The following is a 60999-nucleotide window of genomic DNA, read 5'->3' as shown; positions in this document are numbered from 1 at the left end:
AACATTTTAAAATTCCAATCTTAATTACTAATACTACTTTTTGATCAATCATACTCTATACTTCATATACAAGAAAACATGTGACTATATAGTCTTATCTATATTTATATGTATATGCCAGAATAGTTATGGAGGTGTTAAAGAGGACAGAGAACTTGAAGAAGGCTCCTTGAAGGTATGACGTAGGGCTGACACAGTGCATGGAGAATCACTGTCAGTAGCGAGATACGGTGCTGGTGTCCTAGCATAGGCACAGGGCTGGTTCTAATTGGCTTGTGCTGCAGAGCTGCTGCGGAGGAATTGTGACTGAAATGGGCTGAGCAAAAGGCCCAAGGCAGAGTTGAGAGCCTGTGAGGTGCATTGGATGGTTTGACGGTGGGCTGGAGGGCGCACCTACAGCTCTTTACGTGGTCAGGAAAGAGGGTTGCTTTTCTCCCCTTGGTTTGGTAAGTTTGGTGAGTTCACTAGCCTCGTTTTTTTTGTTTGTTGTGATACTGTTTTGTGTGAGTGTTTTATTTGTACAAACAAGTCATTTATTGATCTGCCTCTTATGGCCTGTTCTGGGTGGACTCTGGTTCTTCACTGACATAAACAAGATGCTGGGTTGTTCTGCTTCAGCATTCAGAATTCAAGAGGGAGGAAACTGATGTTTTGTAAAATGGAGTGACTCAAGGCAAGGCATAGCCAGAAAGACACTGTGTTGGACAATATTCAGTGGCTTCTGGCTGCTGCAGCCTGAACTCCACAGCAGTGAACAGGAAGGAACTTTTTTTTTTTTGTTTTTTTTTTTTTGTTTTTTTGGTGGTTTTTTTGGATTTGGTTTTTTTCGAGACAGGGTTTCTCTGTATAGCCCTGGCTGTCCTGAAACTCACTCTGTAGACCAGGCTGGCCTCGAACTCAGAAATCCACCTGCCTCTGCCTCCCAGAGTGCTGGGATTACAGATGTGTGCCACCACTGCCCGGCTCAGGAAGAAGCTTTAATCAACACAGCTGTATCAGGAAGACAAGGGAAGCAGTGTTTTTAGCCCTGCCGTTCGGATAATTGACAGGAACCCCCAGATGTTATAGCAAAGGACCAGAGCTGGGAGGCAAAGAACACAGCTAGTTAACCAGTCTCCGTTCAAGTGTGGTCTCGTTGATCATTATACGGGGAACGGTCAGCGCCCATGCCAAGGGTCAATAGCGCCTTGTCCTCTGTAGAAAAGTTGCTACTGCCAGGGTGGGGTGATTCTTGTCACAAGATGTTTACCTAGCAAACCTGCTGTTTCTGGAACCCAGGGTGGTTGCTGGAGCTAGAAACGGGTGTAAAGTAGAGGCAGAGACACCACGTTTTCATTTTTTGTGTTTTATCTTTGTTATTGTATGTAAATCATACATACATAATGGGTTTCATTGTGACCCTCTTAAAGGTACATAATGTCTGTTTTCCCTCCCATCCCCACTGCTTCTCTTTCTCATGTCCATCGTCTGCTTTCAGGCCTCTCTGTGTGTGACATGGTGAGTTTTGTTAGAGTTGTTCGCAGGCACACAGGCACTTACCCTCCCGAAGAAAATGCCTTTGCCTCCACCAGACTCTGTGGATAGACTCTCAGACAGGGCGTAGCCTCACGAGCCCCTCCCCGCTCCATGACAGGATGCTAGCCGGTCCAACCACAACAGCTCCTGAGTTCAAGCTGTGCCATGTTTGGAAGTCATTATCCTACACCACGACTCCCTTCTCTCTCTCTCTCTCTCTCTCTCTCTCTCTCTCTCTCTCTCTCAACATTTTACTTACTGTATGTGTGTGGGCATGGGCCAAGGTGCATGTGTGGAGGTCAGAGGACAATTCATGTTTTAGTGATGCGAACAAAAATCCAATACAAACAAGATCAAACATAAAAGAGAAACAGCCCGAGAATGCGATCCTACTATCAGCACAGGAGGAAGTTTCTCCCGGGCCGTGAGTAGCTGCTTATCTTCACCTCTCCTAAAGGAAGGGTAAGGAAGGCAAACACCTTTTCACCTGTCTAACAGGAATTTCACTGATTTTTAAGAAGATCTCCTTTTTGTATTTATTTATTGTGTGTGTGCAGTGAGTGTGTTGCAGTCTCTTGTGGAGGTCAGAGGACCACTTACAGGAGTTGCCTCTCTCCTTACACATTGGGCCCTGGGGACTGAACGCAGGTCCCCAGGCTGGGTCCCCTTACCTACTGAGCCATTTCACGGGCCTGAGTGGACAAGAAGGTGATGAGAAAGATGCTGGAAAACGATACACGGATGTCAAGACAGTGCACAACCTTGGAGGAGGACAATTCGATCATGTCTACAAAACTCACACGTGTACACCCCATGTCCTAGCATGAAGCTGCCATGTGTCCCTGGGCTTTACGCTGCTAGACATTTTGTTGTTGTTGTGCAGGATAATAAAAAATATGTTGCCATTTTTATCATGTTTGAGTTTTTTTAGTTTAAGAGTCAAAATGAATCCTAATGGGCAACTGCCACAGATCCACGTCCAAGGATTTATTCTAACACGTTTCCCCACCCCACAGACATGTTCATTCTTGGAATGGATATCGGGAGACCCTTGATGCCCTCCAAAGCATCAGCAATCACCTAATGTCTATCAGGAAAGGATTAACTAAGTGACGTCAGCTCCATGTACTGCACAGTGTCACAGTTTGTAAGAGTCAGGATGTTCCTTGTGTGCACAGCAGTGTTCAGGGCACTATGTATGTTTGGTTTGGGATGCAGAGATGCAGGATCTACATGTATTTGTAAGTATATGGAAAGTCTGGCTGGACATGTGGGGACTGGTAATTGAGTGGTGGTGTCCAGGGCCAAGAGACTCCCTCTTCGCGGCCTCTGTTTTTGTGCCTCTTGGCATTTATACCACATGTAAACTTACCTATTCATAAAGGTAATAGAATTAAAAAAAAACACAGGAACAGAAAGTGAGAGCATCCTGCAAACGGGGCCCTTCCTTGAACTCATGTCTACCAGAGCTGAAGGCTGCATCCTGCTCCTAGTTGCCCAGCTTGCAGCCGATTAGGGAAGCATGGCTCGCTGCCCAAGAGTTGCGTGATGGGTGGTTCCATTTTTCTGTGCAACATAAGGCTGGTTACTTCCTGTCTCTGAGCTCTTTAGCTGGGCCACCAGATCTGGAAGGGCTTCTCCCACATCACGGGCTGTTCAGTCTGGCCACGTCGAGGTCTGCTAGGAGCCACCAGATGGCGTGCTGACCCTGCCACTGGAGGCTAGACACTCCTGTGCCAGCCAGCCTTTAAAACCGGTTGTGGGTCACCTGAGGCAATTTTGGCATCCGGAAAGCAAACCCCCAGCAGAGACATTATCTTGGACATTATGGGGCGATTAGCTAGTTCAGAGAGGTTCAGAAAAACAAAAAAGAGTCCCGAGGGTTCAGTTTCCTTAAGGGTCAGAGAGGAGAGAACACAGCCAAGCCTACTTAACCAGAATGGCAAGGTGGCCCCGCTGAAGGCTGAGAGCCAGGGTTTGACAGGTTTCTTTCTATGCCTTTCATGGCAGAGGCAGAACCTTGTAGAGCCTCATATATGTAACCAGGATTGAGGCAGACTGTCGGCTTCTCTTGAGACTTAGATTCCTATCTGTAAAATGGGTGTGATATCATAGCTCCCAATGGGGTTACTGTTAAAAAGGTGTGTGCAGTTCCACAGATAGTTTGTTTCCTGGACACCTTAAAGAATTCGTATATGTAGTGATCACCCTTATAACTCACAGGATGGACCCTCTTCAGAGAGGTTGATGTCCACAGACCTCTGGGAGGCAGAGGGGCTTCTGGGAAGAAGGAACGTGGCCAGGGTAGTGCCTTCCCATACTGCTCTCTGGTCGTTGGGTTCTCAAGCAAGTTCCTAGCTGGCAGATACAGACGTTCTTCAGATTTTTCTTTTTATGGAGACACGAGAGGAAAGTAGTGAATGTCTTTGCTTAAAAACAGCTCTGTTTAAGGGCCATCAAGTGTAAACATCATGGCCTAAGGAAAAAGGATGGCCTTTTAAAGGAGTCTTTGGTCAAAGCTTCATTTAAAAACGGCTGGAAGGGCTGGAGAGATGGCTCAGCGGTTAAGAGCACTGACTGCTCTACCGAGGGTCCTGAGTTCAGATCCCAGCAACCATATGTTGGCTCACAACCATCTGTAATGAGATCTGACACCCTCTTCTGGAGTGTGTGAAGACAGCTACAGTGTATTTACATATAATAACAAATAAATCTTTAAAAAAATAAAAAATAAAAATGGCTGGAAATCATGAGGACTGGTAACTTTTGATGTTTAGTGACTCAGGGAAAAATGACCTCTTCCCCACAGCAGAGGGAAGGTGACAAGTGGGTAAGATGCCACAGAGGGATGCTCTCTCCTGAGAGAGGTGCTATAGACCGGGTGGGTGGGGCCTCTGCCCAGACCGGGTGGGTGGGGCCTCTGCTCAGACCGGGTGGGTGGGGCCTCTGCTCAGTTCCTCCCCTTTTGTCTCCTGAGCACAGCTTCCCTCCGGACTGTAGCCTTGAGGAGAGGGCCACTTGTTTCTCCCACACAATCAGCCCTTTGTTCTATGGAGGTAGAACCTCCTAGAAGGGATCCCCTGTCTCAAATCAGTGCTTCCCAAAACTGTTAAAACGGAGCTTCCCAGTGTCCACTGCCCAAGGCTTCTCCAGGGCTGGGGTTGGCTAGCTCACTCTGGAAGGTGGAGGGGACAGTTTTAGCTGGCTGAGGACCAGTCCTGTGTGAGGGGAACAGGGCAGTGCCTGAGAAGATAGCATTGAAGGACTTTGGGCTGATGAAAGTCCGCTGAAGGTCCGCGATGGCGTTGGCTGAGCTGGTGACGCTGGGCCATTCCATGCTGAGGCGGTCAGCCGCGGATAGCCCAGACTAACGGGTGGCAGCGAGAACAGAGAGCCCTGCACTGCGGTCCAGAGGAGTCGTTCAGCTGCCTCAAGCTCTCTCGTCTGTAAGATGGGTACAATCTTAAAGCGTGTGGCCTGCAGCAGGACCAGTCAGAGCAGTCATCCTATCTGTGATAGGACAATTGCACTTAAGCCCATAAGCCCCTGGGGTACAGGCTCCAGGAAGTCTCCAGGGTTGTGAGTGCAGATAAAGGGGGTGCTAAGCCTGAATGCCCTCTGACAGTGACCACATACTCTTCGCCTGTTAAAGACTCTCTTCTAGATGTTCAGAGCACGAAATACAGACTTGTGACCTCATTCTTGGCCCTCTTCAGGCTCTGCTTCCCGATGGGGGATGGGACAGGCGGGTGGGCTGGTCTCCTCACTTTGGCCAAACACTGTCAAAGGCACGAACAGTGACAGCTCTCCACCCTGCTGCCCGCTCACCTGCCTGACTTCTAGACAGCTTGGGCATCCCCACTGTCGTGCGATGCAGTGGTCAGGTTAAAAGGGGAGAACTTGCCTCCTTTTCTCCATAATTGAAATCAGTGTGGTTTTCTGGATGTTTCTCTCTTTGTCTCTGTCTCTGTCTTTGTCTGTCTGTCTCTTTCTTTTTTCTCTCTCTCTTCCTCCCTTCCCCCCTCTCTCCTCTCTCTCTTTCCAAGGCTTTGGGCCACATTGCTTCAGTTTTCTGTACTGAGGATGGACACTCGTGTGCAAGAGAAGGTGGGGACGAGATGGTCCCTATCTTTCCTTTTCAGTAATGGCAGACTCCGGGAGGCATTGAAAAAGCGGCTCTTCTGCGCTCTCTAAATTCTGCAGATTTCCTCATGCTTCTAAGACCCCCTTCCGTATTGACCAGGAATCCAAGCTCCTTCATCCCAAGCCTTTCAGCGGCAGAGCTTTAGACAGCCACGCCCACTTATGTGCAGAACCTTCACTCCTGCAGTGGGTGCAGTTTTGCTTCCCTGCAGGCTTTATGGGTTTAGGGAGGAGTGAAAGGATCAGCTGTAGGGTGCTGAGCCAGGTGTCAGGTGTGGTAAATAACAAGGTGTGTCTTTCCTCAGATCAGGATGGACTGGGAGAATGGTGTGTGTGTGTATGTGTGTGTGAGTGTGTGTGTGTGTGTGTGTGTGTGTGTGTGTGTGTGTGCAAGGCAGGGGTTGTCCTTGGGCGTGATTCCTCAGGAGCTTTCCATCGTGAGATGGGCTTTCTTGCTTACCTCAGCCTTGGTGAGTAGACTGTGCTGACTCCTGTCTCTACCCTTGCAGCTTAGTGGTTACAACTTTGTGACGTGTGCGTGGCTTTTTTTTAACGTGGGTTCTGGAAATGAACTTGGGTTCTCATGCTTGCATGGGAAGCTCTTTACTCACTGAACTATCGCCCTAGCCCCTCAGCTAACACTTTATATTTACATGTCTGTCTGTCTGTCTCTCTGTCTATCACCTATCTAATCATCTATCTATCCATACGTATGTTATCTATCTATCTATCTATCTATCTATCTATGTATCTATCTATCTATCATCTGTCTATCTAGTGCTAGAGATCAAATCTAGGCCTTATACTTGCCAGAGAAGCATTAAACTATACTCCAGCCCCCCAGATACTGCTAATTTTTGGTACGTGAGGTGGAAACAGCCTAACAACAGAGTAGTCCAGGATGGAATCTGGTCCCAGTGTCCTGGGAACACCTTCACATGCCTACCACCACTCCAACTAGGGGCTCACTCCAGGGGAGACAGCATTCTATGGAGAGAGAGACTTGGGTCTTTTGAGCTCTAAGGTGGTGGGGGGAAGGAGCCCAGAAGAGCTGGTACACACTCTTCTCCAGCCTCCGCACACTTTTGCAAGTCTGCTCTTTCTCCCTGTTCAGGAGGCCAAGGACAGTCACTGATCCGTTTTCTGTCCCTTATGTTTTTTCTTTCTAAAACATTATATAAATGAAATCATATAGTATATGCTCCTTTCAAAAAAAATTATAATGTGTATGCATATGTGGGATTGTGGTGCTTGTACTGTGGCTGTGTGTAGAGATCTTCTACCATGTGGGTCCTCAGAATCAAACTCAGGTCATCAGGCTTGGCATCGGACACCCTGAGAAGTTACCTCTCTGTCTCCAGCGCATGGCCTCTTAAAACTTCCATTGGTCTTATTTGGTGCTGGTGGTTGGGTGGGTCTCTTGTATTTGGTGCTGGTGGTTGGGTGGGTCTCTTTTATTTGGTGCTGGCGGTTGGGTGGGTCTCTTGTATTTGGTGCTGGTGGTTGGATGGGTCTCTTGTATTTGGTGCTGGTGGTTGGGTGGGTCTCTTTTATTTGGTGCTGCCAGTTGGGTGGGTCTCTTGTATTTGGTGCTGATGGTTGGGTGGGTCTCTTGTATTTGGTGCTGGTGGTCTGGTGGGTCTTTTGTATTTGGTGCTGATGGTTGGGTGGGTCTCTTGTATTTGGTGCTGGCGGTTGGGTGGGTCTCTTGTATTTGGTGCTGGCGGTTGGGTGGGTCTCTTGTATTTGGTGCTGGTGGTTGGGTGGGTCTCTTGTATTTGGTGCTGGCATTTGAGCAGGTCTCTTGTGCTTTACCACCGAGCTGCACCCCCAGGCCCTTTGGTCTGATGTCTTTCACACAGGATGGCAGCTTTGACATTGGTGCATTCTATCTGGTGTCTGGGTAGCACCGTCCTGTGTATGGCTGAGCAGCACTCCTTGACATGGTTTGCTTAGCCTTCTACCTGCTGACAGAGCTGGGCATTGTTTCAGATGAGGCTCTGTAGAGGCCCCGACTCTGTCACTGCTGCTCCGTGCCTACCCCTCCCTTCTCTGAGCTGCCCTTCCCTTCTAAATCATGAAACCGTAGATTCCAATCTTGTTTCTAAGGATCCCTCTGGCTACCATTATAATTCTCTCATACACCATGCACTCCCACCCCCAACCCAGTGCACCAGGCTCTGTGTCATTTAGCCAATGGCACACACTGACAAGTTCAGGACTTGAGTGTTCTAAGTTCTTTAGGTCCAGCCTCTGAAACCCAAAGGGCGCATCTCCATAGCTTAGGAGTCCCAGAGGCTTGGGGGGGGGGGGGGCTCTGACTCTAGCTTGGAATTAGAAAGGGATTTAGGTGCCATCTGTGACACGCCACACCTGTCTAGGCTCCCAGGAACAGGTGTCTCGGCCTCATGCAGCAGCCTGACCCTGTTGGCAGGAGGGTTTGTGGAGTTGGCTATGCCCATCCATGCTCCCTCCCATGAGCCCTCACTCCTTCCTCCTCCGTCCTCTCAGCAGCCTCAGCATGCCTGACTTAGGCCAGAGAGGGGCTGCCCATCTGTCCACCATGACAGCTAGGGGCATGCGACAGCAGGTTCCCACTCCATCTCTGATGCCAGATAGAAGATCAATCCTAAGTCACACAGGTCTTGGGAACACTGGAGTGTTTCCTCCATGGCTGGATGTCACCCCACTAGCCTGTTACTCCATCTTGGGGTCAGGCAGGGCTGGGTTCAAGCTCACCCCGTTTTTGAGGCCCATGGCAGCCTATGGCCACGCGTGCCTGTGGTGTGGGTGGAGCAAGTCTGAGAAGGCAAGAAAAGCAGCGAGTGTGGAAGGCATATCAGTGTTCTTGGGGCTTAAGCCAGAGATATGGCTCCATTCTGCTGACCTACAGTAGCCTAAGGAGTTTTTAAATCACATTTTACGTATTTATTGTGAGTGTGTAAGCATGCTTGTGCCACAGCCTGTGTGTTGAAGTTAGAAGACAATCTTTATAGTTGGTTCTCTCCTTCTTCTATGCAGGTACAGGGGATGGGACACAGATCTTCAGGCTTAGTGGCCAGAAGTTCCTAACCTAGGAGCCATCCGTCTGGGCCCTGCGGAGTTCATCTCTATTCAGCTGAAATCTGAATTTTATGTATGTATGTATGTATGTATGTATGTATGTATGTATGTATTGACATGGTTTCTCTCTGTAGCCCTGTAGCTTCTGTTGTCCTAGAACTCTCTCTGTAGACCAGGCTGGCTTCAAACTCAGAGATCCCCCTGCCTCTGCCTCCCAAATGCTGGCACTAAAGTTTGTGCCACCACCGTCCAGTGAAGCCAGGATTCTTGACTGTGCCTCAGAAAAGAATTTCAGGATGAGCCAGTATGCAGCAGAGTAAGAGTTTATTAAAAGAAGTTTTTGTTTTTTGACAGGAATGTAAGCACAAGGGTTCCTAGGAGAGTCACCCAGGAGAATGATTGACACTCACAGGCATGGGTGTGGGCCTCTCCATAGATTGGCGCCTAGGGGCTTAGCAATAGCCATATATAAGATTTTGGGAGCTGTCAAGTTATGTCTAGAAGGGTTGTTAAACGCCCCCTCCCTTTTCTGGTGAATGAGATCATGCTGTGGTTCCTCAGGTGACAGAATAGGATAACAGTCTGATACGGTAAAACTATGGGTCACAAGGGTTGCAAGGAATCTTTGTGAAATTTCCAGGAAATTGCAGGTTTGCTGCTGAGAAGGGAGACAGGCCATTCTCAAAGGTTCTATATACTTAGGAGTTAGCCAGGGCTCATGGCTATGTTTTAAAACATTCTCATTTGAAACAGCTCCCTATAAAAAGAACATTGTTTCTGTGTAGGCAACCTTCATAGTAAATGTTAATTGTGATGGGATCCTTTTATTTTAGTGTTGACTAATTTATTCTGTGTGTGTGTATGGAAGTGCAGGGGCACACATGCTACACAGCACACATGTGGAGGTCAGAGGACAACTCCTGGGAGTCGGTTCTCCTTGGTCACCTTGTAGGATGCCAGAATCAAACTCAGGCCATCAGGCCTGGGCCTTTACCCTCTCAGCTTTCTCCCCTGCCTGTGTCAGAACTCTTGACCCTCAGCTGAAGGAGAGTCTTCAGTCAGACTTGGAGGTGAGGGGCTCCTTTCCCTTCCCATGTCCCCTTAGTTCCCTGCCTTTCTATTATGTCTCAAAGCTACACAGCCTTGGGGTTGAGACCAGTTAGGTGACCTTGGGCAAGTGAGGTGACCTTGTTCCGTCATCCCCTTTGGAGGCAGCTGGTCCTGTTGCCTCCTGCAGGGGAGGAAGAAGGCTTCCTCCCGACCTGTGGCCCAGCTTCCCCAAGCATTTCCTGAATACAGCTTCCCACACCTCCTGGACCCACAGACATCAAGTTCCCTGGGGCAGTTTCAACCCTGAGTGCTCGAAAAAGGGTCCTTCGGGCCCTCTGCTCGAGGATGCATAAGTTGTCCATACAAGGAGCCGAGTCTGATCTGGGAAGGCTGAACAGAGCTCAGGAGTCCAGATGGCGCTGGGCAAAGAAGATATCTCTTTTTCTTTTCTCTACTTTCTTTTTTTTTTTTTTTTTTTTTTTTTGAGTCAGGGTCTTATATTGCCTAGGCTGGCCCCAAATTTGCTAGGTTGCTGAGGATGACTTTGTGATGTTAAAGTCCTGATCATCCTGTCTCCACCCTCCAAGTGCTACGATTACAGGTGTGTGTGCCTTGCTTTATGCTGTGCTGGGGATCAAACTTAGGGTTTTGAGCATGCTCAGGGAACACGTTACCAACGCTTGCTACTTCAGCCTGCTATTATCAGAAAGTTCAAGTCTCCAACCCAGGTTGTGACATCCCAGGGTCTAGGGAGTGGGGGGAGCATCGCTGGAACTCCTGTCACCTGCCAGCTTTGATTAGACAGACTGTTTTAGAGTATACATAAAAGGAAGGGGTGAGGAGCTGGAGCAGCAACCGCTCACAAAGAACATGCTAGAATAAATGTCATCTGGAATTAAGAGCCTGCTATCTGGTTCTGTCCTCTTTGATATTTTCATCAAAGGCTTGAATAATGGCCCCGAAGGCTAGATTATCAAATCAGGGGGAGATGTGGAGCTGGGAGACGGGAGGAATCAATGTGTGGCAGGACCAGAGTCTGACCCTGGGACGTCACGGAGAGCCTGGTATGCCGGTATAGTCGAAGTCTACAGTCTTAGATTGACATAGGAGGAGCCGTAGCTCAAGCCCGGCACGGGAGAGGCCTGCTCCAGAGGATGTATAGCACACCCCAATATTTTCTCTTACCCTTGCATCTTCCACCAGAACACACAGCCAAGCACAAAAAGTTACTCTGTATTCCCCCCCCAGACCGGACAACTAGCAAGGGTGGAAGGTGGAGAGAGAGGGGAGGTGCCTGCAGTTGTAGGTTGAAACTTGGGCATGAAATGTGGGGCAGCAGGACTCACTCGAAGACCCCACAAGAAGGAGAGGACATCTCTTGTCTGGGGGTTCCCCCTGATGAAGGGCTTGCTGCTTTTTTTGTTTCTGCGATGGAGGGACAGGACAGGGGCAGAACTGGCAGGGTCTCATGGGCAGTGTCTGGGATGGTCAGCATGCTTGTGTGTCCTATGTGCTGACTGGACGATGGAAGATGGCAGAGGGCTGGTTTGGGGATCGGAGGAGGCTATGGGGCTCTCGAGGGGCAAGCATTGTGGAAAAATCAGCTTGCCTTTCCATGAAAAGGGCTGGGAGAGGCTCCTGAAAGGACTCTGGACCCCAGTGGGTGCCAGCACCTGCATCCTGGCCTCAGAGAGGGTTCTACTGTCTCTTTTGTCGTTCTTCCCAGCTGGCTGTGGAACAGCCAGAAATAGAAGGAGGGGGTGGAGGAGAACGCATCGCTTCCATGTCTAAGTTCCTTACCCGAGCCTGAGGTTTGGTCTGTCCTGGGAGCAGGGAAAATACCAGTGTTCAGTGGATTTGATGGAAGTTTCCAATTGAACTAGATGGCACGGGGGCCTGTCTACACCAAAGGAAACCACAAATCTTTGTGACTGGCCCTCTATGTCCTTTAAAAGACAAGAGCAAGAGGTGTAAGCCAAGCTAGTGTTAAGCCCTGAAGGGAAGATGAACAAACCACTCAGCAGCCCTGTTTCTTTCTCCTTGTGGTCCTCCAGGTTTAGGCTGTGCAGTATCCTATTACAGAAGGGCCGTGGGGTTTTCAAAATAAATTTGGATCCATCACCCTCCATTTCCCATGACAAGAGCTCCTCTAGTTGGGGATCCTGGGTTTTCTCAGTAGCCCAGCAAAGCCTTTCTCTCTCTTCCACCATCATTGGGTCTGCAATGTTTCTCTAAAGGTCACAAGATGACTGCCCCGGTTCTGAAGGGAGCACAGACTTGTCTAGTCAACGTATAGGGGGCATTTCTATTCCTCTGATGCCTTCTTATAAGAAAAGGCCTTTCCCAGTAGTCCCACTGAAGCCATCCCTGAAGAGCCCAAAACTGAGTCAGGACCTAATGTTGAGGTCACTGGGATCAGCTGAGTCCCTGGAGCTTGGGTTTGGAGCCTCTGAGAGATGTCAGCAGTCCGGTTGCAGGAATGGCTCTTGTTTTGGGAGCCCACAGAGCCTACCACAATGACTCTCACGAAGGACTCCAGCGAGATCTTGGTGGACCGTGATCTCAGAGGAGGCAGCTGTCTAGAAGTCAATGAATGCTTGTCGTTGCATCCCCAGGGGAATAGCTTCCAAAGAGGAAGAGAGGGGATGAGTGCCACCTCTGTGTCGGCTGGGTCTTTGTGGCAAGCAAGTCCCTGGGCAGGAGAAAGCTGTCCTTGAGAAGGGAGTCAGGCTGGTGGGGGCATCCAGATGTATACTTACAGGAAAGGGAGCAGAACAACTGGGTGTTTGACAGGAGAAGGTCTGGAGGTTCCTGTAGACATGGAGAGGCATTTTGACTTGTTTGGATGATGTCATCTGCCCTCCAGTGACAGCCTCAAAACTCTTATCTCAGTGGAAGGAAGACATGATGGCCCTTAGAGTTAGCATTTAGGGGGAAGGATGGAGAGGGAGTCGTGCAGAGCATGGGGTGTTGTGGGATGGGCTGTTCAGCAGATTCTTTCTTGGGGAGGGGAGGGGCTGAGCAGCAAGGCTGTGGTGCAGTAGGAGGGCTGAGAGCTCAGACTCAGGTCCTAGAGGGCACATCCTCCAACCTCTGGGGTCTCCTTAGAGAATGACCAGGGGACATCTTTTCACTGGGCCCCCAGCAGGCAAATGTCCCCAGCTTTGTTGTTCCTCAAATTAAGGTGAAGCAGAACTCTTCACTTAAAGAGCGGGTGAAGCCCAGACTGGGCCTGGCAGACTCTCTACCCTGGGGCAGCTCTGCTCTTCAGGGTTTAACCCTCTATGGGCACAGGGTCTCTCCAGCCCTGATGTCGGAGAGCTCAAATCTCAGGCCTTCTGGAACCTCAGTCTGACCCCAGACTGAGACCACAGCATTCCATGACTGTGCATGGCCTGGGGACAGGCACCCTATTCCTGGGAGCAAGAACCATGGCAGATGAAGACGTGTAGAGGTGGCCTGGGTCAAAGGCATGGGTTTTGTTCCCTCCTCCTGAGGGCAGGGATCATTGGCTGGACATTCCACCGACAGGGTGAAGTAGGTGAAGAGTCCCTTACTCTCTGTCCCTGTTTGCCAATGACTTCTTGGAACTGTGTCCACCTGGATCCTCCTTAAGCTTGGGACGTGTCCAGTGCACTGAGAAGCTGTAAACAGCAGGGCACTGGCTGTCTCTGATCCCTTAGGACCCGACTGCTGTTCTGACCCAGCACAGCAGCCACTAAGGAGACATTTTAGGCTCTGCTTGGTGCCTCTGATACTAAGTTCTGTGACTTTTGTCACAAGACAAGCCGTTTATCTTTCTGATCAGGGTGTCAATTCTTGTTTAACTTAGTGTTGTTCTTGTGGTCAAATGCTGTCGACGTGGACTCTCCAGATCTGTGCGGCACTGTCTAGAGAGGATCAAAGAGACCAGTGCCATCAGAATCCCATCCATGGATCCTCTATGCAGCTGGGAGACAAGGGGATGTGCGTCTTCTAGTTTGTCCAGATGTGATGTAAATTTCCAGCATAAAAGTGACTCAACTCCAGGATTAGAACTTTCCTTCAAAGTCAGAAGTGGAGGAGCCAGAGTTTTGAGCTTGTGTGCGTGCATGCTGTGGTGTGTATGTATACATGTGAGTCTATGTGTCTGAATGTGTGTGCATGTGCCACGTGTGTGCGTGTGTGTGTGTGTGTGTGTGTGTGTGTGTGTGTGTGCATGTATTGACAAACCAGATTCCGTGCGTACTGACCCTGGCTGTATGATCATCTTGTTTCAAGAGCTTGGACCTATCATTTCTCTTCTGTGAACCCAGTTCCTTTTCTCTGAAAGGTGGCCACTGGTCCTCTGGTCTGGGCACCTGCTTCACACACGTCTATTTCTCTTTGTCCTTTGGCAAGGAGGGTGGGAGTAGCTGGAAGGCTGTTGTTTCAGCATCACAGGGACACTGAGTCCACCCAAGGCTAAGCTTGTTAGGTTGTGGAGGAGAGGGAGCCTTGGTCTCAAACTCCTCAATGGCCAGACCTTTCCTAATGACAGTGACCACTGCCAGGCAGCGTCCAATATGATGAGTGAAGGCACAAGTGTCATCTGTCCACCATTAGCCCTGGCCCCATGCTCAGCTCTGCTTCCAACTCCCTGCCCGCGTTTAGACCAGCGGGCTGGCTGTTCTGGACCTTCCCCTCCCCCACAGTTGGTACATAATGTGCTTTGCTAGTGTATTTCATGTTGTTATAGCAACAGCAACATTGTAAAATTGGCAAGTTACAGATACTGGCTTACCAGTTATATTTAAGTTTCTATTTACCTGTTCGTTCATTCATTCATTCATTCATTGAGAAATTTATGTAGCCCAGATTGACCTTAAACTTGATATATAGCTCAGGATGACCTTGAACTCCTGATCCTTCTACCTCCATCTCCCAAATTCTGGAATTATAAGCATGCAATTCCTTTAGGCAGTGCTAGAGACCAAGCATTGGCTTTGTGCATGCCAGGCGAGTTCTCTGTTGATTGAGCTACATCCACAGCCCCTACAGTTTCTTTAGGAAATAGCCGGGGATAAGAGGGAAGGACAGGACCTATTTCTCTATCAGTGATATTGTGACAGCTGAGGAAGTCCCAGAGTGTGCTCTGGGAGATCTGAGATGTGAAGAAGTATCAGGCAAACAGAGAATCTGGTATAGAATGATTTTGAATGTCACTAAAAAACGAGCAGTGATTTTGCTGCAGGACATCTAAGAACTACTAAGCTAAGACTTTTGTGGAGTTTCAACTGTGGGTGACATGTACAACCTTCTTCCAAAGTCATTAGAATAAGGACTATCCTTCTCTTCCTTCTTAGTGTTTTGAGACAGGCTATGGGCAGGCTGGCCTCGAACTCACGTCAATCTTCCTGCCTTAGCCTTCCGAGTTGGGGATAGCAGGCATGAGTCACCACGCCCAGCTAAGCACCTTTCTTATGAGTTGCCCGTGGCATACTTAGAGAGGAGCTGCCGTTGCACCCCTCTTTCTCTTGGCTCCCAGGAAGCTCCTTCCCATTGATGTTCATTCAAATCAGAGTGGTGGGAACTTAAGACATTTGTTCCCGCTCCCTTTCCTTTGCAGGTTTTCAATCCATTTTCCTGTGTCTTTTCAGTTCAGGCAGCCTCAGAGGTGAGGAAGTTGGGGCTGACAGTGTCTGGACATGAAGATCCTGTGCTAGTTCTGAGTTCTGAGGAGCTCTGGGTGGGACTGGGGTACAGGTCCCCTCTAGGAATCCCTGCAACATCTGTTTGTGATACTTTGTCCAGGGCGATGTTGAAAGTAGGGCAAGAGCCATCATGTGTGTGTCCTGCAAAGCACTGCTTAGGAAAGTACAAGAGACTGTGTGCTGGACACCACTGACCTCCAAAAGGACTCGACTCTGCTGATGCTGCATCTCGTGGAGCTAAGAGAGGCAGGGGAGCAGGGGCAGCAGGCCTTTGATCTTTGATTGAGACAAAGAAGTTTTAGGTGTGGTTGAGCCAGTGTTGTACTGTGCTCACACTGAGACCAGCAGATTACCAATAAACATGCCTGTTGTTACTTCAAGGGATGGCCAGAGATTCAACCCAGGGAAGTTGAATTCAACCCAGGGTGGCTGGCACATCCTGGAGAGGGCACAGGTTTTCTTTGAACCCAGAACTTCCCCTCCCCACAAATATGTCCCATCTCTCTAGCTGGTCTAAGTAGGTAGAAGGGACAATTAAGGAAACATGTCTTTGGCCCCAAGTCCTGTTTCTCTAATGCATGTCAATCTATCTGTGGGTAAAGAGAATCAGTGGAGCAGGTCCCAGGTAGCATTTATAACAAGGAACAGAACGGGTATGCACACCCTGAATGTGGTAGGGTGGTTGTGAGTCATAACGTGCAGAGAGATTCTGGTGCCAAAGATATTACTATGGTTCATGCTCAGGGAAGCCTGGACACCCTGGCTAGTTGATTCAGGTGTTGGCAGTAACTGGGCACAGTGCATCAGCCTTCTATATATCTGTCTTGGACTCTAGGGTCCATTCCGAAGCCTGAGGTGTCTCTCTAGACCATGAGAAACATACCCTAAGAAAAGGTATTTGTGATGTGCCCATCTTTGAAAGTGATATTATTTTGTGTGTTTGTGTGTTGTGTCCATCAGGCAACTGGGGTAGGGGAGGGGCGAGGGGAGGGGTGCACGTCACTCTTGGAAGCTGGGGTATGTCCTGTTTGACTCTGCAGGTCAGCTGAGGAGGGAAAGTGGGGAATCACCAGCATTGCTTCTTATACTAGGTTGCCATTCACGCTGTGTGACTCCGGACAAGTGACTTGCCGTTACTGGTCTCATTTACGCAAGTACAGAGGTAAGGAAAGGACCCAGTCATTTCTAAGGTTCTGTTCTCATAGTCTGTTCCAGGAAGATGTTGAAGAGCTCTGGGTTTTTTGAGAAAATCCCGAGGGAATCCAGGGTTCGCTCGCAGGTTTCTACACAAGAAACCTGTACCCAACACAGTCTGCTAAGCCCGCAGGGAATCCACTAGCCAGGTTTGTAGACACTGGTGGGACAGGGTGAAGGAATAGTTGGGCAGCGATTAGGGTGAGCAATGACATAGCGGGAACCAGAGCCTGGTCTCCATGGACAGCATTTATTAGGCGCCATTCTCAGTGTGAAGACAGATGGGCAGGAGCTGCTGAAGGGGGCCAGGGCAGCCACAGCCTGGGGACTTAGGGGCTGCCCGGGTGGGTGTGGGATTGTCACCCACACATATTGCATATTCTGTGGCAGTGTGCCCAGGCATAAGGCATTGGGGAAGCAGAAAGGCTGCCTGCAAGTGGGAGGGGGTGAGACAGGAAGTGACAGTGGCCTTCTAGTTCCCTAGGCAAGACCCTACAGGAGACCAGCAGTCCCCCATGCTTTGACCCCTAGGGCCACTCTGCTGCCTTCCCCACCCTCTCTGTAACTTTGGTTGTGGCTCCCTCGGATCTGACGGGACTCGACCCCTCGAGGGCAGGGTCACACACAGGACAGAGGCAGCTAGCACTGCCTCCAGCCCGACATAAACACAGACAGCACCTCTCCAGCTCCTGAGTCCCATTCCCCTGGGCACATGTGCCCAGACGGACAGATTCTGTCCACCTAAGGATTTGCTAGGAGCTGGAGGACATGGTGGGGCTCTCTCTCTAGCTCCCCAAATGGTCAGGTTGGCCTTACTCAGCAGTATGGAGCTAGGCCTGGGAACAGTGAGCAGAAGGCAGCTCTGTGGGGAGAGGGTTCCCTTCCCCCCTTTCATGGTACTGGGGATGGAACCCGGGGCTATACCCAGAGCCCCACACATACCCTTCTGTTTTCCTAAGCACTATCCACCTCCAGCTTGTCCCCAAGCCATCCTCCACCTGGGCTGCAGGTCGAGGAGGTAGAGGGCATAGGAGGCCCAATGCCTTCTTCCCTCCAGAGGGGCGTCCTGGCTGCAGTGGAATTTACTCTAGCAACTTGGGATACACAAACCCTGGCTTCTAGGCCAGGGATAGCGTCCCAGAATATACCTGTCAGCTGTCTGGGCTGTTGTGCCCAGTCCCTGAACTCTCAAGAGTTCCAACTCCTGGCTTTTAGTCCACGAGACTCAGTCCTGCTTCCCTTGGTCCCAAGGACTTCCCTGCTTGTGAACAGAGACAAGGGTCTGTTTAGAGCCTCAGTCTCTGGGCTAAAGAGTACCAGAGGCAGAGCCCTGGCGGTGGCTCAGGCTGGGGCTTTTGATTCCGGTTGAAACCCCAGCTGCCTACACATTGCCGGTGCTGCTGCCGCAGGGGCTTTGCTTCTGAGAGCAGGCTGAGCCTGAAGAGCACTTGGGCTGGGGACGAGCCTGCGGGCTTGTTCCCCTTCAAGACACCCCGGGCAAGTAAAAAAAAAATTTTTTTTTACCTGTTTTCCTCTTCTGAAAAAATGGCCATAAGAACTGCCCAGGTGACTTAACCAGAGTGTTATTATACTCAAATAAATGAAGAGGTGGGATGGGGTTTCTGGGACTAAAAAAAAAAAATATGAAAGAGTAGATGAGCAGCAGCAGCCCAGGACAGCAAAGGGGAGTCTGTGTTTCAGGTTCCAGGGCGGTCCTGAAGGCTGGAGTCTCCCAGGAGCCCCCGAGAATGTCCCCAGACTCCAGGTGGCTCACCTACTGATGTGACCACCTTGCAGAGGTGGAAGCCACAGTTCTGCACGCACTCTGCTCTAACATCTGTGGCCTGAGCTTTCTTTTCTCTCTCTCTCTCTCTTGCCCTCTGGGGACTAGCTTTAGGGACTGCTGGGGATTCCTTTTTTTTTTTCTTCCATAACTGCATAGCCATGCAAAAAACAGAAGGGAGTGGACACATAAGGTAGTGGAAGGCTGAGAGACATGAGTGGTGATGAGAGAGCCAGGTGGGACTGAGTGGGGGTGACCTGGACAAAGACACCTTGGGCTTTGGAGAACCCAAGGGAGGTATAAGTAGAGAAGAGAGAGAGAGAGAGAGAGAGAGAGAGAGAGAGAGAGAGAGAGAGAGAGAGAGAGAGAGAGAGAACCAAACCAAAACAGAAAACAGAAAACAAAAACCGAGAACATTAGTTCCCTCGGGAGGTGAGGGGTCTGGGGCCCAGCGGGGCCTCTGAGGACTGGGGAACTTCTCAGCAGCTCCCCGCGGCTGCTTTCCCCGTCTCCCCACCCCCTAAGTTTCACATTTCTCGGAATTCTTCGGGCTCCGATGGGAGCTCCAGGGGTCCTCAGAGCCCGGCCTCCTGCTAGCTGGTGAAAGCCCGCACAATTGGAGATTTAGGGGCTGGGGAAGAGTAGAGGTGGTGGTGGTGATGGGCTGGGGACTTCCCATGGGGCCCGAAGGCGTCTTTGGGGGGGGCCTCCTGGCCAACTCCTGCGGCTTCTGCAGGCAGGTCCCCCACCCTGCTGGCTCACAGGTGCTCCAGGCCTGGCTGTGGTTCACACCGAGCTCCTGCGCTTCATGAGGCCGCGGAAGGCAGCCAGGCTGTGCAGGCCGGTGGACACCGAGCTGATGGCCGAGCGCTGCGTCCCGCTGCACAGGCAGGGATGCGAGGGCGTGTCGCTGTAGCGGCCGCCGCCTCCCGGCGACGAGTGACTGTGCTCCACGCACGTGTCGGACGTGGAGAGGTCCCGCGGGATGATCATGGGGATGGAGTACTGCATCTTCTCGCGGCTCTTGTACCAGAGGCACGAGCACATGGACTGGAAGTGCAGCACCTCGGCGTAGACATTGCGGAAGCCGCTGCCACCGATGCCCATGCCCACAGCGCCCGCGGCCGCCGCGCACGCGACTGGGTCGCGAGGACGCACGCCGTCGCCCAGGCTACCGCTGAGGCAGCTCAGGCCACCCAGGCCGACAGCCTGGCCATTGTGCGTGAGCAGCGCGCGGTGCTCCGCGTCACGCTTCTCGTCCTCGGCGTTCATGGTCATGAATCTCAGCACCACGAGGTTGAGGAAGGCGCCGATGACCGTGAGGCCCGTGAGGATGTACACGAAGCTGAAGGCCACGTACTGCGGCTGCGTCTGCAGCGCCTGGTCCTTCTGCAGCGCCACATAGTCGCCGAAGCCGATGGTGGTGAGGGTGATGAAGCAGTAGTAATAGGCCTGGAAGAAGGTCCAGCGCTCATAGTAGGAGAAGGCAGCAGCGCCGATGCAGAGCGTGCTGATGCACGACACGAAACCGATGAGCACCATGTTGGCCATGGACACCTCGGCGTGCCGCATGCCCAGCCCCCTCTTGGCACGGTGCAGCAGGTACCTCACGAACGTGTTGATGCGTTCACCCAGGCTCTGGAACATGACTAGTGTGAGCGGAATGCCCAGCAGCGCGTAGAACATGCAGAACACCTTGCCTCCGTCCGTGCTGGGCGCCGCATGGCCATAGCCTGGAGAGATCCGGAGAGAAGAGAGAAAACACAGGCTGTGGGGCGGGCCTGGCAGGGGTCCCTCCTCCTCTGCCCACCCCCTTCCCTTCCCACCTTGCAGGGTTTGGACCTGCCTTCCCCCCACCCCCAGTCCCCCACTTCTTTCTTTGCTAGGGTTTAGATATGTAGCCATGGCTAGCCTGGATCTCTGAATTTGCAGACCAGTCTGGCTTTGAACTCACAGCATTGATCTTCCTGCCTCCACCTTCCAAGTGCTAGGGTAACAGGCTTGCACCACCATGTCTGAAGCCTCTGCACCTGGCTGTTGAGTCTGCTTTTCCACACGTGGGCACACCTGTATCCTGCGCTTTGGCCTAACCTTTGGTTTGTAACACTGGAAGCACATGGATGTTGATTCCAGAAGGCTGAGACAGTTCCAGGTCACATTGCCTGGACGTTTAGCAATCCTGAGTTTGAACTTGAATCTGCTTTCTTGAAAACATGAGTGTCTCGTGCCTCTTGGGAGGAGCTGGAATGGTTGTCAGCGGGCAGGAGATAATGTATGTGTGTGACTGGCAGGCTGTCAGTTGAGAGCTGTCAGTTGAGAGCTGATTTCCTAATACCTGTGGGTTCTGCCATGCTCCCTGTCCTCTGTGTGTCAGTGCCCGAGACTCTGAGGGTAGGTGGTTGGATGGAATGGCTTCTGACATGGTGATTCAGTGCGGAGGGAGGGAAACTGAGGCACACAAGGCTTCTTGATGGTTTCCCTGCTGCAGCCCAACAGCAAGTGGTGCCATGGCCACTGGCAACTTGCAATTTCCCTGGGTAGCTGGCCTAGCAATTGCCCAACCCTATGCCCACAGCTGAATTTTTTTTTTTTTTCGAGACAGGATTTCTCTGTGTAGCCCTGGCTGTCCTGGAACTCACTCTGTAGACCAGGCTGGCCTCGAACTCAGAAATCCGTCTGCCTCTGCCTCCCAAGTGCTGGGATTACAGGTGTGAGACACCACCGCCCGGCGCCCACAGCTGAATTAATAAGTACTCAGGGGTTTCCACCTTGTCTGAGACTGGGGTCTTCTTATGGGTTTCAAAAGTAGGCTCTGTCCGTGTGTGTGTGTGTGTGTGTGTGTGGTGTGTGTGTGTGTGTGTGCCTATCTGCAAATGCCCATGTGTGTGCACATGTGTGAGCGCACACGTGTGTGTATGTGTGCATGCGTGTGCCTGTGAGTGTGCATGTGTGTACAATGCACACGTGTGCACATGTGTGCATGCACATGACTGTGTGTGCACAGCCGTGTGTGTGCACACATATGTGCATGTTTGTGTGTGTGTGCATGGGCGTGCATGCACATGTGTGACATTATCCTTGGCAAGGCAGGGGTCCTGTCACCACCTAGACCATCTCTGTGGTCTTCTCCTCTTCTGAGGCTCCATCATCCACATTTGTGCTTGTACTCCTCCTACCTGGGAGCCCCGCAGAGTCAGACCCACTCCTCTGAGCATCAAATGACTATCAAAGTTTCTGCCCTGAGCTGGGGATAGTGGTGTCGGTATATGCCTGTAATCACATCCTGTGGGAGACTGAGGCAGGAGAGTGAGAGTTGGAGAGGTAGTCTGAGCTACAAACCCTTCTCAAAACAGAAACGACAGCAAATTCTTCCTGGCTATCTGAGGTCAGTGAGGTCAGTGAGGGGTCGGGAAGGACCCTGGATGAGAATCAGAAGCCTTGGGCACAAGTTCTGGCTTTATCACTAGTGGTTTTGTGACCTCAAACAAATGACTCTCTCTTTGATCGTGTCTTTTTATTTGAAAATGTAATCTGTTCTGGACACATGCTTCTCGCACCAGACCAGTGAGCATAAACATTTCAGTTTTTATTAAGAGAATTATGAGAATGAAAAAATGTGGGCAGGGTTTCCAAGTTTTTTTCTTTTCTGGGTCTTAGGAAATCTCAATTAAACACTGCTTCTTCCAGGCAGTCTTCCTGGGTTCCTCCTAGCTGAAAGTGATTAGTGCTTTATTTGGATAGTTCTGAGAAGGCTTATCCATGAGCTCCAGGTCCCCCAACTATATAAAGCTAAACATTAACTTGAGGGGAGCCCCAGTAAACCTGTAATGGTCCCCTTTAACTTCTACCTTCCAAGGGAGTCTGAATATTCACATCACGACTACATTGCAGACCAGGATATTGTGAGCATTGCCTGATCCGAGTTCACATTCTCCCATCTACATAAGACAATTCTGGGCCTCAATTTCTACATCTGTAAAATAGGGCTAATATGTCATTTGCAGCAAGGGCCTTGGAGGAATAAGTGAGATAATGTCTTGATGCACTTAGCCTAGAGACTGGTATATCTCAAATGCCCAACAATAGCATACTGATTGACAGTGGCAGAATACTCTCACGTTTTCAAGAGACTTGGGAGTAGCTGCATTCCAGTAGAGCCACCTCTGCCAGCCGGGGGCCGGCCATTAGGATTCTAAAGCTCAGAGAAGTCTGGGCACAGATGTTCGGGGGTGAAGACTTCAAGACTGTCCTTAGAATGGCTTCCCTGCCCCCACTGTGGCATCTAGCCAGTGGCTGTGTCCCTTCTGCCAGGGGCTGCGCAGTTGAGCTGTTGAGCCGCGGTGCCTGGCCCGTCCGCACCCCAGTAGGGTGAGAACAGATTGTGCACGCCAGCTCAGCCTCACAGCCATCTACAACTCACCTCGACAGCTGGGCATGCCACCAGCTAGCGCAGCGTCTCATCCTGTCCTTTCCTGTCCCCAGACTAGCACCACTGGGTGTATGGACCTCCCACCCCTCTCTGTATAAGACAGCGGGGGCAGAGCTCTATACAGAGTGCACAGGATGGCTATGGCTCCAGCTGTGTGACCCTGGGCAAATGACTTGCTGTCTCTGAGCTCATTCGCCTTGTCTGTACTTGGGGTCCAGGCCTGTGACCTAAAAGCTGCCGTTCCGTGCCCTAAGCACTTGTCCAGACCTGCCTCGGAGTAAAGGAGACAAAGGGCTTGGGGGAAGCTTTCTGGGATCTGTGGAGTGTTCAACTGTGAGAGGCCCTTGGGCAAGCACCTGAAAACACAGGCTCTTCTCTCTCTGTGTGTGTGTGTGTGTGGCCTTCAATAGCCACCCCCCCTCCAAGAAGGAGCCCTTCCAAAGCACCCGTCTACCCCTCACCAGTGTGCTCTAGGTTCCAGTAAAGACTATTGCTTTTCAAGAAAAGCCAGTGCCCATCTGCCCAGCTTCCTTTGCCTGGCTAGGCTGCCTACTAAACAGCTCTCCTGCTCCACTCTGCCGGCTGTGGCCCTCAGGTGCTGTCCTGGATCCTCACCGGGCACCCAGAAGTGTCTCTACCTCCCTCATAGGCTTCCTCCTTCATCCTTCTGCACCTCCTCAGCGCCCCACCCCGAGGGGGGGAGCAGTACTCAGAGCCTACCTTTGGCCATAAGTACACCCCCAACTTGGTAACTCTCAAATCGAGTGACTCATCGGGCCTGACCAGAGGCTCCTACCAGGGGCAGAGCCAGAGCTTGACCTTTGTCGGGCAGATTGCCAGGCTGGCCCTCACTCCCCACCACCAGCCAGGCTCACGAATCAAAACTCTTACCCTGAGAATAAACTTTTAACTTTGCCCACATGACCATCTCCACGGTCACTCTTGTGACTTGCGCCTGACTGTTTTGCAGCTGGAGTAGAGAAGTCTTGCAGGGTCCTTTTTGAGTTGGCTATGGCCCCTAGACATTTCTCACTCTGTATTCATGTCAGTGCCATGCCAGGAGGGGAAACTGAGGCCCAGAGAGAAGCACCTTCCACGTGAATCCTCAGCCATAGGTACTATTTTGGGCCAGTGGAGGCATCAGTGGGAACGGGGAGACAGATGCCCTGAAGACAGACGCTTTTTATTTTTCATTTTGGGGCTGAGGGTGAGCGTGCCTAACCTTGTCTGTCTTACTGTCACCGGATGAAAGGGCAGAGAAGCTAAGAGGACCTGCTGACGTGGGTGCCTAGCTCGGAGGAGTGCCAGCTAGGGTGGAGCCAGTCCCAGGGGACCCAGGACTTCTGGGAAGTCACCGGGAGTTTGGCCAACCCCGTCCCCCTGAAGTGGGGAGGCAGCATGCCTAGTTTGGCTTTGCAAGGGAAAAGGTAAAAAGAATCACCCATTGCTGCCTCCTCAAGTCTCTGGTTGGAGGCGGGGCTCTGCTAGTCCCTCTGGGCACCAACACATGCAGGGGCTGCTCTCTGAGGCTGATTCTTTTTGGGTACCCTCTCCCAGTACCTGTTGGGCAAACAGCCAGAACTAATATCCTGAGCATAGACTTTGGCAGCTGCCTCCCTGAGCACGCACCTCTCTTCCCATCTCCCATCCTGAATCCACCATGATGTAGATAAAAGTTCTTACTAATCATGAGGTCCAGTCTTGGGGTTTTACAGACAAGCCACGGAGGAGCAGAGTGCCTTGCTCAAGGCCTCGGTGTGGTAACTACATGACGAGTATATAGCCAAGGATTCTAGAGAATGAAACCTGAGTCCTGGCTGCTGCTGTACAGGTTCAGGTGTGGCCGAAGCACCACCCACTCATTCAGTCAGAGCTAGCAACTTCTTGTAGGAAGTGACTTAGTGGGTCTGGGCACAGAAGCCACCAGGACCAGCAAGATAACTCAGTGGGTAAAGGTATTTGCTGCCATGCCTGATGGCCTGATTTGATTCCTAGGAGATTCCACAAGTTCCTTTGATCTCCACAATATACCATAGAATATACATGCAGACATACAGACACACACAGACACAGACATAGTCACATACACAGACACACAAACACAAACACAGTCATATTTGCAGACATAGACACACAGACACAGTCACACACACAGACACAATCATATTCGCAGGCATAGACACACAGACACAGTCACACACCAAGACACTCATACATACAGACACACACAGACACAGTCATACATACACAGACATACACACAGTCATAGTTACACACACACAGACACACACATACACACAGACACAGTCATACACACAGATACAGACACACACACAGACACATACAGTCATACACACAGACATAGTCACATACACAGACACAGTCATACAAAGACACACACAGACACATACACTCTCTAAATAAATAAATGTAATAAAAATCTCTTTTAAAAATTCAACAGAGGAAGCTGTGGCTGGACTAAATGTTAATTATTAGTATAAATATTTTAGGGTAGCAAGAAGCTAAACAACACTATTGAAAGCCTCAGGCCTCCGTTCTCTTCCTGGTGTCCGGAGCTCAGCCACTGGTTGTAGCTCTGGCTTCCAGAGTCCTGGGGGGCCCTGCAGGGGTTGTGTCCGGCCTTCCCTCTTCTTGATCTCTTCTCCCAGTGACCTGGCTCCTTCTACTTGAGGCAGAATTCTAAGCACTTGGTAATAGCCTGGTCCTGGCCACCTGCTCCCCACTGGCCTCGGAGCGTGCTAGCCTGCCTGCCTGCCTGCCTGCCTCCTACCCTTGGCCTAGCTGGCCCCTAACTGGGCCCTTGGCCATGTCCTTGAATGGAGCCAAGTGTGTGGAGCAGAAGGCAGGAGGAGGCTGGGGTCTGCCCTGAGCTTAGCTAGCGATAGCTTTGCGTCTTCCCCTCCCGTCCCTGGTTCCTACCCTGCCGGTTTTCACTGTCTTGAACGTCTTTTAGTCGTTTCTCTGTTCATCCACCCACTCCCAGGATCAAAGCTTCCATTTGTGAAGTGTTGATCAAATACAGTATTTTACTACACGGAACAGGCGCCAAGGTGATGATTGTTAAGACTCTAATTAGTTTATTTCCCCCATCAAAATCAATTAAGAACACACCTGTCAATCAGAAACTTCAGATTAGCATGGGGTAATTGATTCTGTGAGACTGACTCAAGCTATCCTTATATGTTGGAAACACCACAGATAGGTAGGGCATCTGCAGTTCAGTGAAACAGAAAGCTCACAGGTTTCATAGCGAAACAGCTCTTAATCTTGGCCAGGTTCTATAACCCTTTGAGCCTCAAGTTTCTCATCTGTGAAATGGGTACAGTGAAGTATCGACCTCTTGGAAGATTTAGTGAACTAGTAGATTTGAAATACGAATGTGAATATATTTGGGTCCTCACGATTGCATGATCATTAAAGTCTCTCCCCCACCAACAGGCTATAATCAGTGTTTATTGATGTTAATTTCTTCAGATACCAGCTCAGTGATATATTAAGGGTTGGATAAGAAAAAGAGTTGTTTGACTTAATTAAATTGGGGGAAAATTGGGACTAAAAAGAATTTTTCATCATGTGACTTAAGTGTCACAGGGTCATACCCTTCCATGTTCCCATGAATAGCTGGGGGAATGTGTCATGTTTCTCATATATTTGACGGCAGAACATTTTTCTCACAGTGCTTATTGCTAAGCTAGGGTTCCTCTGAGAATGGTTTGGGAAGCCCTCCTCTGTCACATCAAGAACTTCTGCGGTCCTTCTTCCAGGTCATTCTCTGATTCTGGGTCTCTGAGCCCCATCTCTGGCCACATTAGAACCCTGGCAGCTCCTGGCTGTACCCTGCCTCCCAGCAGACTTGCTTATCTAGAGTAAACAAGGCGCTGGCCAGGGCTAATGTTTGTCCCAGGGGGAAGATGAATGAGGTGACCTGTGGTCTGAGACACCCAAAGGCTTTGCATACTGGGTCGATGTTGGAAATGCAGAGGGGCCATGGCCGGAGGGTGCTGCCTGAGCTTGCTGGGAAGGCAGTGAGGGCTCTGCGGAGCCCACTCAGCAGGCCGGAGAAGGGGTATGGGAAAGAAAGTGGGCAGGAGCAGGCAGGCTTGAGCCGTGGGTGCCTAGAAAGGGTCCTTTGGGGACTGTTCCTCTCAGAGCTGGAGGTCTGAGGACCATAGCAATGTGGGGACAGGACCAGAGTTAAAGCATCTGAGGTGGAGGGCCTCTGGTATTGGTTCCCAGGCCCTGCTCTGAGGGGAAGGGAAGGGTGGCTGGTCTAGCACACACTGCAGAGCATGCAGGCGCTCTCCAATCTCTGGAAGATCCAGTCAGGCAGCCTCTTGTCTAAGAAGCTCCTAGGGCTTCCTCAAAGCGACAGAAGGGCCTCCCTCTGCCTTGCTCGAAACTCCCTTTCTGTGCACTCTTTCCACAGAAGAAGAAGTCTGCAGAGCTCTCATCTCTCAGATGGTGGTGAGTCCCTTTGGTGTCACGCACAGGGCCTGGGCAGGGCAGGTCATCATCAATTGCCGTTCTACCTGGAAGGCCAGAGATCTAGAAGGTGAGGCTCTCGAATCTGTGTAGTGATGGTGACCTCCAAATTCTTGCTCCCCTCCCCAAATTCCTAATAGCAAGGAGAAGTGGCCATCTCAGGATTTTCTGCTGACTCAGCCCTGGCCCTTGCTTGTCTACCCTTTCCCCCTTCAAAATGAGGCCAACTCTAGGCCCCAAAATAACCCCCCTGCTGTAGACCTGGCTCAGCCCAAAGCTAGGTTTGGGAAGGCACCAGGACTCCAGGGAGTTGGGTGGGGGCGGGGATGAACATGCAAAACTGGGTCTGGGGTTTGTCACCCTCCCAGCCAGAACTCCTGGAAGGACAGTTCTATAACAAGGGCCCATCTCTTCTCCCTCCCTGCCCCTTCCCAGGGCCTCGTTGTTTCATCTTGGCATCTTCATCTTCAGCCCCTGCCCTCCACTCTACAGCTGCAGCTCCCACAGGTCCCCTTCCTGACTTCCTTGCTTTCCCCTCTCTCTTGAGCTGTCTCACACCCCACAGGTGTCTGTCCCTGTTACTGCCTGGGGGACCTCTTATGCAGAAGAGCTCTGGTGCCCCACCCCCAGCCTCCCAGGCCCATGCAGAATGGGGGGGGGAGTTGAGAGAGAGGGTGCTGGTGTCATGGAAAATCCCTGCAGCAGCCAAGGTCAGTGTTTGCAGACACAGTCTGGCCTGCAGCCAGGCCTGCTTCAGGGCTCAGCTCCTTTGAGCCACCCCTTCCCCCGCCCCAGGCTAGCTTTGTGCAGGGGCCTCATAGGTCTGGAGCAGAGGCTTCATGTAGGGGCCTTAGGAGGGGTCTGTGCTGCAGTGTGAGTCATTGGGTGGTTCAACATGCCCATTTTACAGAGGAGTAAACTAAGTCCTACAGGAAAGCAAAGGACCAGAGTCACACCATAAGTGTCTGACAAATTGAGGACTAGAACTACCCTATCCTCTCGGCCTCCCCCAGTGCTGCAGAGGGAGCAGCTTTATTCATTCCACCAGGACACGGAACAGTAAATGCAAGACTAACAGTGTCCTTCAACTCAAGGGTAGCTTGCAGTTGGGCTACATTCAAGGTTGGGGAATGTGGGCAGGAGAGACAGACCAGATGACCAAACTGAAGTCCTTGCTCTCAAGACACTTCCACATGGAAGTAAATCAGAAGAAACCATTCAGTGAAGCGCTTTAAAGGTTCAGTGTTTTCCCCCAAAGCAGAGGTAATTACAACACTCACTGTTGGGAGCTGTGACAGAGTTGACCAGCTTGGGGAGTGACTGAGGTAGGGGCAGACTGAAGGATGGAGGCGAAGAACCCTAGCTGGGGTATCAGGGAGGACTTCAAGGAGGTGGTATTTATCCTGACCTCTGAAGGGAAGAAGGAAGAGACAGGGTTCCCACAGGTGGCTGTTGTAGCTAAGATAGACAGGAAGAAACACTAGAGGCAGAGAAAATGGCCCTAGCAATGCTATCACCAGTGAGTGGGGACCAGCAGATCCTCCCAGAAAAAACATTTCCATATACAACAGCAAGATCCTTAGAAATGCATCGACCCAGGACCCTGCGGTTACCACTTCCAGGAATCTCTGCTGGGAAAATAACCAGAGATCGGAGCAAAGATTTATGAACACGGATGTTTATAGCAGCATTTTCATTGTGAAAAATTGTAAACACTCCAAATGGTCGCCAATAGGCTTTAGTTAAACATATTAAGGTATATTTATGGGGTGGAATATTGTGCAGCCATTAAACGGCTACTCCTGAGGAGTCTCCTAATTACATAGAAAACCACTGTATTATGTCAAAAACGGTAAGCGCAATGCTTTCTATGTGGTGGGATCGTATCTTAAATCTATAAAGACAAAAATTCACATGAATAAACCCTGAGAAAGAGCAGAAAGGTGTAGCAGAAGGCTCGCAGAGTTTACCCATGAATAATGAGCTTGTTATTGATTTTAATTTTCTTCTCATATGGTTTACATGTACAGAAACAATCCATTATTATTATTATTATTATTATTATTTATAGTACTGAGGATTGATCCAGGGACTGTGCACATGCTCTACCACTGATGTCTGTCCCCCAACCCTATTACTTTTATAGGTAGAAATACATTAATAATAACAACAATAGTAATTATAGTATTATTAGGCAGGGTCTTACCACATTGCTCAGACTGTCCTGGGTCGCCTAGGCTCAAGGGATCCTTCTGCCCCAGGCTCCTGAGTGCTGGGACTCCCAGCATCCACTACTGTGTGGGCCTAGTCAAAATGACAAAAATAATAATGTCTAGCAACAAAATCTTCCTGGTGTTCTTGCAGCAGGAAGTTGGATTGAAACGTGAGAGTTGTTTTGGTGGGCAAGGGTTAACACGAGGAGAGCTCAGGAGTAAGAACGCTGGGGAACCCTGGCAGCTCCTGCATAGCAAAGGAGACATCACTCTGAGTTTCAGAGCCGCAGGTGCTCAGAGTAGCCTGATTGACAAGTGCTCAGGCCTGAGCTGGGGGTGGGGGTGGGGGAAACAGAACTCAAGGGCTTAGGAAGGGATGGGGGAAATGGAAAGGGGGGAGGGAGGAGGGAGGAGATGGGATGGATTCAGGGTTTTGCATTCAGGGCTAAGCTGTAAGCTCCTCCCGGAAGCAGGACCTTTGATTCTTTGGTACATATGCCCGCCTCACCCCTGGGAGGCAGCTTGGGACAGAGCTTCCTCTGAATGGATCGCTGAGGTTGGATCAGGTTGAAGACTGGGAGGCTGGGTGTAGTGTGAAGCTCTGGGAATCACTGCTACACAGAAGGACAGACACCCTGGGCATCCTGGGGAGGCTAGCTGACCTTAGGCCCATGGCATCCATCTTAGGCCAGCCACTGTACCAGAAATCACTTTGTGTCTTTATGACCAGAAGGACAGCTGGATGGTCACGGGCAAAAGACCCTGGTCCTTCCTAGTCTCCTCGAGTGCCTTTTATGGGATATGAAGAGGTCAGAGATGTTCATAGGCCTCTTAGCATCTCGGGTTCTGGACTTTCAGAGGAGCCACAACTTCTAGCCTTAAACCAAAGAGAGCAGTGGTCTCAGCAGCAGTCAGCTAAGGGCCATGGGGATTCTTGGGTGCCAAAGCAATGACTGGGCCTCTGGGTGAGCCTCAGGCTGCAGGCAGCACCGTTCAAAGGCCAAGGAGACATGAGAGTCTGGATGAGCCCGCCTGCTTCAGCTTTGAGGAGTAACCATCCCTGAAGTGGGGAAGGGAGGTGGGGGAAGGTGAAGGGAGAGGGGGGGAGTGAGGCAGGAAGGGGGGATAAGTAGGGAGGGGCAGCCAGAGGCCCAACTTTCAAATTCTGGCTCTCCACACCACCCCTAGACAGACCCCACCCCCACCCCCCCACCCCTGACAGTGGAGTCAGGGAGAGGTGGCTGCCAAGACAGGCTAGTGCATTTGAGAAGTCCTGACAGTCACAAGTCTCCTACTGCTTTCTGAACTCCAAGGTACCTAGATTTCTCTTCCCATTCCTTCTACTTCTTGCAGACTTGTCTTCAGGGTCCCTGAGTCTCTCCTCCTTCTGCCCCCTTACCTCTAGATATTTTCTAGTCTTGTCTGATTTTGTCCTTTCTAGTTTCTGGGGCTCTGGGTTGTCGGGTGGTAACTTGTACTTTCTCAGTGACTCAGCCCCGGAAATAGCACTGGATCCAGCATACATTTATTGAGCATTTGAGTTTCAAGGCTTTACACACACACACACACACACACACACACACACACACACTCACACACACTCTAGTGTACACACATTCATTTCAGCAATCTTTCGAGCTGTGGATTATCTCCACTTCATCGATGAGAAGACAGAGGCATGGAAGATTTTCATAACACCTACACTCACCCCGACACCCCCCCCCCACGCGCACACCCACACGCGCGCGCGCGCGCACACACACACACACACACACCCACACCCACACCCACACACCCCCACACACACGCCTCTAGTGAAGGGCAGTTAAGGGACACAGTCAGGCCTGGCACTATGGCCAGCCTAGCTGATGCTAGGGACATGGAGTGTGAGTTCTGGAAGGCAGTTGACCAGACTGAGCTGAGGGGCTGGATACTTTGTCAAGGCCATCCAGGTCAGCGGCAGAGAAGGTCTTCCAGGGCCACACACCTTTCTGTTTCTCATATTAGTGATCTCCTGCTCTTCTGGGGTCAAGGATCAGGGTTCAAGGGACATCTGAATGGGACCTTCATGAACTCTCTTCTAGTTTCTGGGGAAGGTAGCACCAAGCACAATTAGCAGGTGCTAATAACTATGTCTACAACTCCTCCTCCTTCCTCTCCAGCTCTCTCCACCTGCAGTGGGCCAGGGCTGCTCCACCAGCCTGACCGCTGAGCAGGAGGAGATAGGCTGATATTGTCGGGGGATCTCAGTGTCTGCCCTGAAGAAGACACTGACCTCTGGCAGAGGCGGAGCCTGGGCACCTAAAGAGGCTGGGCACGAAGCAGGCACCCCAGAAGGCCGTGACACTTTGCCAATCTCAAGAACGTCAGGTGGAAAATCAGGATGACAAGCATGGCTTCGTCCCCTTAGCCTGCTGTAATCGATTAGCTGAGGCGACATTCCTTTAGCACCTATGACTTTGTAGCAGGCACTTGACTAAGCGCTGAGGACGGATGCAGAGATGAGGACAGACAGCCAAGTTGTGTTTTCTGAGAACAGACTGGCCAGCGTGCAGAGCCGGTTGGTGGAACCAAAGCAGAGAGCTGCCCTGGGAGGCTCTGATGGGTGCCAGGGATGGGGACCCATCCCTCGAAGGTGGGACCAGGAAGACAGGGCAGGGAGTTAGAAGGCACGGCACCTTTGCCAACTTCTAGGGACTGGGAATGCAGTTCCTATGGGCTCTTGAGGTGGCTCTGGACACCCATAAGCAGTACTCAGGGCCAGGGTGAACATCTGGCCCGTGTGTATAGCAGTTTGGGTCTTGGATGTCACTTGGTTTATTTTGCTACTTATCATTGAAAAAATAAATTTAAACTGTAGAACAGAATGTCCGTGATGACCACTTTCTGGCTTTGACCTCACTCAGCGACTCTCTGGTATTTGGGTGGTGCCAGTTGTGGCGCATCCCACGGGTCTCACATTGCCTTCTTTAAGAAGCCTTCCTCCTGCTCTCAGCCCCTGAGGAGCACCTTCCCCCTTTCCTGGCTTCCATGCATTCTGCCTTTCTTGGTGACAGTGGCTGGCATGGTCACCCCTCACTGCAAGCACTGCCCCTATGGTAAAGCCACTTTTCCTTGATACTGCCTGGCCTGTCTATGGGAGGCATGTGGGCTGCTAGCATAGTGTGGGCCTGAACACCCAAGGCCTGGGAGAGGTGGTTAGGTTCAGGCACGGCCCGGATTCTGCTTCCTGCTCTCCTTTCTGTGTGACTGATTCTAGGATTGCAGCTGGGGGTGCACAGGGTGGGATGTACAACGGAGAAGAAGGAAGTCCACTGGCCAGAACACAGCCTAGGTGCGACGGCTCATTTTAGCTGTCAACATGACGCTCTCTAGAATCATCTGAGAAGAGAGTCTACCTGAAGGATTGTTTAAATCAGGTTGCCTTTTGGGTCTGCCTTGGGGGGGGTAGGGGGCGAGGATTGTCTTGATTCCTTTGAGGGAGATAAGAAGACTCACCCACTGTGGGCGGCACCATTCCCTGGGCTTCTGACCCAGACTGTGTAAATGTAGAGAATGCGTTGAGCTCAAGCAAGCAAGCACTTACATTCATTTCCTTCTGCTTGTGACAGTGGGTGCAGTGAGGCCAGCTGCTCCTAGTACCTGCAACGATGGACTGTAACCTGAAACTGTGTGCTAAAACAAATACTTTGTCCCCCGTGCTGTTCCAGGGCAACAGAAATGAAAGTAAACTCCTGGGTTTTCTGTTCTCCGCACCAGGGAAGCAGGTACCCTTCGTCAGCTCTTCTGCTCCTCCCGGTGACTCTCTGGGCAGTACCTGTTCTGTTCTGAGGAGGAGACTGCGGAAGGCTCAGAGAGGGGAAATACTCAGGAAGTCATCATGTAGAAGGAAGGGGACAAGATTAGGATTCATCCTTAGCCTTTGGTGTCTTCAGAGTTCAAGTATTTTCAGGTGTCTGACCACACAAGGCCGTCATCAGTAGACTGTGGATATCCTGGCCAGCAGATGTTTGATTGTAAGCCCCTCTCAGCAGAACTCAATAATTTAAATACTTGATCTGAGATCCCTGGCACCCTGTTATAGTTGGTGCTCAAATCACATGATGCTGGAAGAGACAGTCCTGTTCTCTCCTGGGTGTGGTCCCTCTGAGGAACCCACAACTCGGAGGTCACCAGGGCCTTCCTTTCAGAGAACATCCCTTGAAGTTCTCTATGGAAACCCCAAGAGGTTTCAGTATGGCTCTGCAACAGACAGAGCTGGAGGTGAGGGGGGAGGTGGAGGGCAGGTACCAGGAGGGCCAGAAGAGGGCATCTGTGGAGGACTCAGTGAGTCTAGGCAAGCTCTCCTTTTAATGTCATCTGGCCCAGGTCACAGTGGATTAGAGAAGGGTGGGGCACCAAATCCGAGAGTGCATATACTATCTATGTATTAAGGCTTGGGCTCACTCAAGAACTGGATTGTGGGGCTGGGTAAGCTTTGGACGGGCTGAGTTGCAGGGTGATAAAGACCTGTGTTGCAGCTGAGACGACAGTGAGGTAAAAGCAGAAGCAAGTCAGAACTGTGGGTAGAGAAACCAGAGGTGGCTGAGCACGTTAGAGACAGGGGTAGCTCAGGCTGGACACTGGAGGGAGTCCTGGCTCTGGCTGCTGGCCTTTGATCTGGGATAAAAGCTAGAGCTTCTTTGCGGAAGTTCTCTTGCTTGCCCTACTCCATTGAGCACTGGCTAAGTTCCAGGCCCTACAGATGGGATGCCCAGTCCAACACTCTATATCCAGGGTGTCCTGCACATCAGGGAGGGCCTGGGAAGAACTCTAGAGATCCACATAGGCTGTGCAATGGGAATGTTCCAGTCCCACTGCTGTGTAGCCTTGTGAAGCCCCTGGGCTGGGACAGTGTCCATCCTACAGCTGACAGGAGCCCTGGAAAGCTGTTTCTTCCTAATGGGGGCAGCTCTGCCTGCTACACACACACTGCATCTTTGGTCCAATCTTTTGTTTTGTTTTGTTGGATTTGGTTTTTCGAGACAGGGTTTCTCTGTATAGCCCTGGCTGTCCTGGAACTCACTCTGTAGACCAGGCTGGCCTCGAACTCAGAAATCTGCCTGCCTCTGCCTCTCAGAGTGCTGGGATTACAGATGTGTGCCACCACTGCCCGGCTAGGTCCAATCTTACTAGGCAACTGAGTGACCCTAAGGTTAGAAAGGCTCTGTGGAAAGTATCTAGTTCAAGGCTTGGCATGTGTGTGCTGGAGAATCTTAAGACACAGGAAGTGTTATTAGTATGTCTGTTATCTATATTTTTTTATTCCCAGCACAGCTCTGAGTTGCTACTCCCCACTCCAAAATCTTCCTCATCTCCTGAATTTACACAACACAGTGACAGGATCCAGGTCCAGTACACGGGCTGTAAATCTCGGATCCAACACACTCCTCTCTGGACCTTCCACTTCCGGAATGCCATAAAACCCCAAGCTAGTCTTCACCCCGGGTTTCCTGCCAGCCTTGCTTCAGAGCGGAGCGCAGCTCTTCCCTGAGCACTTGCTCACTGCGTGGTTACAGCCTGGAGCTCCCTCCTGGATCGCCTCTGTCCTCCCAGATTAGATACGGAGCTGCTTCTTCTGCCACACCTTTCCCTGTCCCTTAGCTGATAGAAGGGCACCTTCTGTCTTCCCTGCTCTCTGCCAGGCATTGCGATGTGGGTGGAAGCAGGTCCTTCTCATGCCGGTCCACTGTGCCCAGCCTCTATGGCAGAATCCCAGCAGATGCATGGAGGCCGTCTTGATGGATGGCCCGGGGCCGGGGAGAGGCCTTGGGGCATCCTTTCTCTATCACCTGCTCTCTGCTTTCCTTCCTGGTCATGGCTAGTGGCCCAGACAGCACTGGGCTGGCAGGGAATTCGGGAGCAGATGCCAGGAGCTGTGAAGGGAGGCTTTTCTTAGGCTCAGCACGCTCCCCGGGGCTCAGGAGCTCAGATGGCGGAGGCTGGCGTTGCGCCTGGGAGAAGAGGGACTCTAGGCAACAGGGACTTTGGCCTGCAGCAGCTGCTGGAACCTTCTTTCCCCTGAGCCACTCTGCAGATGTGGTAGCCTCACCCTCAACATTCACTTATGCACACACACACACACACACGCACACGCACACGCACACGCGCACGCGCACACGCACACGCACACGCGCACACACGCACATATACACTGCGGCACATTGCCTGCCTCCATGTGACCTCTTAGGGTGACTCTGTCCACCATTCAGGGCAGAGTGCAAGAACCTGAGGAGCTACAGGACGAACACTCTCAGGGAAGCAGAAAGCAGGCAACAGAAAGGGAGAGGGGTCCATTTTAGAACCACTGGTGTTCCCTCCCTCAGTACCTCTACTTGAAGGCCATGAGTGATTGGGTCTTCTTCCTCCTCTAAGTCCTCTCCCCCAAGGGGGCCCTGGTCACCTGAGAGGCTCCACTCTATGGAAACACACTTCATTCACCCTATGCCCTGTTGCAAATGCTCCTATGAAAAAGGGGATGGTAGGGCTCTGGCTTCTGATTCTCAGTCCCTGACTGGAGACAGTGGGTGCCTTTTAGAGAGCCCAGAGGCAGGCACTCATCCCCAGTCCAACTCACTCAGGCTCGCCTCTCTCTCTCTCTCTCTCTCTCTCTCTCTCTCTCTCTCTCTCTCTCTCTCACACACACACACACACACACACACACCCCTGACCCCTGCTCTCCTGGCCTTCCCCATGACCTTCACTAGCCACCTGTCTTCCTGGCCACCCATCTACACCTGTTCACAGCCCAGAACTTGGGCTTAGCCAGCATCTAACAGGAGTGACTTCCTGGCTCCCACAGACTGTTCACACAGCCTAGTTATAGTTATAACCATCCATGTGTCCCGAGCTTGCTTTTTATGGTGCCAAGAACTCCAACCCTGGGCAGCCTCGCCCAGGACCAAGCCCTCTCCAGCGGCTGCTTACAGTGCTCTCTGGCCCCTTCCTTCCCTCTCCCGAGTCCCAGGGCAGAATCCAGGCAAGCTGACTTGCTCTGCACTTGACTTTATTCAAATGATTAAATGTTTCTGTCACCGTTCCTCCGCCCCAGTTCAAAACAATCCGAGCTAACATTTATACAGCGCTTACTACGTGCCAGGCCCCGCTCTGAGAAAGCTGATCTATGTACCTCATTTAATCTTCCAGCAATCCTATTCAGTAGGGACTATTATTATCCCCATTTAAAGATGTAGCAACTAAGCCACAGAGAGGTCAAGTACCCGCTCAAGGTCACACAGCAAGTATATGGTGGAGCTGGACTCTTTCTCTTACACTGTCTCCAAGTGTCTGGCAGTGGGAAATGAGAAGAAAGGTCTCTGAGCAGGTGGGTGAGGGACAGCACTCCTCCTGAGAGGGCTCTAGTGGGAGTGTGGGGGGCATCCTGCTGACGTGGGGGTTTGTCACCGCGTGCCCTGCCTGTCTGGGGCTCACTCTTGAGTGTTTTGACAGCAAGCAAGGTATGTGTCACTATCACCTGTTCTACTGAGAGCAGAGGAGGCTGGGCTCTGATGGTGATGTGACTTGGTCAAGGTCACACTGCGCCTGGCATGGAAACTTCCCGGGGTCTGGTGCCTGCCTGCTTCTGCCCTAGGCTAGAGTGTAGATTTTAGTATAACAGAAACCATACCACAAGGGGTCAGGTAACCCTAGCTCTCAGAGGGAGATTCTAGGGGAAGGGTCTCATTTTGCCCGGCTCTGTTCCTGGCCCAAATTGGCACAGGCACCTGGGAAGGGCAGCCGGCCAGCCACGTGCCAATGTTACTTTAAAAATAAACCCGGGAAGAACGAGGCTTAAAAATAACCCTGGGGATGTGTGAGCAGCTAATTACTACTGCAGCCCCCTGTCAGGGTTGCAGGGAGTGAGCTGGGCCTCTGTGGTGTCTGGGTGCTGGGTCCTCTCTGCTCATATCTTCTGGTTTGTGAACCAGGGAGCAGCCTGGGGTAGAACACGGACACACACGGACACACATGGACACACACAGATGCACACAGACACACACAGACACGGACACACACAGACAGACAGGCAGACAGACAGACAGGCAGGCAGACAGACAGACAGACACACACACACACACACACACACACACACTCCTGGAGGGTCAGGCATGATCCTTTTTAGGAGATTGTGGGTGATATTCCTCATTTCAGAGGTCAGATCAGCAGTGAGGATGTGCCCAAACCAGGGTTAGGGCAATGGAGGGCGCACAGTCCTAGCTGTGGCCAGGTCCTCTCCCTTGAGTCCATGCTGTCTTTGGGCAGCACCCATGACTTTCAGCTGGAAAGAGCTCTGAGTGCCAATCTGTTCCTTTCTCTGAGGTGGGAATGGTAGTGGCAGACAGGCGGCTGGCCTTTCTAGTAACTCCCTATTCAGGATTTCTGATAACCACTCTCCACCCGTTTCATTTTCCCACTCAGGGAAGGGTAGAGGGTCCTTCCAGCTGTCCATTCTGATTTCCTCCAGAGATGCCCTTGGATGCCCAGTGCCCATTGCCCTGCAGGCCGATATCTCCTAGGGCTCTTGGGTATTCTTCCAACCCCATCCCATCCCTGACAACTTGTGGCATAGGGTAGAAGGCCGTCCTACATTGACTGTGGGGAAAGATATGGGGCCCGGTTGAAGATGACAGGCATGTAGGGATCAAAGAGAAAAATATCGGCTTTCTCGGGAGTGGGGGAGGCAGAGGTCTAGATGGCTGGGGATTGACAGGAGGGGTCAAAGGATGGCGATGTCGGGGAGGTGGGACAGCTAAGAGCAGGCAGGCTGTAAAGGAGGGCGCTATGTAGGAAAAGCTGAGATGGGTGTCCCAAGCCATAAACTTGGACAGTGGCACCATTTGCATAACGGACCATAATGAACCGAATGCCCACTACCCCTGGGCCTCTGCAGGAGGTTTGCAAAGCCTGCAAACAGGAGGGGCTGCCATGCTGCTGTCCCCTGCCCCACTCCCGCCTCTCTTCAAATTCCAATTCAGGAATCTACAAGCACATCACCCATCCCCAAGCCCTTCCTTTCCCTTGTGCCTAGAAGGATCTGTAGAGCTTCATGTGACCACCACGGTGACATGTCCACCGGCTGTCCCTTTGTGGTCTCCTGATTTGACCTTCCAGTAGCTGTGGGCAAGATTGACAGCTCTCTCCCTCTCTCTCTAGGCTCCTCCCACTTTTGGGAAACCACTGCCCCGAAATCTATCTCTCCTTCCTTCCTTCCTTCCTTCCTTCCTTAGCCTCACAGGCAGGGCTTTGTCCACCCTGGGCTCTTTGTCACTGAGCCACAATCCAACCTGTAGGGTTCCCAGATAGTGATTCTCTACGGACTCCAGCTTTCAATCCTCCTGCCTCCACCTCCCACTGCTGGAAGATTCCAGGCATGTGCAGCAGTCCCCCCCCCTCCCCTGGCCTTCCGTGCTCAGTCTGCCATTGTCACAGGAAGGCTGGGGCACTCAGCTGTTCCCAGCTGCTCTCACATGGCCCCTGGCTCTCAGTATCATGTGTGTTTCCTGAGTCCCTGTCTTAGCTTTGATTTCTCCTCTAGCGGCAGGCTCGCCTTCACAGACTTGTCTCACGATTAGTCAGGATGTCCCCAACAGCAGCCTTGAAGCTTTCTCACAAACTTGCTACTCTCCAGCTTCATTTTGCATCTGGTAAGTGATTAACCGCCACCTGTCACTCAAGTCAAAGGCCCAGGACTAGACCTGTTCTATTTCCCTCCAACTCCAGAGGCTGCTCCCTTTCCCCAACACAGACATCTTTCCCACTGAGTCCCATCTCCTCTGCTTTCCAAATGGCCTCAATTGGCCTGTGATCATCTCCTCCTGTGACATCGCCTTGTCCAAGCACAGTTCTCCTTGTGAGTTATGGACTGTAGCTTCTGCAACCTGCCTCCCCTCTTGGACAGAATGATTTTGGAGAGGGGGGGAGGGAGACAGAGAAAGAGAGGGAGAGGAGAGAGTATAAATTTATTTATTTATTGCACACATATGTGTAATGTGTGTGTGTGTGTGCATTTGCGACCACATGTTCACAGACATGTATATCATAATTTGAGTGTGGAGGTCGGAGGACAACTTATGGGAGTCAATTCCCTCTTTCTAGCATGTAGGGGGGGCCATCAGACTCTATGGCAATCACCCTTCCCAGCTGAGCCGTCTTTCCAGGGTAAGATTACACTTCTTTATCACAACACGATTTAGTTTATAGACTCTGCTTCCCCTAAAAGGCAGATACCAGGACAGCAGGGGCTACTTTTCCCTGGGGTGGGTCTCTGGGGTCCAGAACTGTTCCTGATGCCTAGAAGATGCTTGCAACAGCCAGGTAGCGGGAGACAAGAGTGTCTGGAGTGTGGGCTGAGTCGGGGTGCCTGGGCTTTGTGCACCCCATCCCCTCCTGTTCCCCAGCTCCACCTCATCTCATCTGCAAGAGGGAAAGGCTGTATGTATTACCACACCTCAAGGAGTTTGAAGGACCCCGGAGAGTTCTAGAATGCTGTATCTCATGCCCATCTGTGTTTTATTCCCCAAAGTCTGAGTGAGCCACTCCCATCTCTCTCAGCACAAGATAAAGTGAGCACGACAGTCACTTTAAAGTGAGCTCCACAGGTCACCTGCCACCTGCCACCTGCCACCAGCATTCTGACATTGCAAACCACGCGGAGGGCTCAAGGGGCTGGGCTCTCTGGGTGGGTCGTGAAGGATGGCCCACCAACGCAATGTCAGAGTCATCCCAGGGTCTAAATGGCAGAACTGGCTATCGGTGCACGCCCTGCATTGTCTGTGGCCCAGACAACTCTGTCTACAGCTTTCCTCCTGGTCACCTGCTCAGAAGGCACTGCCTTGGGGCAGCAGGTACCTGGCGCTCTGCTGTCTCCTGAGCTCACCATCGAGGCTCCTGTAGAAGCCGACAGCCTAGAGCAACTCCCCTTCCTTTTCCTGTGTGAGGCGCCTGCATTCTAGTGGTCCCACAGGCTGGGGCAGTGGCCGCTCTCTGCTGATAAGCTGGACTTTGGCCACAGCTAGAATCAGTCTCTTTCCAGAAACGGGTGACTTGGAGGTCCTGTGTAGAACTCTTGGGACTAGCTACAGAGGAAGTCCTTCCAGGGCCTGGGCACCATGAGGTGAAGTAAGGACAAGATCTTAATCCTGGGTTGTGTTCTTCCCTGGAGGATGCTGGGAAGGGAGGCCAGGTAGGTCTCCAGCCAACAGAGACTAACTGGACTCTTGAGCATCTCCTAGCTTTAGACTTCACAGGCAAAGCTAGGGTCACGTGGGGCTTGCTCCAAGTATCACAGCCAGCAAGAAGCAGAGACACAGTGGAGGGGACCACTCTCACTCTCAAAGTCCCCTCTGTCATTTGAGGTGACCTTATCATCCCATGGGTCCCTTTATTTTATTTTATTTTTTTAGCTCAGCTGCCCTTAGCTAAAATCTTCCCCACAGTTCACAGAGGAGACACGCTGGCCTGTGTGTCCGCTGAGCAACCCTGCCGGGGCAAGGAGACAGTAGGGACACAATTGCTTGGGACTCTGAGGGCGCTGAGCTGAGGGAAGGAGGCTTGCACTCGAGTCCTAGAATTCCCTCTGACCTGGCCTGAGGGAGGATCATAGAGGAGCTCTTGCCCCAGAACCCGGCCTTCTGCTGCCACTTACAGTGGGAGATCCACTGATTCGCAGGGCGAGCCATTTGTTCTCTGCTGATGGCGCCTGTGCAGCCTGAACCCCCCTTCCCTGAGCTTGTTTTGGACTAAAGTAAGAGTGATAACTGTGAAGGGGTGGACACAGGCTGCCCCCAGGGGCCTCTGAGGCCCGCTTACTGCCCCTTGTCCTCTGGGGAAGGTTTAACATGACTATCTCCATCCACCCACTTCTCCCTCCTGGCTCACCTCAGAGCCTTCGAGCTCACGGTGTGTGTGTGTGTGTGTGTGTGTGTTCCTCCTCAGCTCCTTCAGAGTTTCTGAGATGCCAAGGAAACCAAGAAAGCAAAGTAACTCCCATGACCGGCGGAGCCGCCCAGCCACCCAGAGAAAGAATGCGGGTCCTACCAAGTTCTCCCCACTCTTCCCATTACCTGGGCGTCTGAAGCATGAGCCTCACCTAGCGAGGTCGTGTGGGCCTGCGACCCCAGGTACTTAGGGGCACGAGGCAGGAGGATCTTCTTGACTTCAAAGCCCAACTGAGCTACAGAGTGCTTTCAAAGCTAGCCTGGGCAGTCTAGTGAGACCCTGTCTGAAAAATCAAAATCAAAACACAGGTTTAGGGTAAAGCAAAAACAGGGCTGACGACCTGGTTCAGTGAAGGACTGCTTGCCTAGCTCGCCTTGGTTCTCGGTTCAACATGCGATGTGACGGAAATCACGATGAAACCTCAGGAACAAAATGTGAATCAAGTTCCAGGTTAGGGGCTCACACCATGGCTCTGGCTCCAAGAACTGGGTAGCCTTCCTACACAGCACAACAGAACTTGTCTTCTCCTCACAGGAGAGCAGAGAAGCCTCAACAAGGCCCTCTTCTTCAGGGCCTCCTTTGAGAAGTGTTCATTAAGGGGTCCCTGTTCAGTGGGATGGCACTGGCAAATGCACATCTGAGACAGCTCCCCACCACACTGTCCCATTGTCCCCCATAGGCTAGTGTTTGTCTATGTGAGGTCCACCACATCTGTACCGTGAGAATGACGTGAAAATAACCCTCCTCCAGCTATGCCCTGGGGCAGAGCACACTTTGATTCTTGGGGAAGGGGTTGGATTAAAGGTCTGGTCTTGGTGCTGGCTGCACCATCACTCACTACGGAGTCAAGACCAGCCTCTCTCTCTGCTGGTGAAGAAGTAATGATGCCCACACCTTGGGCTGATGGGAGGCTTGGGAGAGATACAGTGTGACCGAGTCTGTGCATGGAGAACATGGCTCTATCTGCCACTTGCCAACCAAGGACACTCAGGGTGCATTCCCTGAATCCTTCCTCCCCAGACCTTAGGAGCCTTATCTGTAAAATAAAGTTTTGATATACAAAGGACCCAATTCATGGTAACTGCCCTGTGTATAACTGTGGAAACTGAGTCAGGCTCTGGGAGTGAGGTTGATGCCTGTCAGCTCTTAGATCTCCGTTGAACACCCAAGAGCAGAAGCACATTTTATGGGCTGGCTCCTGCCTGAACCTCTCTGCCCCTTGTCACTACCCACAGCCGAGAGAGCCTCTCCAAAGGGGCAAGGGGACTAGGCCTTGTCCTGAAGGAGGAGGCTGGCCCCATCTGGGAACGGATGCGCTTTCCAGGCTGTCCCATGGGGCTTGACAGTTCAGAGCCCTGAAGAAAGCACCCAGGTGATCCTGTGACCGGAAGGCTGAAATGTGACTCCACAGATGGGTCTGAGATGGCCATTTCAGAATTGGAGTCATGGCCAGGAAAGAGCCTGAATATTCATGAAAACCATCACTGAGTCCATGCCAAGCTTCCGAGCCTACAGCTGAAGTCAAGCAGGGAATGCATGGGGTCCAGACGTGTGGCTGAGGGAAGGACACATAGGCGATGAGGGGGGATGTCTCACAGCAGGGACCTGGGACCCTACAGAAAAGATCCACACCATGTTGGATGACATCATGTCCTATCGCTCAAGTGCATTCGCATGGGCTCCAGCACACCTCAGTGAGCCTGAGTCTGGCCTGACCTTCCGAGTGGACTTTTGGTTATGAAGGGGGACTGGCACAAGTGGTTTCCAGAGACTGGCTGATGAGTGCTGGATAACCAGGCTGAAGGGTTTGAACTCTCGTCCACAGGGTTAGCTGGTAGGCACCCACCGGTTAGGACCCAGGCAAGAGACACAAGTTAGCCATTCCTCACCTGTACTATTTGTCAAATCAAACCCACCAGCTGGCCTCTAGAGCAGTGGTTCTCAATCTGTGGGTAGCAACCCCTGTGGGGGCAGGGTCAAGTGGCCCTTTCACAGGTGTCACCTAAGATCATTGAAAAACACAGATATTTACATAATGATTCATAACAGTAGCAAAATTACAGTTACTAAGTAGCAACAAAACTAATTTTGTGGTCGAGGGTCACCACAACAGGAGGAACTGTGTGCTACAGGGTCACAGCATTGAGAAGGTTGAGAAGCACCACTCCAGAGCCTTGAGTGTCCTGTTCCTGGCCTCTCCACCTTGCTCTCTGAAGGTCACACTGCCAGTCTTCACCCCTGAAGCCCCACTCAACATTTAGCATCCTGCCACTGCAGAAAACCTCTTGCCCATCTGAGGGGCTTCGTTGGGAGTCAGCACGCACACCAGCCAACTCGGACTTACTTCCCAGAACCCTACTAGACCCCAGCTCCTTGAGCAAGGACCTGGTTTCTAGCTGTCTGATCTTGTAGTATCTCATATGTAGCCTCACACATAGGTTACCTCAGGAGATTTTAAAGACAGACCAAAGAGGGGAAGGCCAGGCCAGTGAGCCTGTTCTATTCGGAAGGGCTCTCTAATTCCACTCTGGGTGCACAAATTCCCCAGGTTGCCTCAGTGAAAACCAAGGACTCAAAGCATCTCTGGATAGGATGAAGCTTAAAAGCTGGCCATTGTGATCTAATCTAATGTAGTGTGATGGTCCTATAGCCAAAGCCCCTAGCTTTTCAAATGCCAATCTGGGGAATGCTAGGAAGGTATTTTGTAAATGTGATTATAGTCTATAATCAGTTGACCGAGTGAAGGAGAACAAGCTAGCCCTAGGTTATGATTATGCTAAGCCCACCCTTCCATACTGTGAGCTAGTCCCCTGCAGTCTGCCTCTTTATACTTCATGTGTATCTTCTGTTGGTGCTGTTTCCCTGGCTGACGGATGCACGGTGGGGGTAGTGGCGGCAGCAGGGGTGTGTGTTGTGGTTGGGGGAGTAAGTGGAGGGGACATTTTACCATAAGCAGCTTGTATGATCTCTGAGACGAGGAGTTCACCACCTCTTGAGGCAGCACAAGCTATCTTTGGCCAACTTTAACAAAACCTAACTTACTTTGGACAGATTTTTTTTTTTTTTAATGGTCTCTTCCTGCTGGTGTGTGTGTTTAACCCCATGGATCTACTCAGAACAAGTCTGGTCCTGTAGCCTGGCAGGAACATGAAGGGAAATTTCTTTTCTCCACGACGCCTCTCCTGGAGGGCTTTTATTTGGCCAACTTGACACAAGCTAGTGTTATCTTGGATCAGGAACCTTAGTTAAAATGTCTCCATCAGATTGCCCACAGTCAGGCCTGTACTGCATTTTTCTTGATTAATGACTGATGTGGGCAGGCCTCATCAGAAGGGGGTGGTGTCACTCCTCAGCAAGTGGTCCTGGGGTGTGTAAGAAACAAACTGTACAAGCCGGGAGGTTGGCCTTCGGCTCCTGCCTCCTGGGCCTCGCCTTGGGCTCCTGCCTTGGCTTGGCTCGGTGACAGACTGTAACCTGTAAGCCCAACAAACCCTTTCCTCACCAAGTGGCTTTCAACCATGCTGTGCACCACTGCCATGGACATGCCTTCATTCAACATACTGCTTTTTCCTCTGACTGACTTCCCGGGTCGTCAATGTCCCTCTAAAGTCTGCAAACACAGGTGACCTGCTGGGCTGAGGGGAAAGGATTCCACACGCGTTGGTGCGAAGAGGCTGAGTGTGTTGAGCTCTGGGATGGGACTTGTGGAGCTTCTCCTGCTTGGGCCCAGCCCATGGGAGGCAGGGCTCCTTCTCGACTGAGGGGATGATTACCCAGCTGTTGCTCCTGGTGTTATACTGTCCTTGGAGACAGTGCTACAGACTCCCGAATCTACAAGTTCAAACTCAGTTCCCAGGGTGTTGATGTTTGGAGGAGGGGCTTTGGGAAATGAGGGTGGAGTCCTTCTCAGTGGGATCATTGACCTTGTAAAAAGAGACAGGCCTTCCCCCTACCCCCTCCGTGCCCGCCCCCCCCCCCCAGGCAAAAGAGAAGGTGGAACCAGGCCCATGACATGATCTCAGTTACTCTGAAAACGTAGGATTATAGGCTTGAGGTCTCCCTGGGCTGCAGAGCAAATCCACAGCTATTCTAGGTAATTTGGTCACCCTGTTTCAAAAGTAAATATAGGGCCTGGGACATAGTGCCTCAGTAGAACACTTGCCTTGCATATATGAGACCTTACATGCAGTGCCTGGGTTGAGCAGGTAGCAGGAAGGCCAACTAAAATCCAGGAAGCAGGCCATTTCTTACCAAATGCCCAATCTTTGGGTGTCTTGGTTTAGAATTTCTCAGACACCAAACTGTGAGAAATAACTGCGCATTGGGCAGCCACACTAGGTCTGCACCATTTTTGTCTGACAACTCTGGCACAGATCAAGACAGGCAGAGGCCAGGTGGGAGGAGCCAGCTTCCCACTGGTGTTTAGGTCTCCAGAGATCTCAGGAGTTTGTGCATGTGTGTGCGTGTGCGTGCGCGTGCGTGTGTGCGTGTGTGCGTGTGTGCAGTGTGTGTGTGTGTGTGTGTGTGTTATGGTGTGTGTACATGTGTATAGAATACAGGTAGGGGACGTGCAGCAGACAAGAGCTAGCAGACTCCTAGGTGCCACTATCCCCACTGGGTAGGCCCTTCATTACATCTCAGGCCCCCCCTCTTCCATGCTCCCCAAACCCCCCTCCCAGTACAGCTACTGCGTGCAGTGCCTACATTCAATATCTGGTCCCAGTGGCGTGATACCCAGGGAAGGGCGTGTAGCCTTCAGGTCCCATCCTATGGACTTTTGAGCCCAGAGTGTTAGATCCACAGTGCCCACAGCATGGGAATTTCTGAGTTCGGTCTTTCGGGTTCTTTAGGTCTTTGCTTCCCCAGGTGTGGGTGCTGCCAGCAGCAGGAGAACTACAAGCTTGCTGACCCCCAGGTCCCCAACCAGTGACAGGAGAACTACAAGCCTGCAGACCCCCAGGTTCCCAACCAGCGACAGGAGAACTACAAGCTTTCGGACCCCCAGGTCCCCAACCAGCAACAGGAGAACTACAAGCTTGCGGATTCCCAGGTCCCCAACTAGCGACAGGAGAACTACAAGCTTGCGGACCCCCCAGGTCCCCAACCAGCAGCAGGAGAACTACAAGCTTGCGGATTCCCAGGTCCCCAACCAGTGACAGGAGAACTACAAACTTGCAGACCCCCAGGTTCCCAACCAGCAGCAGGAGAACTACAAGCTTGCAGACCCCCAGGTCTCCAGCCAGCGTTCAGCCATTGCTGTCTCTCTGCCAGCTTTCCTATAGAAAAGCTCGGGGATAATTTTTGTTGTCTTTTTTATGTTTTTGGAGCTGGGGATCAAGCCCAGGGCCTTGGGCATGCAAGGCAAGTGCTTTACCACTGAGGTACATCTCTGGCCTTTTCTTTCTGAGAGTGCCAGCTGGCACGCACATTTGACTTTGGGAAGGAGGGCAGAGGGCTGGCCGGCTGGCCCTTTCCTGCAGTGTGGGGGCTGCCCCTGGAGCAGACCTTCCTCATTCAGCTCATGAGCTGATACAGTTGTAACAGCACCGCGCCCCCCCCCCCCCCCCCCGTCCCTTTACAAGTTTCATTCCCTCTTGTGTCTCTTTCTCCAAGACATTTGGGAAGGAGGAGATCTGACCCAGATGTGGGACTCTGGTGACCTTTGTCATGATTTCAGAAATGTGTTGTATTCCCGACCATGAGGCTGAAGAGTGCCTCTCCATGCCTGTGTCTATTTCTAGAATCTTTGTATTACTTACAATTAACTGAACTTTAAGCAGTGTGGCTCGGAGATCTCTAGCACGGGTGTCCCGTGAAGCTTGTTATGAATTCAGACTCTCAGGCCGTTCGTGTTAGAAGAAAGCTACCCATTCAGAATTTGCACTTAAATCACGGCATCCAGGGCAGGCCCATCCCAAGAGAAGCTCTGGTGAAGCCTGACTCTGTGGAGATGGGAAGCCAGACACTCACTAACTCCCTAGGGAGAGGTCTGCCTCTGTGGGCAGGAGGGGTGTGGGGAGAAAGAGACAGAGATGCACACACATGCAGAAACCGAGAGACAGAGTCAGAGACCTCTGGTTCTAGGCACCAACTCTAGTTCCTACTTCCCAGGGGACTTTACTGTGTCACTGGATGAAGCAGAAGTGGGTACAGGGGTGGTAAGACACCCCTTTTGTGAAGTGGTGGCACATGCCTTTAATACTAGCACTTGGTAAATCTGAGCTCAAGGTCTGTACTCTGGTCTACACAGTGAGTTCCAGGCAGAGGTATATAGTGAGAATTTGGAGAGAGAGAGAGAAAGAGATAGAGATAGATAGATAGAGAGAGAGAGAGAGAGAGAGAGAGAGAGAGAGAGAGAGACCTTTGTGAAGAGTGAGGGTGGAATGGAAAACCAGCTTTGGCCTGGCCCTGCTACAGAGGTGGAAAACCAGCTTTGGCCTGGCCCTGCTACAGAGGACCACCAGGCCAGGAGACCTTGCCTGCTCTCACCCATGCTAAGACACACTAGCAAACGGGAAAGTGAAGAATGGGCCTGTGGCAGTTGCCACAGCCTGGACAACTCCAGGTGAGGGGCAGGTCCCTGGAGACCCCTGGCAGCTATCCAAGCCCCTGCAGTTTCTAAACAGCAAGAGAGCATGCGTGGCCTGGGAGGCGGTGGCAGTGGCGGTGGCGGTGGCGGCAGCTGGGTGCTTGACTGCTCTCTGTGCTGCCACGACAGGCATTTGTCATGTGGCTTGCTGAGAACCAGAGGCTATCAGAGGGGTCAGAAAACAGGGCTGCAAGCCCAGCTCTGATGCTAACCGTGCGACCTTTAGCAAGACCCTTCTCAAGTCCCGTGAGCACAAAAGAGGTTTGAGCTAATTCCTCTTTGGGCAAACTGCCCTGCCTTTACCCTGGCGCCCCATCTATATCTTCGCAGAGGTTCACATAGAAGAAATCACAGAGACACCATGGAAAAGAATGGCTCTCGGAAAAGATACCCAACCACTTCCAGGCCTGGCTGGGGGGTGGGGTAAGTCCCGGGGCTGACATTTATTTCTGTAGTGTCTTAGGCAGATTTCCAAACCTCTCTGAGCAAGGGTAGTGTGGGAACGCTGGTGGGGAACAGCAGGCCTGCTGCAGACACATGTCAATTTCCTGAGCCCAAGGCCAGGATGCAGGGCGGGAGGGGAGCCGTCCACCCTGGCTCCTCTGCGGAGGTTTGCCTAGACTGGCAGCATCGTGGCCTCTGTTAAGAGATTGCTCTCTCTCCCCTGGTTGCTGGCTGGCCACAGGGAAATCATTTTCAGTTTTTAAAAATTATTATGAAATCGACACGCAGACCCATGGTCTGTGCTGCCAGCTGAAGGCTGGTTAGAGTGGGGATCCACGTTACATTCATCTGTGCTTGTTTATGTTTTCCTTGGAAAATACTTACTGTGTTTGTCCTGTCCCTACTGTGGCCAGTCGTGTGCCTGCTATTTCTGTCCGATTCTCGCCTCCGCTCCCTCCAACACCTCCAGCTCCCCACCGGAATGCGTGGGAACTGGACGGGCGGGCAAGCAAGAAGACCTCTGGCAAAATATACCCACTTTTAGAAGAGGAAACTGAGGGTCATAGAGACCAGTAGAGACTGAGCTGGGTGGAACTAGATATTTTTTTTTCTGTCTTCGTCCAATTCATAACAAGTTCTCCTAGCATAGGAACCTTCGCGCGTCCTCCCTAATTTTCTGACTGTCTACCTGCTCAGAAGAGGTCATAACCTTTGAGCCTGCATGTCAGGCAGGCTCCAGGCATGGGGAAGGAAAAGGGATCCTGTTGTAGGATCTTGGGAGAATAAGACAAAAAGGATGAGGTAGCTGCCCTCTGCCCTCCCACCCCTGCCTCATGACCTTATGTATTAAGAAGGTAGCTTTGCCATGGTAACCCTGCAGAGAAAGAGCCAGTTCCCTCCACGGGGGACTCCATGGGAGAAGGCATACTCCATGAGCAGTAGCGTTAATGATAGTAAACATTACAGATACTATTATATATCGACTCTACCAGGCATGTCCTTTGCATCAAAGTATTACTTCCTGCTGATAATTTCATTCTCATTTTATAACTAACAAGATGAGATCTGAAAGATTTAATAGCTGGGGCAAAGCAGGGTAGGCAATAGAGGGTGGGTTCGGATGAAGCCACAGCCCTGGTTGCCAAGGTGAGGTATGTGGAGTTAAGATGGAGGGGCTAGCCTGTGGGCATTGAGCCAGGCAATGCTGAGAGATGCGTGATGTGAGGAGAGTAGGCTGGCTATGGGTTTCATCAAGTGCTCAACTTGCTTTGTAACCTTGGGGAACTTACTGAGCGCTTAGAGTGGCTGTATGTCCCTAATGTAGCCCTCACTCTTATTATAGGGCTCTGTGATTTGGGAAGTGGTTGGTCACTTCCGATACAAAAAGCACCATTCCTCTCTTGGGCCACCTGCTTGAATTCAGTCCCAGGGTCACCATGCTGCAGGGTGAGCCACAGCAGGCTGTACTCAGTGGGGAGGGGGGGGGGCTGTAGGGGGTGGGAGTGGGGTTGGGCTAGGAGCCAGAAAGCAACAATACAGGCTTCCTGCCTGGGCTCCATCAGCAGATCAATCACCTGGTCTCTAGTTGCCTTAGAGCCAGAAAGATTCCCAGGCCTGCTGTGGGAGAACCAGCACCTGTGAGCCTGACATAGCCTCAGGGACATCCAGGTGTCAGGCACTGATCTGGCTCTGGGGTCATTAGGCCGTGGGAGAGGAGCAGGCTGCAACAAGAGGTCCCTTCTTCTGGGATGCCTAGCTAGGGCTGCACCAGCTTGGATGTCTTGGTGTCTCCTGACCCAAGGATCTGGGTTGGGTTTAAGATGGATAAAGAAGAGAGAGAGAGAGGGAGGGAGGGAGGGCGTTGAGTCTGCACAGGTGCTTTACTCTTTGAGGCCACGGCTGAGTGGCTGACTTAGAGTCTTCCATTGCTTAGTGGAAAGTGGGGGTAATAAGGTCAGTCTTGAAGGACTGGCAGAACTTAACAAGGGAATACAAATGAAGCGCCCAGATGAGCCCGCCAGAGCTTAGATAATAAAGGAAGGCTGCCATTACTATGGTGGCTACCGTGGTGATAAAAATAGCCGAGGAGCTCAGCGGCAGAGCACTTGCCTAGCGCGCAGGAGGTCCTGAGTTCTATCCTCAGCATCACAAAATAAGTAAATAGAATCAAACAAATAATAACAGGTAAAGAGGCACCAGGGGGAGCTGGGAGACAGATTTTGAACCCCTTCTGTGTGACTCTTACCCCCACCCCCCATGTCTTCTCTGTAGGAGGAAGCAAAGGCACCAGCTGATCTCCAGGCCCCTTCCTGCTCTGACAGCTTTGGGCTATGAATAGAGGGGGCTGGGTCCTGGAGGAGTCTGATGACTCAACAGCTAGGGAGGGCGAGGTTTCCCAAGGAAAGAGTTTCCATTTGTGTCTGGTGAACTTGGGGAGCAGGGAAGGAAGGGTTCCCTCAGCCGTGAGGCCAGAAATGAGGGGGTGGGAGTGGAGGATGTGACTAACCAGGTGAGTGACTAAGTTGGGCCCTGCTGACCTCCAACCAATCAGGGCTTCCCGTGGGTATCCTGCAAGTTGCATCACTAGGCACTTGGTAGTTCTGCCAGGCCTGGCTGGGCCCGGGCTTCATGACATATGGAGGCAAAGGAAGCGGCCGAGAGCCCAGCAGGGATACGGCCCTGGGTGTGGACTCAGAAGTCCCAGTTTCCCTTTCTGAGCCCGCTGCTCACCAGCCTGGTGGCTCTGGGCAGGAGATCCCTTCCCTTCCCTGACCCCTACCCACTGCTCTGACTAACAGGGCTAACAATCCCTGCCCTGATCTGATAACTAGGCTGAGTTGTGAAGGCTGAGATCCAACCAAGCGCTAACACCACTGTGGCCACTAGAGGCTGCCTGAGTGAGAGGTTCTCTCACTTCTCCACAGTCTTATCGGGAGGGACTGGCCACAAGATGGTCCCGAGGAGGCAGATGGGTCAAGGAGAGGCTGACCACATTCTCACACAGAACCCCTTCCAGGCATCCTCGCCACCACCCCAAGAACAGCTTCCAGCTAGGTGGCAGAGCCAGACCAAGAGGTGACAAAAAGCCATGGATGATTGGATGGGGTAGGGAGTAGGCAATCGGGGTGACATCTTCTTCTTGACCAGCACTGTCTAAATGAATACCAGCAGAAGGGTGTCCCGCTGCTAGCACCAGCTTAGCATCTCTCTAGGTAAGAACCACAGGCAATTTGGAAAGCGACAGCAGGGTTGGAGGAGAAGGGGTAATGCCTGCCATTTCTGCACACATTAAGCCATCAATAGTATTCTCCACTGCTCACGGCTGATGGACACACGCTGGCTCCCAGAGACGCAGAGATGGCCTTTGCCTACATGGGCATTAACATGACAGCGTGGTGAAAAAGGCGAAGCAAATCACACCCTTAAGATGTAAATAAAAGAGCCCGCACCAGCTCACCTAGGCCATCTGGCCAGTAAATCCTGCTGCAGCCCTTAAGGGCAGTGGCCCTGCGAGGCTTAGAGTGGAGGGTGGGCTTAAACTGGACGCAGGGGGCTAGTCGGGGAGCAAAGAGGAGTCAGAAGAGAAGATGTGCTGGATAGAAAGATGTAAAGTGTTCTCTGAGAGGCGATGGAGGTGGAGGCAGGGTGAGGAGCCCTGAGTGGGCTTTGGTGAAGGGACTGGCGCAGCTCAGCTTTGGGAGTTTTGGTTTAGTTTGTTTTTTTTTTTTTTTCTGGGAGCATTGTCCAGGGGATGCTACTCGCTGTGGTGCTAAGGTTGAAGCTGGGACCTGGGGACTTAGAGGAGAGTTGTACTAATTGGGCAATTGGTATGGGAAGAGGGAGAGAGGCGTACAGAGGGCCCCACTCTGATGCACGGAGAGCTAACCTGCTCTTCAAACCAGGCAAGTGGCAGCGGGGATGGGAAGGAAGGGGCTCAGACCAAATCTGTCCTATAGGTGGTATCTGGGAGTCCTCTCCCCACTGCTGGAGAGCAACAGAGCGTCGGAACAGAATTCTGCAGTGGACAGACAGTGTCCAGCTCTGTCTTTTACCCACTTCCTCTCCTGTTGACTCCCAGGAAAACACTGCCATCTTGTTATGGGTTTTGCCAAATGGCAATGAGTCCCTGGGAGTTGGGCCAAGGCAAGGGGGTGGGGGTCAGGATGAGACGGGGTGGGGAAGAGGGAGGAATCAGCTCACGGAGGAGGCATCCCAATGGCTTTGGGGGAAGGTGGGTTCCCAATCTCAGAGTCCAAGCACGTCAGGGCTGGGAAGAGCCCTTGACATCATTCTGGCCAACCTCTACATGTTGGGACGTGAGCCCAAGATCCAGGGAGGAGAAGGAACTTGACCAAGGTCGGTCATGCAGAGGGTTAGGATGGAGCTGGACTGCAATCACAGGGTCCTGGGAATGGTTACGCTGTGTAATCCTGGCTGGACACCTCAACACAGGGAAGGAAGGGCCTGGCTGGAGGTGCTTTTCCAGACAGACATCTATTTGATCTATTTGTTCTCTCTCTCTCTCTCTCCCTCCCTCCCTCTCTCCCTCCCTCCCTCCCTCCCTCTCCCTCTCTCTCTTTCTTTCCCTCTCTCTCTGTATACCTGTGTGCCATGTTCTCAGAGGAGCTGGGTGTGCGTGTGGCCTCCTACAGCATGATCTGCCCCGGCTTTGCAAATGAAGTGGAGCCCTTCCTGTGAGGTGACTGTTTTACTGGGACACTGGGGAAGAAGGCTAACAGGACCGAATCTGGCTTCCAGCCCCTGATCTGCTGCCCTCAGAGAATTACAGGCCCTGTCTGGTGCAGCCCAAACTCGTGGAGGTGGACACACACTCACACACCCACACCCACACGGACACACGCACCCCACCCCCCTCCCTAGCAGCACTCAGTCGCAGTTAGAGAGTGGCCCCGTGTGTCGCGGAGTGCAGCTTTCGGGCATCTACGTGCCTCCCCAACGCCCAGCAGGTGTGGACACCCGGGTGCCCAAGCCCAGCGTCAGGGACACGGAGGAGTGGCGCTCTCTCGGGCCGCTCACTCTGGGTGCCCAGCCCCAGGGCCTAGCCCGGGCCACACCCCTCCTCCCGAGCCTCGGCCGGTCGCTCCTGTCCCTCTCACACACTTAAGTCCCCTGGGGCCCTCGTACAGCCCGGCAAGGCCAACTTAGGGCTGGCCGGACTGGAGACAGGTCGGAGTCAGGGGTCCCCGCAGAGCAGACACACCGGTCTGAGCCCCAGCCGCTGGGAGCGCGCGGGTTCGGCGACCCGCCCCGCTCCGCAGGGACCCCTCAGCTGCGGGCGGCTCCCCAGCATCCCAGGTCCCCGCCCCCGTTCCCGCCGGCGCGGCGAGTGTAGTTACCGATGGTGGTGATGACGGTGATGGCGAAGTAGAAGGAGCCGGCGAAGCGCCACTGCACGCCGGCCTTGTGCGGCTTGAGGCGCAGCACGACGCGCTCCAGCTCCTCGTAGCCGCCCTCGCTGAGGTTGTAGCGCGCCCGCAGCTCCAGCTGCCGCAGCTCCAGCCGCTGCCGCTCGATCATCTCCGGCTCCGACTCCAGCGCGTCGAACACCGCGGCGCCCACCAGCAGGTAGGTGAAGGTGCACACGATGAGAGCCAACGTGCGCACATTCTGCCGCTTCATCGTCCCTCCCGGGTCCTCGCCGGCCCTCCGGCGTCTCCGGCCCGCGCCCCGGCCCCGGCCGCCGCCGCCGCTGCTGCCCCGGAGGCGGCCTGGGGCATGGCTGCGCTCGCGGATCTCCACGCCGGGCACCAGCTCCGCACCCCGGGGCCACTGCCGCCGCCGCCGCCGCCGCCGCCGCTGCCGGCCGCCGCGGAGCTGTCCCTTCAGCACCACCCACCGCCCTCCTCCGCCCGCCCCCGCGCCCGCCCCCCCGGCCGCCGGCCGCCACCTCCCGCCTGCCCTCCCGCCCAGCCAAATAAGGACTGGGGAGCCGTGCCGAGGGCGGGGGGAAGGGGGACCAAGCGGGAGAACCCTGGCAGGACAGAGGCGGGAGAGAGAGAGCGAGAGGGAGAGCGAGAGCTGGGGGGGGCGAGCAAGATGGGAGAGAGGGAGGGAGAGAGAGAGAGAGAGAGAGAGAGAGAGAGAGAGAGAGAGAGAGAGAGAGAGAGAGAGAGAGAGAGAGAGAGATCCAGCCCGCCAGCCCCAGAGAAAACTAGGCAGGAAAACAGATAACTACAGGGAAGGGAGAGGACCCAGAGCAGGGGCCTGTGTGTGTGTGTGTGTGTGTGTGTGTGTGTGGTGTTAGAGAAGACTAACCACACAGATCCAGGAAAAGAGGGATCTGTCAGGAAAATGCGGTACAAATGATGCAAAGAGAGAGACAGACAGACAGGGAAACTTGTGAGTGCTGGAGATACAAATGTCCTGAAAAGGGGCGGAAAGAGGAGAGGAAAGGGCCAGCCCCCAGCCCCCAAAAGCAATCCCCTTTCTCTACCTTTGCCCCAGTCATAGTGCTGAGGCTTAAGGGGATCTTGGCTCACTCCTTAGTGCGTGGACAGGGAAACTGAGGCATAGGAGGTGACCTGACGCATAGGACACACTTGGAGAGTTGGGGATAGGACTGGGGCTCAGCTCTCCCCCCTCAGGTTATTCATGCTTCCCGTGTTGCAGCCTTTAGCTTAGCTTAGAAACTGGCAGGGATCTGCTGTGGCCCAGGACACACAGGAGCCAACACTCAAGGGAAAGCTTTCTCTCCTGACACCGGGTTCCTCCCAGGTTAGCACCAGGCCCTGGGGACTGGCTGAGAAAGCCCAGGCTGGTAGCTGTGGCCACTTACCCCATCTCGATATTGATGGTCCTTGCCCTACACCAGCACAACAGGCATGATTTGGGCATTGCAACATAGAAAACACAGGATGCCACCTTGAAGCACAGAATAGGATTGGGGATCTAGCTAAAACTGGGGATCAGGGTGAGGGCATCCAGATCTAATAACTCACTGACAGACTAAAGGAACCGGCACAGGGGTCTCTCTGATTCAGTTTCTTCATTTGTCAACATGGGGGTCTGTGGCACTGAAGAGGAAACCGGCCAGGCAGTGGGAACTCGGGCAGAGCATGGCGGCCCCTCTTGGAGCCTCACGCCCTTATCTCTTCCATGAGATGATCCCTGAAGCCTCACTCAGCTCCAGACAGCCCTGGACATGGATGGGCCGAGAGCACAGAATGATCGGAATGCAAATCCCAGTGCCAAGAAGGGTCAAACAGCCCTTCACGGGACCCTGGCATAGGCCGAGCAGAGAGATGTGGAACAGGCCCAAAACCCATGGCTCAGGAGGTAGCCAGCAAGGGAGGGCACCATCTGCCACATTCTGGGCTGGGATGTCATTGCCAGATACCACGTTTTATCCAAAAGCATCTCAGAAGAGCTATCAGCCCATTCACTCCATAAGGATGTATCCTTGTGCCTTTCAGAGTATGCCACACCTGTGACCTTAACCTTTTCCTTGGTCTGCAAAGGTAGGTCTGCTTATAATTAGGACTATCTTATAGATGGAGAAACTGAGGCTAACGGCAATGCAATCACCCAGGGTCACTGAGCTGGGAAGAGACTTCTTGTCTGTTTGTTTCTCAAGTCCACATTCTTTTCCTTGACAATCTTCTCCTTGAGTCCCCAAGCCTTTCTTTCTCCACCTGTAAAATGGGTTTGATCATTATATATTAAGTCTCCCGAGCAGTTGGCTTTAAGGAATCAACGGAAGTTATATGTTTGCAAGGAGAAAAGGCGAAGTTATCTGGTGACCTTTACTCTCTTAAGACTCAGGTGTCTAGACCACACCTTGGTGAGGGGACCTGTGCATCCTCTCCCCACAAAGGAAGGTCTTCCCTTGGCCTTGTAGACATGTTGGGGATTTCTGTCCTGGGCATCCTTTGCCTTCGGGAAGAAGAGCCGTGCCCTTGCCAGAATTCCATGTGCTTCTGATGTGCTTGTTCCCGGTCAGGTTCCCTCCAGGAGCTAGTTTCTCGCAGGATCTGTCTGACCATGCAAGTGATTTCCTTAGGGTTGGACTTTGGGGAGGGGGGTGCTGTCAGGTTTTTCCCACTTCTGTCTGCCAACCCCAGACTGCTAGACAAATGAAAGGCAGGATTATTAGGTGAAAAGGCTTTAGGAAAGGGGAAAGCTGTCTTTGGGGCAGACCATTTATTATTGATTTTAAGGGCACTTGTTCTTGTAGCTCTTGAGAACTAGAGGGATTCTCAGAGATCATCTTGCTCAGCTTTCTCGTGTTACAGATAGGGAAACTGAGGCCTGGACAGTAATGAGAAGGGTAGTGAAGGTTCTACAGAGGGGAGCAGTCCTTGCATAGCCTCCATTATATGTGGGACCAGAACTCCTGTATTGCATGTCCTAAGCCCTGGAGGACAGCTTGAGTTTCCCATCCATCCTGTCCCTTGTGGAGGGAGGCTTGGGACAGAGGAGCGTGCTGGCACAATCAAGGATTCTGATCAACCCCTGGGACAGCAGGCTCAATTTCAGCCATCCTCTTCCCAGTGAGCTGGGTTGGATTGCATCAAAGACCTAACAGCATACCTCGGTTCCTTTTGCACAGGACCCTCGGACCTGCCCACGCCTGCTCAGAGTCAACCTGTCTCTGCCTGTGTTTGCAGCAGCATTGGAGGTCAGCTGTTCTCTTGCCACATTTCCCTAAGTGGTGGGTTCGGACCAGAAAACATCAACACGACTTTCACTTATAATATACCATGCTCTTCCTGGCCTGATTACATCTGTTTGATCTGTCCTCTTGAGAATTAGGCAAAAAAGAGATAAACAGCCACTTCTTTGAAGATTAGCTTGTGAGGAAAGAAACAGCCACAAAGTTAGAGTAAATTGTTTGGAATTTACCATTAGCTACCGTGCTCTACTGTATACCAAACATCGCACACAGTCGTTTCCAGCTCTACATACCTCTCTCCATCTGTAGGCTCTCAACACATCTGTGTTCTCTCGTGTTCCCAGCAACTCCCAGGTCTCCTGGGTTCCCATCAGTTGAGATACTGGCACCTCCTTGCCTTTCCTCCTCCTCCTCCCAACCTTCTATTCGTTCAGGCTTCAAGACCCGGCTCTGAGGCTCAATGAAGCACTTCCTCCTTGTGTACCCCCCCCACCTCAAAATCTGAACTACCTCTTTCTTTGTACCTTTGTGGACTTCTGAGTTTCTCCTTCTCTTACCAAGGAGATTATTTGTTCTCAGGACACCATGACAGGCTTGATATCTTTTCCTGGGTAGAGGCAATACTATTCTTTTAAAATACTTTTCATCCCATAATGCTTTGTACATCAGGGCTGCACTACACATTTTAACACAGGCCAAGCCCGGAACAGTCCTGCCTCTGCTGCTTGGGCATTTAAAGTGACTCAGACGGTTGAGTCCGGGACAGAACAACTTCAGCAATCCTGCTTCCATGCCTACAGACAGATTCTTCTCAGGCTGGGACAAGTCCTTCCAGGGAGGAGAAGGGCGAAGACAGAGCCAGAGTGTCTGCAGGGCTGAGGAAGGGGCTTTGTAGCACGAGGGGACGTGAACTGCCTGCCCCGGGGCTTGGGCTTAGGAGCTGATGCTCCTGGGTGAATTGGGGGAGGCGGAGTGGCTTCTCTTTGCCTCAGCTCCTATTTCTGAGAAATAAAGGGAATAGACAAGTCCCGACGACGCCCTCATCCGTTTTACAGCGATGTCGAGAGTGTGGGCTTGGGGGATGGAGGCTCAGACACTCCATCCCACTACTTGTGATTCCCGCTATGTGGACTGTTTGGCTGGAGACTGGGGCAGGGCCAGTCAGGGATGGAGTGAAGAAGCTGACCTGGGGTCAGACAAACCTGGTTCAAGGCCTGACATACATTCAGTTACGAGCTAGCCCAGAGCCTTGGGAGAAATTCTGGTCCATCCTATCTAGAGCAGACCATAGGTTCCCCCAGGCCTTTCCTAACTCATGCATAGGAGTGAACTTTAGCACAACAGCCAGCACAGAGAAGGAACTTTGCAAACTTTTCTTGAGTTCTTTCTGCTGGCTTTTGGCTTCTGAGAAGCAAACAGAGATGGGAGAAGGGGAAAGGGAAGAGGAAGGGGAAGGGGAAGGGGAAGGGGAAGAGGAAGGGGAAGGGGAAGGACTCTAGAGCCATCTCAATATCAGCCAGGGGAAGGCTGGAGTAGTAAGAGAACCAGGACTCAGGAGTAAAGGCAGAGAGACACAGGTTGGCCGCCTCAGGATGCTGCACCGTCATAGCCCCGGAGGTGCAGTAGGTGTTGGGTGCGACTGAGAGGCTTCTTGGTGTATCTCTGGAGGTAGAGACGTTGGGGACTAGCTTGGCTTTCCAGAGCATAACTGGTCCCACAGCAACGGCTTGCATTTGTCAAGAGCCACTGTTTGTTTAACATCTCAAGCCCAAGTCAAACACAAAAGGCAACTGTTAGCAAAGCCGGACTCTGTGGGCTGTGGGGAGAGAAGTGGGCTGGGAAGCTGAGCACCTGGCCCCTCTCAGCCAGCCTCGCTTTAGCTAGCCCAGGGAAAAGGCTGTCTCAACCTGAGACAACCGAGAGCTCAAAGGGTGCGAAACCCTGGCCCCTAGTAAGACTGAGGACCAGTTATTCTCAGAGACACTGCTGGGGGACTCTTGCATAAAGATTAAGTCCTGAGTCTAAGCTGCCCGCCCCCCCCCCCACTACACAGCCCTCCCAGTTCTGGCTGAAATACAACCTGCAGTAAGCATCCGGGTGCAGGGGTGCTTGAGGATGTGCTGGGAGGGGAGGTGCGGCTAGGACCCATACATACCCAGAAGTGGCCACAGTGAATCCGCCCCCTGTGTGTTACTAAATCCTGCTGCTTGTCCTCAGCAGGCTATCTTGGTTTTTATTCTCCCCAGCAGTGTGGGAGCTAACCCACTCCCTCCTCAGAGCTGCCTTACTCACTTTCTGATTTCGATGTAGTTTCCAGGCCTCCCTGTTTGCTCTGCAGACTCCTCCTTCTCCCTCTTTCCCTTTATTCTTTAGAACTTCTGCAGTCTCACCCTCAAAGCGGGGATAGACTCAGCCACTACTGAGACCGCAGGCAGGCTAATGGGTAAGCCTCCCCTTCGGCCTGCCGTATGTGGGCGTGAGCATGTGTGCACGTGTGTCCGTGTGTGCAGGAGGTTGTGAGCTTTATTCTTTCAGCTTCTGACCTGGTCTCCTCCCCATCCTTGAATTTCCAAGCCTTCACATTTTCCACTCTACCTATTCACTTTTCTTTCGTTAAATTACACAATTAAAGCCAGAAAAATCATCAAACCTCTAGTACTCTGAAGAAACAAAAAACAAAAAACAAACAAACAGACAAAAAAAACCCACAAGGCCTGAGAAGGGGCACGGATACCTCCAGACCTTGAAGCACACAGGGCCAGAGCAGGGACTAGCATCTAGCTCCCTGGCTGCCCTACCTATAGGCACAAGATCAGTCCCTGTACTTGCCTAGCAAGGCCCCCAGATTGTCTTCTGGAGAGATTCTGGAGTGGCCACGGCCCATCTTTCTGGATAAACACGGAGTTGCTGAAGAAAAAAGAGGCCGGAGATGTCGTCAACAGCTCACAAATCTTGAAATCCTTCTTTGCAGGTTTATGGCTTCTGAGAAGCAGAGGCAGCCTGTTCTCAGCACCAAACACAATAATTATAATAGCACTTGCAATGATTAATCAGCCAGTGAGTATTGAGTGGTGCTGGGCAGGCGGGCACGGCAGGGTGAGTGTGGGGTGTGTGTGTGTGTGTGTGTGTGTGTGTGTTGGGGCAGGGGAACAGGCAAAGTGGTGACTCTGCTCCCACAAGCAGGCTGTGAATGTGTTCTTCTTAATGGAAGGGGGCAAAATGTCACCGTAGCCCTTCTTGGACTCGGCATGCTGAAGCGGAACCTGGGGCTGTCCAAGACTGCAGTTGTTCTGGCTCAGGCAGGATCCTGAGGTTTACAGGGCTAGACACCGAGCTCCAGACTGCATTGGAAGCAATGAATTGACAAACAAGAGCTGGTTCCAGGCCTGTCAACCAGATTAATGAGGGGCCTCGCCAGGATGATGTTCATGGCATGGGCAAGAGGACTTGGGATGTTCAGCCTGAAGAGACAGGGGCCATGTGAGCTGTCACTCAGGATGGATTAGCTTTGTCCTGTGGGGCCAAGAAGGCACCAGTGACCTTTGGGGTGATGCACCAACAATCAGCACAGCATAAGATGGAGTGTGCTGCGTGTGTCTCAGGAAGGCACAAACTGCTGGGGTAGTGATGACCCCACGGTCAAGAGAGCGTGCAAGCAATAGTCTAATTGCCCTGTTTTAGAATGATTCTTGGAGCTAGTACTAGGCCCGGCACATAGTATGTCTATAAGAAATGAGTGTATTGGGTTCAGGGGTTAGACAAGATAGATGCCCTTTGTGATTCAAGTGGGCTC

General features: G+C 52.1%; 1 protein-coding gene across 1 annotated transcript; it reads right to left on the bottom strand.

Annotated features, from left to right (window-relative positions):
- Positions 1–18769: 18769 nt before the first annotated feature.
- On the bottom strand, positions 18770–54364 carry Kcnk3 (potassium two pore domain channel subfamily K member 3). The gene is made up of 2 exons (XM_052186217.1): positions 53932–54364; positions 18770–20153 (listed from the first exon to the last, which is right to left on the bottom strand). The coding sequence occupies exons 1-2, from the start codon at positions 54212–54214 to the stop codon at positions 19207–19209; spliced, it is 1230 nt and encodes a 409-aa protein (XP_052042177.1). The 5' UTR covers positions 54215–54364; the 3' UTR covers positions 18770–19206.
- Between the last annotated feature and the right edge of the window lie 6635 nt (positions 54365–60999).

Source organism: Apodemus sylvaticus, chromosome 6 (assembly GCF_947179515.1).
Source record: "Apodemus sylvaticus chromosome 6, mApoSyl1.1, whole genome shotgun sequence".
Classification (NCBI taxonomy): domain Eukaryota; kingdom Metazoa; phylum Chordata; class Mammalia; order Rodentia; family Muridae; genus Apodemus; species Apodemus sylvaticus.
Note: the sequence above shows the minus strand (reverse complement) of the source record. Positions and strands in the feature narration are given on the sequence as shown.

Bases quoted from the DNA above. Each gene is read 5' to 3' on its own strand.
- Kcnk3 (XM_052186217.1), bottom strand. From the start codon at position 54,214: ATGAAGCGGCAGAATGTGCGCACGTTGGCTCTCATCGTGTGCACCTTC. The intron at 20,154-53,931 runs GTAACTACACTC...GGATCTCTCCAG, and splicing joins CACCGTCATCACCACCATCG to GCTATGGCCATGCGGCGCCC.